The sequence below is a fragment of the Bos javanicus genome, chromosome 29, assembly GCF_032452875.1.
Source record: "Bos javanicus breed banteng chromosome 29, ARS-OSU_banteng_1.0, whole genome shotgun sequence".
Lineage (NCBI taxonomy): Eukaryota > Metazoa > Chordata > Mammalia > Artiodactyla > Bovidae > Bos > Bos javanicus.
Genome location: NC_083896.1, coordinates 28,310,864 through 28,382,952, shown reverse-complemented (window position 1 = coordinate 28,382,952; position 72,089 = coordinate 28,310,864). Strand labels below are relative to the sequence as shown.

The 72,089-nt window shown below is 39.5% G+C and overlaps 5 protein-coding genes across 5 annotated transcripts; 2 read left to right on the top strand and 3 right to left on the bottom strand.

The window, feature by feature from the left end:
• Nucleotides 1-11,575: 11,575 nt before the first annotated feature.
• On the bottom strand, nucleotides 11,576-12,536 carry LOC133241835 (olfactory receptor 8A1-like). The gene has a single exon (XM_061407754.1). The coding sequence runs from the start codon at nucleotides 12,503-12,505 to the stop codon at nucleotides 11,576-11,578; it is 930 nt and encodes a 309-aa protein (XP_061263738.1). The 5' UTR covers nucleotides 12,506-12,536.
• A 10,674-nt stretch (nucleotides 12,537-23,210) lies between these two features.
• Nucleotides 23,211-24,320, bottom strand: LOC133241834 (olfactory receptor 8A1-like). Its single transcript, XM_061407753.1, has one exon. It carries the CDS (start codon nucleotides 24,278-24,280, stop codon nucleotides 23,354-23,356), a length of 927 nt encoding a protein of 308 aa, XP_061263737.1. The 5' UTR covers nucleotides 24,281-24,320; the 3' UTR covers nucleotides 23,211-23,353.
• Nucleotides 24,321-36,814: 12,494 nt separating this feature from the next.
• Nucleotides 36,815-37,756, top strand: LOC133240979 (olfactory receptor 8B12-like). The gene has a single exon (XM_061405946.1). The coding sequence runs from the start codon at nucleotides 36,815-36,817 to the stop codon at nucleotides 37,754-37,756; it is 942 nt and encodes a 313-aa protein (XP_061261930.1).
• Nucleotides 37,757-47,689: 9,933 nt separating this feature from the next.
• On the bottom strand, nucleotides 47,690-49,015 carry LOC133241833 (olfactory receptor 8A1-like). The gene has a single exon (XM_061407752.1). The coding sequence runs from the start codon at nucleotides 48,896-48,898 to the stop codon at nucleotides 47,867-47,869; it is 1,032 nt and encodes a 343-aa protein (XP_061263736.1). The 5' UTR covers nucleotides 48,899-49,015; the 3' UTR covers nucleotides 47,690-47,866.
• Nucleotides 49,016-70,356: 21,341 nt separating this feature from the next.
• On the top strand, nucleotides 70,357-71,298 carry LOC133240978 (olfactory receptor 8B12-like). Its single transcript, XM_061405945.1, has one exon. It carries the CDS (start codon nucleotides 70,357-70,359, stop codon nucleotides 71,296-71,298), a length of 942 nt encoding a protein of 313 aa, XP_061261929.1.
• The last annotated feature ends 791 nt before the right edge of the window (nucleotides 71,299-72,089 follow it).

Here is a 72,089-nt window from a genome sequence, read left to right as displayed (position 1 = left end):
AGTTACTAGAGCTAATAAATGAATATAGTAAAGTTGCAGGATATAAAATTAACACACAGAAATCCCTTGGATTCCTATACACTAACAATGAGAAAACAGAAAGAGAAATTAAGGAAAAAATTTGATTCACCATTGTGACAAAAATAATAAAATACTTAGGAATAAATCTACCTAAAGAAACACAAGACCTATATATAGAAAACTATAAAACACTGAAGAAGGAAATCAAAGATGACACAAATAGATGGAGAAATATACCACATTCATAGATAGGAAGAATCAATATAGTGAAAATGAGTATACTACCCAAAGCAGTTTATAGATTCAATGCAATCCCTATCAAGCAACCAATGGTATTTTTCAGAGAACTAGAACAAATAATTTCACAATTTGTATGGAAACACAAAAAGTCTCGAATAGCCAAAGCAATCTTGAGAAAGAAGAATGGAACTGGAGGAATCAACCTGCCTGACTTCAGGCTATACTACAAAGCTACAGTCATCAAGACAGTATGGTACTGGCACAAAGACAGAAATATAGATCAATGGAACAAAATAGAAAGCCCAGAGATAAATCTACGCACCTATGGACACCTTATCTTTGACAAAGGAGGCAAGAATATACAATGGATTAAAGACAATCTCTTTAACAAGTGGTGCTGGGAAAACTGGTCAACCACTTGTAAAAGAACGAAACTAGAACACTAACACCATACAAAAAAATAAGCTCTGTCAGTCAGTTTGGCGCTCAGTCATGTCCGATTCTTTGCAACCCCATGAATCGCAGCATGCCAGGCCTCCCTGTCCATCACCAACTCCCGGAGTTCACCCAGACTCACATCCATCGAGTTGGTGATGCCATCCAGCCATCTCATTCTCTGTCGTCCCCTTCTCCTCCTGCCCCCAATCCCTCCCAGCATCGGGGTCTTTTCCAATGAGTCAACTCTTCGCATGAGGTGGCCAAAGTACTGGAGTTTCAGCTTTAGCATCATTCCTTCCAAAGAAATCCCAGGGCTGATCTGCTTCAGAATAGACTGGTTGGATCTCCTTGCAGTCCAAGGGACTCGCAAGAGTCTTCTCCAACACCACAGTTCAAAAGCATCAATTCTTTGGCGCTCAGCCTTCTTCACAGTTCAACTCTCACATCCATACATGACCACAGGAAAAACCATAGCCTTAACTAGACGAACCTTTGTTGGCAAAGTAATGTCTCCGCTTTTGAATATGCTATCTAGGTTGGTCATAACTTTCCTTCCAAGGAATAAGCGTCTTTTAATTTCATGGCTGCAGTCACCATCTGCAGTGATTTTGGAGCCCAAAAAAATAAAGTCTGATACTGTTTCCCCATCTATTTCTCATGAAGTGATGGGACTAGATGCCATGATCTTTGTTTTCTGAATGTTGAGCTTTGAGACAATTTTTTCACTCTCCTCTTTCACTTTCATAAAGAGGCTTTTGAGTTCCTCTTTACTTTCTGCCATAAGGGTGGTGTCATCTGCATATCTGAGGTGACTAATATTTCTCCCAGCAATCTTGATTCCAGCTTGTGTTTCTTCCAGTCCAGCGTTTCTCATGATGTACTCTGCATATAAGTAAAATAAGCAGGGTGACAATATACAGCCTTGATGTACTCCTTTTCCTATTTGGAACCAGTCTGTTGTTCCATGTCCAGTTCTAACTGTTGCTTCCTGACATGCATACAAATTTCTCAAGAGGCAGATCAGGTGGTCTGGTATTCCCATCTCTTGAAGAATTTTCCACAGTTTATTGTGATCCAGACAGTCAAAGGCTTTGGCATAGTCAATAAAGCAGAAATAGATGTTTTTCTGGAACTCTCTTGCTTTTTCCATGATCCAGCAGATGTTGGCAATTTGATCTCTGGTTCCTCTGCCTTTTCTAAAACCAGCTTGAACATCAGAAAGTTCACAGTTCACGTATTGCTGAAGCCTGGCTTGGAGAATTTTGAGCATTACTTTACTAGCATGTGAGATGAGTGCAATTGTGTGGTAGTTTGAGCATTCTTTGGCATTGCCTTTCTTTGGGATTGGAATGAAAACTGATCTTTTCCAGTCCTGTGGCCACTGCTGAGTTTTCCAAATTTGCTGGCATATTGAGTGCAGCACTTTCACAGCGTCATCTTTCAGAATTTGAAATAACTGAACTGGACTTCCATCACCTCCACTAGCTTTGTTTGTAGTGATGCTTTCTAAGGCCCACTTGACTTCATATTCCAGGATGTCTGGCTCTAGGACAGTGATCACACTATCGTGATTATCTGGGTCATGAAGATCTTTTTTGTACAGTTCGTCTGTGTATTCTTGCCACCTCTTCTTAATATCTTCTGCTTCTGTTAGGTCCATACCATTTCTGTCTTTTATCGAGCCCATCTTTGCATGAAATGTTCCCTTGGTATCTCTAATTTTCTTGAAGAGATCTGTAGTCTTGCCCATTCTGTTGTTTTCCTCTATTTCTTTGCATTGATCGCTGAGGAAGGCTTTCTTATCTCTTCTTGCTATTCTTTGGAACTCTGCATTCAGATGCTTATATCTTTTCTTTTCTCCTTTGTGTTTCACTTCTCTTCTTTTCACAGCTATCTGTAAGGCCTCCCCACACAGCCATTTTGCTTTTTTGCATTTCTTTTCCATGAGGATGGTTTGATCCCTGTCTCCTGTACAATGTCACGAACCTCATTCCATAGTTCATCAGGCACTCTATCTATCAGATCTAGGCCCTTAAATCTATTTCTCACAATGGATTAAAGATCTAAATGTAAGACCAGAAACTATAAAACTCCTAGAGGAAAACATAGGCAAAACACTGACATAAATCACGGCAGGATCCTCTATGACCCACCTCCAAGATTAATGTAAATAAAAGAAAAAATAAACAAATAGGACCTGATTAAACTTAAAAGTGTTTGCAAAATGAAGGAAACTATAAGCAAGGTGAAAAGACAGTCTTCAGAATGGGAGAAAATAATAGCAAATGAAGCAACTTACAGAATTAATCTAAAAAATATACAAGCAACTCCTGCAGCTCAATTCCAGAAAAATAAATGACCCAATCAAAAAAAGGGCCAAAGAACTAAACAGACATTTCTCCAAAGAAGACATACAGATGGCTAACAAACACATGAAAAGATGCTCAACATCACTCATTATCAGAGAAATGCAAATCAAAACCACAATGAGGTACCATCTCACACTGGTCAGAACGGCTGCTATCAAAAAGTCTACAAACAATAAATGCTGGAGAGGGTGTGGAGAAAAGGGAACCCTCTTACACTGTTGGTGGGAATGCAAACTAGTACAGCCACTATGTTCATCCACTATGGAGACAGTGTGGAGATTTCTTAAAAAACTGGAAATAGAACAGCCATATGACCCAGAAATCCTACTGCTGGCCTACACACCAAGGAAATCAGAATCAAAAGAGACACATGTACCCCAATGTTCATTGCAAAACTGTTTACAATAGCTAGGACATGGAAGCAGCCTAGATGTCCATCGGCAGATGAATGGGTAAGAAAGTTGTGGTTCAGTTCAGTTCAGTTCAGTTCAGTCACTCAGTCTTGTTCAACTCTTTGCAATCCCATGGACTGCAGCACGCCAGGCCTCCCTGTCCATCACCAATTCCTAGAGTTTACCCAAACTCATGTCCTTTAAGTTGGTGATGCTATCCAACCATCTCATCCTCTGTAGTCCCCTTCTTCTCCTGCCCTCAATCTTTCCCAACATCAGGGTCTTTTCAAATTAATCAGCTCTTTACCTCAGGTGGCCAAAGTATTGTAGTTTCAGCTGCAACATCAGTCCTTCCAATAAATACTCAGGACTGATCACTTTTAGGATGGACTGGCTGGATCTCCTTGCAGTCCAAGGGACTCTCAAGAGTCTTCTCCAACACCACAGTTCAAAAGTTGTGGTTCAGTTCAGTTCAGTCGCTCAGTTATGTCCGGCTCTTTGCAACCCCATGAATCGCAGAACGCCAGGCCTCCCTGTCCATCACCAACTCCCGGAGTTCACCCAGACTCACGTCCATTGAGTCAGTGATGCTATCCAGCCATCTCATCCTCTGTCGTCCCCTTCTCCTCCTGCCCCCAATCCCTCCCAGCATCAGAGTCTTTTCCAATGAGTCAACTCTTCGCATGAGGTACATATACATATATACACAATGGAATATTACTCAGCTATTAAAAAGAACACATTTGAATCAGTTCTAGTGAGGTGGATGAAACTGGAGCCTATTACACAGAGTGAAGTAATTCAGAAAGGAAAATACCAGTACGGTTTTTAATGCATATATGTGAAATTAAGCCTCCAACTAAAATAAATAAATTTGAATTAAAAAAAAGAAAGAAAGATGGTAACAATGACCTTATATGTGGGACAGCAAAAGAGACACAGATGTAAAGAACAGACTTTTGGGCTCTGGGAGAAGGCGAGGGTGGGATGATTTGAGCGAGTAGTATTTAAACATGTATATTACCATATGTGAAATAGATGACCAGTCCAAGTTAGATGCATAAAACAGGGCACTCAAAGCCGGTGCACTGGGACAACCCTGAGGAATGGGGTGGGGAAGGAGGTGGGAGGGGGGTTCAGGATGGGGGAAACATGTATACCCATGGCTGATTCATGTCAATGTATGGCAAAAACCACTACAATATTGTAAAGTAATTAGCCTCCAATTAAAGTAAATAAATTAGTTAAAAAAATAAAATCAGGAGAAGATATGTGCAAATAGAAATATCTGTCTGGTAATACTAGATAAGAATTTATAAACAGCTTTATTTATTTACCCAAGGATTTTAATGAAGATATGAACATAATATAAAGAAACATGGAAGGTATTAAAAAATTTAAAGTGTACTTTAAGAGATGAAAAATATGGAGTAAAATTTTTTGGATGGACTTAATAGCAGATTAGACATTGAAGAAGGGAAGTTCAATGACAGAACAAATTCCATAACATGTAGAACAATCTCAAGTGGTCTCAACACCTGTGTCATTAGAATCCCAGAAGGAAGGGAGGAAACAAAAATACTTGAAGATACAATGGCTAAAACATACTATATTTGTTGGGTGGAGATACAGATAATCAAAGAAGCATAAAATGTTGATAATTGTTGAGCTGGGTGTTGGGAATATGACTATTTAGTAAACTATTCTGTTTACTTTGTAAATGTTAAATTTCTTTCATGTTAAAAAGTTGTAACTAAACAGATATTAGATTTAAGACTTTAAACCTTCTGGGAAAAAAGGAAAATTATCAAGATGTTGGTACAGGCTATGGGATTTTAGAATAAGCACAAAATTACCCACCATAAAAGACAAAAGCTGACAACTGGACTTAAGAATAAAACCTTTTATTCTTTGAAATAAACTGTTGAAGAAGTGAAAAGACAAGACAGGCAGGGGAAGATATGTCAAAGTACTTGTATTCAGATCATATGAGAGCTCTGACAAATTCACTAATCAAGAAGACAAATAACTAATTAAAATTGAACCAAAAATTTGGATAGGCACTATAAAGAAGAATTTAAAATCATCAGGGTACATATGAACATTTGCTGATTATCGTTAGGTATTAGTGGTGATGGACAGGGAAGCCTGGCCTGCTGCCATTCATGGGGTCGCAAAGAGTCGGACACGACTGAGCGACTGAACTGAACTGAACTGCAATTGAAAACACATTAACAGAGCACTATGTATTCACTAGAGATGTTAATCTGAGAATATCAAGTTTGTTGAGAACGCAGAGCAAGTGAGCCTCTCATACACTGCTGTTGGAAAATGAAATCAGACCGTTTGTTTAAAAATTGTTGGGCAGTTTCTAATAAACTGGTCTCATGCCCATGCTCAGTTGCTTCAGTCATGTCCGACTCTTTGTGACCCCATGGACTGTAGCCCGCCAGGCTCCTCTGTTCATGGGATTCTCCAGGCAAGAATACTGGAGTGGGTTGTCATGCCCTCCTTCAGGGGATCTTCCTGACCCCGGAATCGAACCAGTATCTCCCAGCGTCTCCTGCACTGAAGGCAGATTCTTTACCGTGAGCCACCTGGGAAATTTATGATAGACACAAACTGTTCTATCACCAAACAATTCCACTCTTTGATATTTATCCAAGTAATTTATTGCCTGAATATATCAAAAAGAAATGTACTACTAATCAAAAAGAAATGTATAACTAATACACACAACAAAATGAAGGAATTTAAGGGACTGTGTTGAGCAAAACATACCAGACACAAAAGGGTACATATTGTATCTTCTAATCAGTCATAACTAATCAATTGTTATATTGATAGATAGTATATTGATAGAAAGTAAGTCAGTGGCTGCTGGAGTTCAGGGATAGAGGGGGAGATTCCACACTTTGGACATGTGACTTAGCCCAATTTCTTTTATTTGTAAATGGTATATAGATGATCTACAAGATTGTGATTATTAATTGACTTTGAGTATTAATATGCTTTCCTAATTTTTATAAAGAACCATTTTTATTGAGGTATGATTTACATTCACAGAGCTGTACATGATGTATACAACTTGATTCTAGAGAGAAGTATACACCTGTGAAACTCTCCCCATAATCAGTGTTGAAAACATGTGCATCATCTCTAAAACATTTCCTTTTTCTTCCTCCTTCCCTCATTCTTTATTGTTATTCTTCTTGTGATAAGATCACTTAAAACAAGATCCACCCTAGTAGTAAAATTTTAAGTATATGATACAGCATTGCCAAGTGTTAGTCACTCAGTCATATCTGACTCTTTGAGACCCCAGGGCTTCTCTGTCTATGGGATTTCCAAGGCAAGAATACTGGAGTGGGTTGCCATTCCCTCCTCCAGGGGATCTTCCCAACCCAAGGATCAAACCCAGGTCTCCAGCATTGCAGTTTTCTTCCCTGAGCCACCAGGGAAGCCCTACAACATTGTCAATTATAGGCAAAAAAAAAAAAAAAAAAAAAGCCCTTTGAGGTTTAGGCTGTGTGCACTTATCAGAGGACACATCTCAGAGAGCACTCTCTGTATATATAGTCCTTCTGTCTCTAATGGTATTAAAAATGAATGAAAAGACAAAATACGCCCTCACAGCCTTCTTTTCTTTTGAAGAAAAGACTATGCCACTCTTGTGTGCGAAAGTCACTGTCTTGTCCGACTCTTTGTGACCCCCTGGACTATACAGTCCATGAAATTTTCCAGGCCAGAATACTAGAGTGGGTAGCTGTTTCCTTCTCCAGTGGATCTTCCCAACCCAGGAATTGAACCCATGTCTCCCACATCACAGGCGGATTCTTTACCTGGGAGCCACTAGGGAAGCATAATACCATGCCCTCCTCCAGGGCATCTTCCCAACCCAGGGATCAAACCCAGTTCTCCCGCATCGCAAGTGGATTCTTCACTATCTGAGCCACCAGGGAAGCCCAAGAATACTGGAGTGGGTAGCCTATCCCTTCTGCAGGGGATCTTCCCAACCCAGTAATTGAACTGGGGTTCCTGCATTGCAGGTAGCTTCTTTACCAGCTGGGCTACCAGGGAAGCCCCATGCCACTCATAATAAGGGAAAAAATACTGTACTCCAAGAAAGCTGAAATAAAATGTCTTCAATTTAATATGACTTTCCCACAAAGAATGGTTTTCTGCATATAAATTGAAATTCACTCTAAAAATGAATATGCTTTGTAAACTGTAATATAAGGGACACAAACATAGTAACTGGGACTTGCCAGCTGGGGAGAGAAGCAGCAGCCGTGGACAAACATACAGGCAAGGTCACCTCTCTGCACAGAAGTCGTAGTAACCTCCTCATACTGAGTGAGAGGTACCTGTCCTTAGCCCTTCTCTGGCTGTCTCCCTCCCCAGGGTGTGGATGGACCCAAGGGGTGTCCACCAGAGTCTGTGCATCTCCTTCTGGACTTTGTTCCCAGTGTTGGGATACAGAATTCCATGCCTGCATACCCTGTACTTGCTGATGAGACTCTTCCCAAAAGCCATCATCCAAAGGAAGCCCACACAGCTGGCTGTTCACCCCCAGAGCAAAGGATGGTCAGGGAATGTGTATGTGTCGAGGTATGGATGGATACCTTGAGTGTGGAGTCGGATAGAAGAAGAGCTGAGGGGGCAAGCTGTGACTATGAACAGGGCTTCTTTTAGCATTGTTTTCTGGCAGCAGAAACCCCAAATTTGAATCTTTGGTAAGTTTCCAGGTAATGCTCTATCCAAGCTCAGCTGTTTATTAATAATTTTGTGAGTACGAGGACCATTTTACATGTGGCAGTGTCATAATGGCAGCTGTGGGTGTTATATATTGTGAAGTCACTTTGCAGGCAGCCTCACCCTTTCTTTAGTCATTCAATAAACTGTAAGCAAGTCAGTCCCTGTATTCACTGCCTTTCTGCTTCAGAACACTAGAGTTATACCCATTTCTGATAGTAAACCACTGATTGATACGAGACAATGCCAAAACTAGCTAGAAATGATAAGAAATCTCTATCAGTCTTGTGCATTATATCAGGCAGCTGAGTCTAAAACATGTATCCTTGCTATTGGATAAAGCAAGAAGAGTGGAGAGAAACTTGGTTCCATTGCCACTGTATTAACTGAATGAGGTCCGCAGTAGATGAATCAGTTAATTAAGCAGGACAAGAGAGTTGCAACAATGTGTAATCTGGGGACCAATCATACTTTTTTTTTCTGGAACTGAGGGGTTTCCAAGGATGGGGGCTTCCAGCACTAAAACTGGTAAAGTTTCTGGTGAACTGGTGAGCTGGTCACTCTGGCATAAACTTTCATTAGATACAAAAAGAAGTTGCCTGTACATGTGAAGAAATTAGGGAAGATGAAAGTTGAGAACCTGAGGAACTGATTTCAAGAGGCCTTTGAAATTGGAAGAGTACAATTAGGGCAGGATTTAAAGACTGTTAAGAGGGAACACCAGCCTAAAGCAAAGGGCATGATGATGGAGAGCCAAGAGTGTGGGCTCTGGAGTCACTTAGACTTGGATTTGAATCCCCATGTCTTTGTTTACCAGCTATGTGACCTTGAGCAATTTACTACACCAAATTCTACAGTGAAAAGGGGGAAAACAGTGGTACCTAACTGTTGTGAAGTGTAATTTAATAAGGCATACAAAGTGTTTTGAGAAGGCAATGGCACCCCACTCCAGTACTCTTGCCTGGAAAATCCCATGGTTGGAGGAGCCTGGTAGGCTGCAGTCCATGGGGTCGCTAAGAGTCAGGCACGACTGAGCGACTTCACTTTCACTTTTCACTTTCATGCATTGGAGAAGGAAATGGCAGCCCACTCCAGTGTTCTTGCCTGGAGAATCCCAGGGACGGTGGAGCCTGGTGGGTTGCCGTCTATGGGGTTGCACAGAGTTGGACACGACTGAAGCAACTTAGCAGCAGCAGCAGCACAAAGTGTTTAGAAGAACTGTGTGGTTCAGAGTAGGTGCCCCAAACATGGTAGTGGCTGGCATTATTATTATGGTGACTAAAAAGTCACATAAAGGGACCAGATGGAAGTTCTTGGGCAGAAATAAGTAGACAAGAGTGGAAGAGAGGAGACGAGGAAGTCTAGATGAGAAAGCTCCAAGTATTACTTCCTGGTGAAAACTCTCAAATTCATCTCTCTCTGCTTTGTGTATTCCCAAATGCATAGAAGGAGGAACTGGGTTGAGAAATATTTTCTACACAGAAAAACTAAATTATGATCATTTCTAAACTAAAAGATTAGAAAAAAAAAATGAAATGACTCTAAAACTCAATGATGAATGTTTAATTTTAATTGAAATGTAGTTGATTTACTATATTATATTACTTTCAGACATACAGCATAGTCATTCAGTATTTTTATAGTTACTGCACTTAAAGTTACTATAAAGTAATGGGTTTATTTCCCTGTGCTGTACCATACATCCGTATTCCTAATTTATTTTATACATTGTAGTTGTGAGATTACTCTCCTGGCCTTCATGTCTGTCCCCACCACCCCAACCCGTAGCCACTGTTTGCTCTCTGTATGTGAGTCTGTGAAACTTTAGAGCATATGTTAAACGACAGTAGAGAGTTCAGTTCAGTTCAGCTGCTCAGTCGTGTCCGACTCTTTGCAACCCCATGGACTGCAGCATGCCAGGCCTCGTGTCCATCACCAACTCCTGGAGTTTACCCAAACTCATGTCCATCGAGCGGTGATGCAATCCAGCCATCTCATCCTCTGCTGTCCCCTTCTCCTTCTGCCCCCAGTCCCTCCCAGCATCAGGGTCTTTTCCAATGAGTCAATTCTTAGCATAAGGTGGCCAAAGTACTGGAGTTTCAGCTTTAGCATCAGTCCTTCCATTGAACACACAGGATTGATTTCCTTTAGAATGGACTGGTTGGGGATATGATTTAGGTTATACCTGAATGGTCTAGTGGTTTTCCCTACTTTCTTCAACTTAAGTCTGAATTTGGCAATAAGGAGTTCATGATCTGAGCCACAGTCAGCTCCTGGTCTTGTTTTTGCTGACTGTATAGAGCTTCTCCATTTTTGGCTGCAAAGAATACAATCAATCTGATTTTGGTGTTGACCAGCTGGTGGTGTCCATGTGTAGAGTTGTCTCTTGTGGTGTTGGAAGACGGTGTTTGCTTTGACCAGGGCGTTCTCTTGGCAGAACTCTATTAGCCTTTGCCCTGCTTCATTCTGTACTCCAAGGCCAATATTGCCTCTTGCTCCAGGTATCTCTTGACTTCCTACTTTTGCGTTCCAGTCCCCTCTAATGAAAAGGACATCTTTTTTGGGTGTTAATTCTAGAAAGTCTTGTAGGTCTTCATAGAACCATTCAACTTCAGCTTCTTCAGCATTACTAGTTGGGGCATAGATTTGGATTACCATGATATTGAATGGTTTGCCTTGGAAACAAACAGAGATCATCCTGTCGTTTTTGAGATTGCATCCAAGTACTGCATTTCAGACTCTTTTTGTTGACCATGATGGCTACTCCATTTCTTCTAAGGGATTCTTGCCCACAGTAGTAGATATAATGGTCATCTGAGTTAAATTCATACCCATTCCAGTCCATTTTAGTTCACTGATTCCTAAAATGTCGACATTCACTCTTGCCGTCTCCTGTTTGATCACTTCCAGTTTGCCTTGATTCGTGGACCTAACAGTCCAGGTTCCTATGCGATATTGCTCTTTATAGCATTGGACCTTGCTTCCATCACCAGTCCCATTCACAACTGGGTGTTGTTTATGCTTTGGCTCTGTCTCTTCATTCTTTCTGGGGTTATTTTTCCACTGATCTCCAGAAGCATATTGGGTACCTACCAACATGGGGAGTTCATCTTTCAGTGTCAGAATAGAGAAAATGTTTCCCAATGAGAGAAAACTTGAACTCAACATCAGCTGTCTTCAAACAGAAATTAGAGGAAAGAGAGGGTGGGAAGAAAGGGGGAAGGAGGCAGGAGCAGTCACCCAGTCACCCAAAGAAGGGGCAATTACCCATCCCATCTGGGTGAACATTCAGAGGGCTTCCCTCTGGGATCCCTAACAACTTATTTCTAAAACTGAGAAAGAATAATAATAACATTTGCCTTAAAACTGTTTTCCTCTCAGAGTTTTCTGCGTGGCAGCCTTCACCTCCTTATTCCTCAAGCTGTAGATCAGGGGCTTCAGCATGGGGATCACTGTGGTGTAGAACACGGAGGCCACGTTCTCCTGGGCCAGGGAACTGGCCATGGAGGGTTTCAAGTACATGAAGGCGGTTGTTCCATAGAAAATCCCCACAGCTGCAAAGTGGGAGCTGCAGGTGCTGAAGGCTTTGGACCTTCCCTCTGTGGTGCTGATGCGGAAGATACTGGACAGGATGAAGGCATAGGAAATTAGGACTGTTAAGCTGGTGACTATGATGTTGAATCCAGCCAAAAGGAAGACTGTCATCTCAACATGGTAGGTGCTAGAGCATGTTAGCTTCATCATGGGGAGGATTTCACAGAAGTAATAACTTATGAGGCGTTCACAGTAGGACTGTTTCAGCATGAGGCCAGTCTCTATAGTTGAGCCAATGAACCCCATGGCATAAACCCCAACCATCAGCAGGGAGCAGACTTGATGAGACATGATGATGTTGTAAAACAGAGGTCTGCAGATGGCAACATAGCGGTCATAGGCCATCACTGTCAGCATGTAACACTCAGCAATGACAAACACCAGGAAGAAGTAGAGCTGGGCCATGCACCCTGCATAGGAGATGGTGTTCTTCCCTGACACAAAGTTCACCAGCATCTTAGGGGTAATGACAGAGGAGTAGCAGAGATCCACAAAGGACAGGTTGCTGAGGAAATAGTACATGGGAGTGTGGAGCTGAGCATTTAAACAAATCAGTGTTATCACGCCCAGGTTCCCTATCATGGTGACCAAGTAGATCCCAAGGAAGAGGAATAAGAGTGGGAGCTGGAGCTCTGGTCGCTCTGTCAAACCCTGAAGAATGAACTCTTTCACTGTAGAGTGATTTTCTGTAGCCATTCCCTTCTGGTTGCGGGTCCTGTGGGGATGAGAGAGAAGAACTACCTGAAAGGCTGCTTCTTGCACTGCTTGGTGAAGTTAGTTTTGAGCATCAAGGGCCAGCTAAGTGAATCTGGGATCCTTTGGGATGAATGATCCCTTATGCTGCTGTTTAATTTTGGGAGGAAGACCAGACCCTGAGTATTTCAAAGGTCATAGAGATGAGAAGTAAAATGGGGCAAGATCCAGAACTTTTATCACATTCATGTCTCTGAAATATCCTAGAGTAGTGGGTCTTAAAGTCTAGTCCCTGCTCCAGCATTGCTTGCTCACCTGAAGACATTGGAGATGCAGATTTTCAGGCCTTACCCCAGACCTCCCAAGTCAGGAACTCTGGGATGGGGCCCAGTGATCTGTGTATCACACTGTCTCCAGGTGAGGCTGAGGCAGGTTCAAATCTGAGAAGCTCAATCCTGTAGGTAATAAGTGCTAGCATTCATATTTTGTAGTTGGAGATGTACTTTGCTTCAGAAATGAAATTCCCATGTCGTCAGTGCAAAACCCAAATATTGACTGAATGTGAACATATGATAACCTGTCTCAAATTGATGCAGTTTTAGGTGGATATGGTAGATACAACAGTATCACTGAGTTACAAGTCAATTTCTGCATCTAAAAATGAAGAAATTAGTGATATCAAGAGCTATGGGAGTTGTAAACATAATGTGGGATAATGCATAGTTAGAAAATTATTTTTTCAAGAAGTCAGTTCCCATAAAAAAATGTGAGTTGTCATTAGGTGTCAAAAATTCTTTCTTAGTTTTTTCCTGGATTTTAGGCTCTAAAGCAATCATTTTCAACTCTGTATAATTATAGTCAACTGGAGCATTTAAAATGTATTGATGGCTGTGTTCGGTCCACAGAGGTTCTCATTTAATCTGTCTGTGGTAAAGCCTTGGTGCTGGTGCTTAGTATTGTCTAGAGCAGGGGTCCCCAACCTCCAGGATCTAATGCCTCATGATCTCAGGTGGAGCTGATGTATTAATAATAGAAATAAAGTGCACAATAAATGCAATGCACTTGAATCATCCCCATACCATCCCCTTCTCCACCCTGACTCTCATCTGTGGAAAAACTGTCTTTCATGAAACAAGTCCCGGGTGCCAAAATTACTGGGGACTGCTGGTCTAGAGGAAGTAATCAATAGCTATTCTCACTATTGTTGTTGTTTTTATTTTCAGATCATAATATGAAGCCATTATCTCTTTAACGACCAAGTATTGACATTATAGACATGGATGTAAGAAAACATGGATCATCATTGCAGGATATGATACCTATAGATATCCCTTTCCTCATCTATCTATTTATGTTTTAAGATAAAACCCTAAGTTTGCACTATTTTCATTGCTCATTAAACAGCTACTAACTTTTGTGTGCTGCTGTGCTTAGTTGCTCAGTCATGTCCGACTCTTTGCAATCCACTGGACTGTAGCCTGCCAGGCTTCCTCTGTTCATGGGATTTTTCAGGCAAGAATACTGGAGTGGGTTGCCATTTCCTCCTCTAAGGGATCTTCCAAACCAGGGATGGAACCCGCATCTCTTGTGTCTCGGGCATTGCAGGTTGATTCGTTTCCAGCTGATCCATTGGGGGAAGACCTCCACTGGTGGCTGAGATGGTAAAGAACCTAGCAGTGCAGGCAACACAGGAGACATAGGTTCCATCCTTGGTCGGGAAGATCCCCTGGAGGAGGACATGGCAACCTACTCCAGTATTCTTGCTTGAAAAATCAAAAGGATAGAGGAACGTGGTGGGCTACAGTCCATGGGGATGCAAAGAGTTGGATACGACTGAGTAACTTTCACTTTCAGCTTTTGTGTAATGCTCATCAAAGATCAATCTCAATTCCTCTGAAAGGTTTTGAGTAGAAAGACAAACGTGTTTAGCAAAGAATTTTCATTCCACTTTCATACTGAGAAAACGGAAGTGCCAGACAAGAAGTGACTTTTCAGACACCTCCTAATAACCAAGGACTGGGAACTGAAAGTGCTTTCTTTGATCATAAGCTCTTCCCTTGGCCCAAGCATGTAGCCTTACAATCTGCACACCTATAGCTCTAAGTAATGTTGTGGTTGAACATGCTTTATTCTTGATGTCTTAGATTGTGCACAGCATATAAAAAAGAGGAATGTTGTATTATTTTCCTGTTCTCTAGGAAACAGAAGCTCTAAAAGTTAAATAAGCCACAGATGCAGAACTGGGTCTAAAACCCAGGACTTCTGACTATCAGTCTGCTTTTGTTTTCAGTAAACTATGTTGTTTTGCTGTAGGTTGTCTTGTGTGTAGCACTTTGTTATTATTTAGTAATCTTAATTTATTGAATTTTTGGACACAAATGATAGATTTTACTGTCAATTATTTCTGATATATTTTTTAAAGTTACCAAGGCAGTACATCTGCATTGTGCAAAATCAGAAGTACAAAAAAGCAAAAATACAGTGCCATTTTCCTGTTCCTTGGAGAATAGCAATAGACTGTCTTTTTACATTTTTTCAATACATACATGTACCTATGTGTGTAAGCACATGTGTATTTAAAAAATGTTGTAACCTACTTTTTTCACTGCAGCACTTTAAAATATGTTGTGTCGTTTGATTCCTGTAATAACAATAATAACTCTGGCAGTAACTATATTTCTTATCTAGGGGTTCAGTTCAGTTCAGTCGCTCAGTCGTTTCCGATGTTTTGCGACCCCATGAATCGCAGCACGCCAGGCCTCCCTGTCCATCACCAACTCCCGGAGTTCACTCAGACTCACGTCCATCGAGTCAGTGATGCCATCCAGTCATCTCATCCTCTGTTGTCCCCTTCTCCTCCTGCCCCCAATCCCTCCCAACATGAAGGTCTTTTCCAATGAGTCAACTCTTCGCATGAGGTGGCCAAAGTACTGGAGTTTCAGCTTTAGCATCATTTCTTCCAAAGAACACCCAAGGCTGATCTCCTTTAAAATGGACTGGTTGGATCTCCTTGCAGTCCAAGGGACTCTCAAGAGTCTTCTCCAACACCACAGTTCAAAAGCATCAATTCTTCGGCACTCAGCCTTCTTCACAGTCCAACTCTCACATCCATACATGACCACTGGAAAAACCAGATCCTTGACTAGACGGACCTTTGTTGGCAGAGTAATGTCTCTGCTTTTGAATATGCTATCTAGGTTGGTCATAACTTTTCTTCCAAGGAGTAAGCATCTTTTAATTTCATGGCTGCAGCCATCATCTGCCGTGATTTTGGAGCCCAGAAAAATAAAGTCTGACACTGTTTCCACTGTTTCCCCATCTATTTCCCATGAAGTGATGGGACCGGATGCCATGATCTTCATTTTCTGAATGTTGAGCTTTAAGCCAAATTTTTCACTCTCCTCTTTCACTTTCATCAAGAGGCTTTTTAGTTCCTCTTCACTTTCTGCCATAAGGGTGGTGTTATCTGCGTATCTGAGGTGATTGATATTTCTCCTGGCAATCTTGATTCCAGCTTGTGCTTCTTCCAGCCCAGCGTTTCTCATGATGTACTCTGCATATAAGTTAAATAAGCATGGTGACAATATACAGCCTTGACGTACTCCTTTTCCTATTTGGAACCAGTCTGTTGTTCCATGTCTAGTTCTAACTGTTGCTTCCTGACCTGCATATAGGTTTCTCAAGAGGCAGGTCAGGTGCTCTGTTATTCCCATCTCTTTCAGAATTTTCCACAGTTTTTTTGTGATCCAAGAATCTTTAAATCCTAAGGATATGGTGTGAAGACAAGAAAACCTGCATTGAATTTATAAGCTTTACATTTTAAGTTATTGTTTAAATTGTTAACTTCATAATAACTAATGAAGAGAGAGAATTAGAGATAGCTAAGACTTTTGAATATCATTTCCATTTATTATGAAGCAGAAAAAGGTCCTTTAGGTAGCCACAATAGATTAAAATATCTTAACATATTCTCTTCTACTCAATTTCCACCTCTGAAAACAATAAGAAGCATGTTAAGAGATGAAGATAAAAAAAAAAAAGAGATGAAGATAAATACAGAGTTGCAAATAGAATGCATTAGAAACAGGAGCTTATGGAAGAAATATATTTCTTATACAATTGCTGTAAGTCATAATTAAGTACCTGTGCTGAGGAAAAATGGATAAGAGTCCCCTGAAAATTATAGAGGATGCCTTGGTTTCAACAGTTGGGAAGTAAATATCAGAAAATGAGAGGACCATTTGGATTTACATCTAGTCCTAAATTTACTCAAAGGGATCAGCACTGTCATGAAAAATGGGTCCCTCAGCTTAGGAGACTCGGGAGTCTTTTTATATATATAGAGAGAGAAGAAACAAGAAGTGCCATATATATATGTGGGCAGGACTTCTCCTGGGAGGCAGTCACTTCAGAGACTGGAGACCTTAGTAAAGGAGCAATTAGTGTCTTGGTTTGCACCTGTGCTGGGAATTATGTTTTTGTCTCCCAGGTGTGTTAATTTTCCTTCTATTGGGAGGGTCATCTTTCTGCTTGAGAAACTATAGTCTAATGCTTCCTTTCAAACATTAAACATCCCACAACTATATCATCATCAGCAGCAGTACCAGAACCAACACTGCACCACCACCACAACCACCTCTGTCATTACTGTCATTGCCATTATCAATCACTACCATTAAGCTTGTTACTCATCATTAGTTATTCACCATCAAGCATAATCAATAGGCTTAAAATGTTTGTTTTAAAGGGTTTAATACAGACTCAAGGTTTTTAATAAAACACACTGTATAATTTCAGTAAAGGAATATGAATTTATAAGGAATGCTAAATTTGTCACCCCGTTGCTGCACCTGTAGACCAACAGTGTTCGAATGGCAGGAGTTGAGGTGCATAAATAGGTAGACATAAGATCTCTTCACTCATATATTATCATTCATAACAGAAACATGTTTATAGGAATATGCAGTTGTCAAGAATACATTCAGGAATACATCATTTATGAAAATGTTACTAATGATGATTTTCAAATTAAAATTTTCCTCTTGAGATAATTGTAGATTCTCATGTAGGTCTAGCAATAATATAGAGGGATCCTGTGTACCCTTTATGCAGTTTCCTGCCATGGTAACATTTCCCAAATTATCATATGTGGAATACCGCACATTGCCATAGACAATGCACTGATCTTATTCTGATTTCCTCAGTTTTATTTATAATCATTTCTTGGTGTGTACATTTACTCCACTGCAAATTTTTACCATGCACAAATTTGAGTATCCACCACCACAGTTCATATAAAAACACATCACCTTCATTTTTTAATTTTAAGATAACTTGGTTTCTTATTATCTTCTAAAGATGATTGGTTGTTTTTTTGTAGTATCTTTATAATCTCACTAATTTAATCATATTTTATGTATTTCGGTCCATTGAAATTATTATCCTTTTGTTGCTCAAAATTTTCAGTCTTTGGCCTGTGGAATTCTTTTCAGTTTGTCTCTTAAGTCTTTTGGACACAGTACAGTTAGTCTCTAATATTAATTACTAGCTGATATGACAATGTTCTGAACTTTTCTCATAAATTTCAGACTAGAAATCAACCATTTCTCCAAGAAACTTGGTTACTTTTAGTCCTGATATGGTATTTCAAGGGCTTTCCAGGTGGCAGAGTGGTAAAGAATACACCTGCAATGCAGGAGATACAAGAGACACAGGTTTGACCTCTGGCTTGGGAAAATCCCCTGGAGGAAGAAAAGGCAAGCCACTCCAGTATTCTTGCCTGGGAAATCCCAGAGGAGCCTGGTGGGCTATAGCCCATGGGGCAGCAGAGTCTGGCACTACTGGGCAAGTGAGCATGCAGGTATGCAATGGTGTTTCAAGGCTACAAATTAGGCGCTAAAGGGGTTCATTGCTTTTGGGTTAGTTATTGTTTATAGGTCTTTCAACAAGAACTCAAAAATTTGTACTGTTTGGTTCTCAATAATTTTTTGAGGATACGTTCTGATATTCATTCTTCAGCAGTTTTCTTAGGTGTGATATTTCTTTTCAATATGTCCTTCAAATATCCATCTCCATCTCTTTCTGTATATCTGTATGTATCTTTATTTAAAACTGGGAAAATTCCTTGTATTATAGTTTTCATTGTTTGTTCTGTCCCTTGCTTTACTTTTCTTCTTTGTGGCTCCTACTCACCAAAGATTAGCTCTCCTTTGCCTGGTATTCACATTTGTTTCTCCCCATAAATTTCTTCATTTCTTTTTTCTTTTTTGTTAATCCCCCCTTTCCACCTTCTGGTTCTCCTAAAGCATCACCTGTTGGGTTTATTGGCTCTTCTATTACTTCTAATTCAGTTTAATTTCCTAAATTATTTTTCCTTTTATTTCTAGTAGTTTCTTGAGCTATTGTACAATTATTGCATTTTTCTGAGTTTTGTTTCTCTTTCACACCTTGTATCATTTTTGAAATGTGTCTTAACTCATTTTTGTAGACTGTAATAATATTCTTTCACTTGTGGGTGTGTGCTATGGACTGAATTGTGTTCTTTCCATAAGCCATCCACCATAAGCAATGAAAAACTGGATGATATATATATATAATAAGTGCTTTCAGACATTGGACAACATTGATGCTGAATTATGACCCAAGACAGAAGAGGAACAAATGATAGGAGCTTTATATTTACCCTATTTGTCTGGGGACACTTTCTAGATCATGGCCCAAAGAAGGTATATGAAAACAAAGGACAACATTTTTGAAGAGTTGAGAAGAGTGGAGCAAAATGTTGGGAGGTTGAAGTAGATGGAATGGCCAGTGAAGCATAGGCAGCCACAGGGAAAGAAGGACAGAAATGAGTTATTGTGTCTTTGTCCGAGCTTTGTCTAGGCCATATGTTTCTAAGACATCTCCATGAAGTTGAGCAAAGAACTGGAAACTTTAAGTTAATAATTGATTATCAGAGTTACACAGGTCTGGGAACCCTGAATATTCATTGAAAGGACTGATGCTGAAGCTGAAGATCCAGTAGTTTGGCCACATTATGAGAAGACCCAACACATTGTAAAAGATCTTGATGCTGGGAAAGGTTGAGGGCAGTAGGAGAAGGGGACGACAGAGGATGAGATGGCTGGATGACATCACCGACTCCATGGACATGAGTTTGAGCAAACTCTGGGAGATAGTGATGGACAGGGAAGCCTGGCATGCTGCAGTCCATGGGGTTGCAAAGAGTCAGACAAGACTTACTAACAATAAGCCAGTAAGGAGATCAACTTTAAAACCTGTAGCATTCCCTGGAGTGCTCAGAAGTTTTACTTAACATTTGTGCTAAATTCGGAGAAGGCAATGGCACCCCACTCCAGTACTCTTGCCTGGAAAACCCCATGGACGGAGGAGCCTGGTGGGCTGCAGTCCATGGGGTTGCTAAGAGTCAGACATGACTGAGCAACTTCACTTTCACTTTTCACTTTCATGCCTTGGAGAAGGAAATGGCAACCCACTCCAGTGTTCTTGCCTGGAGAATCCCAGGGACAGTGGAGCCTGGTGGGCTGCCATCTCTGGGGTCGCACAGAGTCGGACACGACTGAAGCGACTTAGCAGCAGCAGCAGTGCTAAATTTGTTCTAGAATAAAAGCTGTACTTGATATGTACTAACAAAACTTAAATATTAAGCCTCAGAAACATCAAGACACTCAAGTAGCTTAACTGGCTGCCAAAATAAACTTAAAGATATTTTAAAGAAATAAAAAACAGTTAAGTCAACAAATCAGCATCATATCAAAAATTATTATATATTCAGATAAACAGGAAAATGTGTAAGAAAAGCAGGAAAAAGAAGTGCTGTTTTCATTTCAGCAGGAAGATGGTGCAGGGGCATAAGATTCAAAACAGGTTATTATAACACTGCACCTCAGCCTGGGGTGCCCTCCTCCCCATGAAAAATAAGTAGAGTGGACACTTTGGAATGGCTCTCTCAATTCTACTCACCTTCTAGTCAGGTTAAAAAGCTGAAAATTCCATATTCCAGATTGCATTGTAGCTACAGTCATGGATGTGAGTTTTCTTGTTCAGTTGCTAAGTCATGTCTGATTCTTTGTGACCCCATGGACTGCTGCACACCAGGAGCAAATCTCCTGGAATTTGCTCAAACTCATGTCCATTGAGTCAGTGATGCCATCCAACCACCTCATCCTCTGTCGCCCCCTTCTCCTCCTGCCCTCAATCTTTCCTGGCATCAGGGTCTTTTCCAGTGAGTCAGCTCTTTGCATCAGGTGGCCAAAATAAATTAGTTCTCACTAATTCAATGTTTTTTGTGTGAAATTTTAAGGGTGGGAGTGAGGAAGATCTCACTTTTTAGTGTATAACAGAATCAACAGGAGATCTATTAAAATATAGATTGCTGGGGCCCACCCCATAATTCTGTAGGTGTGGAGCAGGAACCCCTAATTTGTGTCTCTAACAAATTTCCAGGTGATGTTCAATCCCTGGGTTCAGTTACTCTTTACTGATTTTGTGAGTATGAGGGCCACTTGTCAGGGTGGCATTGATCACAGTGGAAGCTGGAGCTTCTTGATGAGTAGATCACATCTGCTGTGAAGTCACTTTGAGAGGCACCCTCACCCTTTCCGTAGTCATTCAAAAAAACGTACCAAGTCATTTCCTCTGTTAATGCCATTTCTGCTTGAGAAAACTGGAGTATCCCAGTTTCCCATAATAAACCACTGATATAAACAATAGAATACCGAAACTAGCTAGAAATGACAAGAAGATATCTACACTGTACAAGGTGTCTGCATTATATCAGGCTGCTGAGTCTAAAACATGTATCGTTGATATTGGTATAAAGCAAGGAGAGTGGGGAGAAACTTTGTCTCATTGCCACTGGATTTGCTGGGTGAGGTTGGCAGTAGATCTCTGAGTTAATTAAGCAGGGCAAGAGGGTTTGCAGCAATGGATAATCTGGGTGACCAACCATCTTGGTTTGTGTGGGACCAAGGGATTTTCCAGGGTGTGGGGCTTCCAGTGCTAAAAGTGGTGAAGTACCAGGCAAACTAGTGTGTTACTCTAGTGTAATCTCCCCTTAGTTCTACCGAAGAAGCTGTCTACAAATAGGAAGAGGCTAGGGCAGATGACAAAAGGTGGGGTTCTGAGGAACTGGTTTCAGGGGGCATGTGAAATTGAAAGGGCAGGCTTAATAGGCTGTTCAGAAGGCGATGTGCCAGGCTAAAGCAAAAGGAACGTTTGAGAGCCAAGAGTATGAGTCCTGAAGTCACTTAGACCTGGGTTTGCATCTCAGTGTCTTTGTTTACCAGCTGTGTGATCTTGAGAAAGTTACTAAACCAAGTTTCCACTTTCCACGTGACATGGGGAAAACAACAGAACTGAACTGTTGTGAGGTGTAATTGAAATCATGCATGTAAAGCATTTAGAAGAGTTGTATAGCTCAGAGTAAGCCTCCCTAAACATGTTGGCACTATTATTATTGTTACTAAGAAAGTCATAAAGGAATCAAGTACAACTCCTTTGGTAGAGATCGGGAGAAAGGAGTGAGAGAGTGGAGAGGAGGAAGTCTAGATGAGAAATGCTCTGGGCGTCACTTGTTGGTGACTTTCAATTCACCTCTCTGCCTTGTATACTCCCAAGTGCAAAAAGGAGAAATGAAATTGAGTAATACTTTCTACATGCTGCTGCGGCTAAGTCACTTCAGTCGTGTCTGACTCTGTGTGACCCCATAGACGGCAGCCTACCAGGCTCCTCTCTCCCTGGGATTCTCCAGGCAAGAACACTGGAGTGGGTTGCCATTTCCTTCTCCAATGCAGGAAAGTGAAAAGTGAAAGTGAAGTCGCTCAGTTGTGTCTGACTCTTAGCGACCCCATGGACTGTAGCCCACCAGGCTCCTCCGTCCTTGGGATTTTCCAGGCAAGAGTACTGGAGTGGGGTGCCATTGATTCTCCAGATGACAGCATAGAAGATAACAAAAAAGTGGTTGACTTTGAAACTCAATGATGAAAGTTTAATTTTTATTGAAGTGTGGCTGATTTACAATATTATATTAGTTTCAGATGTACAACAAAGTGATTCAATATTTTTATACTTTATTGCATTTAAAGTTACTGTGAACTAATGGCTATCTTTCCCTGTGCTGTACTATACATCCTTGTTACCTGTTCATTTCACATGTAGCAGTCTGTGTCTTTAATCCCCTACTCTTATCTTGCTTTCCCTTCTCTCCTCTCCCTGGTAGTAATCACTAGTTTGTTCTCTATATCTGTGAGCCTGTGAAAATTTAAAATTTGTGTTAAATTACAATTAAGACAATAGAGTTTACCAAAGGGACAGAAGAAAGAAAATAGATCCCAAATAATAAACAAAGAACTTGATATCAGCTAGCTTCATATAGATGGAGAAGGCAATGGCACCCCAATCCAGTACTCTTGCCTGGAAAATCCCATGGATGGAGGAGCCTGGTAGGCTGCAGTCCATGGGGTCGCTGAGGGTCGGACATGACTGAGTGACTTCACTTTCACTTTTCACTTTCATGCATTGGAGAAGGAAATGGCAACCCGCTCCAGTGTTCTTGCCTGGAGAATCCCAGGGACAGGTGAGCCTGGTGGGTTGCCATCTATGGGGTCGCACAGAGTCGGACACGACTGAAGCAATTTAGCAGCAGCTTCATATAGAAATGAGAGTAGAGAAAGAGGAGGGGCGAAGGAAGAAGGAAGGAGGCAGGTGCAGTCACCCAGCCATGCAGAGAAGGGAGAGTTTCCCATTCTGGGTGGGTGAGCATTCAGGGGCTTCCCTCTGGGATCCCTAGCAACTTATTTTTAAAATTGAAAAAGAATAATAACATTTGTATCAAAACATTTTTCCTCTCAGAGTTTTTTGCATGGCAGCCTTCACCTCCTTATTCCTCAAGCTGTAGATCAGGGGGTTCAGCATGGGGATCACTGTGGTGTAGAACACGGAGGCCACATTCTCCTGGGCCAGGGAACTGGCCGTGGAGGGTTTCAAGTACATGAAGGCAGTTGTTCCATAAAACATCCCCACAGCAGCAAGATGGGAGCTGCACGTGCTGAAGGCTTTGGCCCTTCCGCCTGTGGTGCTGATGTGAAGGATACTGGACAGGATGAAGGCATAGGAAATTAGGACTGTTAAGCTGGTGACTACAATGTCAAATCCAGCCAAAACAAAGACTGTCATCTCAGTGTCATAGGTGCTAGAGCAAGAGAGCATCATGAGGGGGAGGATGTCACAGAAGTAATGACTGATAAGGAAATCACAATAGGACAGTTTCAACATGAGGCCAGTCTCTATGGTTGAACCAATGAATCCTATGGCATAGACCCCAGCTACCAGCAGGGAGCAGACTCGATGAGACATGATGATGTTGTAAAGCAAAGGTCTGCAGATGGCAACATAGCGGTCATAGGCCATTACTGTCAGCATGTAACACTCAGCAATGACAAACACCAGGAAGAAGTAGAGCTGGGCCATGCACCCTGCATAGGAGATGGTGTTCTTCTCTGACACAAAGTTCACCAGCATCTTAGGGGTAATGACAGAGGAGTAGCAGAGATCCACAAAGGACAGGTTGCTGAGGAAATAGTACATGGGGGTGTGAAGCTGAGCGTTCAGACAAATCAGGGTTATCATGCCCAGGTTCCCTATCACGGTGACTGAGTAGATCCCAAGGAAGAGGAATAAGAGTGGGAGCTGGAGCTCTGGCCGATTTGTTAAACCTCCAAGAATGAACTCTATCACTGTGGATTGATTTTCTGCCATTCTCCTCTGGCTGGGTGTCCTGTGGGGACACAAATGAAGATCTCTGTGAAAGCCCACATCATGTTTTGCTTGGTCAAGCTAGTTTGTGCATCTCAGGCCAGCTGAGCGATCCTGGGATTCTTTCTGATGAGTGCTTCCTCATCCTGCTGTTTTTTGGGAGGAAGACCAGACCCTAGGTATTTCAAAGATCATGGAGATGAGAGGAAAAGGGGGCAAGATCGAGAACTTTTACAATATGCACATTTCTGAAATATCCTAGAGTAGTGAGTTTTAAAGTCCAGTCCCTGGGCCAGCATCATTGGCGTCACTTGAAGACATCAGATATGCAGATTCTCAGGCCTCACCCCAGACCTACGAAGTCAGGAACTCTGGGATGGGATGCAGTGATCTGTGTATCATACTGTCTCCAGGAAAGGCTGATGCAGGCTCAAGTCTGAAAACTTCAATCATGTACGTAATAAGCAGTAGAATTCATATTTTGTAGTTGGAGATGTATTTGCTTCACAAATGAAATTTCCCTGTGGTCTATGCAAGTCTTAAATACTCATTTATTTTGAACATATGAATACTTATCTCAAATTGATGCAGTACTAGGATGAAAGGGTTACCATATCAGTATCTTTTAGTTAAAGGTAAATTTCTGTAACTGAAAGATGAATATATTAATAATAGTAATACTAATTCCAAAGTTGGTTGCAAAAGTAGTATGGGATATTGCATAATTAGAAATATTTTTTTCAAAAAGTCAGTTCCTATAAAAATGTGAGTTGTCATTGGGTGTCTGGAATTTGTTCTTAGATTTTTATCAAATCATGCCCAAGGCAATTCCATTTCTTGTATTTATAACCACCTGGAGCATTTAAAAAGTGTTGATGTCTGCTTTCCACTCACTTTTTAATGAGAGGTTCTCATGAAAATTCATCTATCATGAAGCCTGATGACAAACCTCTATAGTTACCTACTATAGTCTAGAGTAAGATCTCAATATTATTATTATTAGATCTATTTTTAGATCATAATATCAAATCATGGCCCCACTATCTCCTTAATGACAAAGTACTGAAATTATAGACATGCTTCTGTAAGAAGCATGGATTATCATTGCTGAGTATATCTATAGATATCCCTTCTCTGACAGGTCTTTCTTAAGCTAAAACCCTTAAATTTGCACTGTTTTAATTGCTTACTTATACAGTTAGTATCTTTTGTATAATGCTCTTCAAGGTCAGTCTCATTAACTTGTCCCACAAGTCTTGGGTATGTGAATGAATATATCTAAGAGCACAAGTTTTAAACCCATGTTCACATTGAGAAAACCACAGTACCAGACAACAGTGACTTTCCTGAGGCTTCCTAATTATCAAGGACTTGCTTTCCTCTGATCTTGAGCTCTTCCCCTAGCCCAAGTGTGTAGCCTTAGAAATCTGCACACCTACAGCTCGGAGCAATGTTGTGGTGGAATGTGCTTTACACTGGATGCGTTAGCTTGTGCACAGCATATAAAAAATACAAATGCTATAATTTCCCTCCTCTCTAGGAAAACGAAGCCTAAAAATTCAACTACCCTAAGTCATAAAGCCAAGCAAGACACAGAACTGGGTCTAAAACCTCAGACTTCCGACTACCAGTGTATTTCATTGTCAGTGAACTGTGTCGCTTTGCTGTAGGTTATTTTGTGTGTAGCACTTTATTATTACTTAGTAAACTTAATATATTGAATTTTGGACATAGTGGATAGATTTTATTGTCAGTTTCAGATGCATTTAAAAAAGTTATCAAGGCCGTATATGTGCATTGTAGAAAATCAGAAACACAAATAAGCAAAAATACAATATCACTTTCTTGCTCCTTGGAGGCTAGCAGCAGTCAAGGCTATCATTTTAGATTTTTTGATGCATATATGTACTTACATGTGTATTGTGCTCAGTCACTCAGTTTTGTCCAGCTCTTTGTGACTGCATGGACTGTGGCCTGCCAGGCTTCTCTGTTCCAGAAATTCTTAGGCAAGAATACTGGAGTGGTAGCCATTTCCTACTCCATACATGTATATAAGTGTATATATATATATCTATATATATACCTATACACATACATATATATATTATACACGTGTATAAGCATATATATATGTATATATATATACAAACATTTTTAACCTGCTTCTAATGTAAGTGCTTTAAATACGCTGTCTCATTTGATTCCTATAACAGTAATAAGTCTGGCACTAGCTATATATGTTTCTCTAGGTATATGAGTGCGTGTTCAGTCACTTCCGTTGTGTCCGACTCTTTGTGACACTATGGACTATAGCCAGCCAGGCTCCTTTGTCCATGGAATTCTCCATGCAAGAATATTGAAGCAGGTAGGCATGCACTCTTCCAGGCATATTCTTGACCCAGGTATCAAACCCGTGTTGCCTGCAGCTCCTGAACTGCAGGTGGGTTTTTTACCATTGAACCACTGGATGCCCTTTTGTAGGTATCAGTCAGTTCAGTTCAGTTCAGTCACTCAGTAGTGTCCAACTCTTTGTGACCCCATGAATCGCAGCACGCCAGGCCTCCCTGTCCATCACCAACTCCCAGAGTTCACTCAAACTTATGTCCATCGAGTCAGTGATGCCATCCAGCCATCTCATCCTCTGTTGTCCCCTTCTCCTCCTGCCCCCAATCCCTCCCAGAATCAGGGTCTTTTCCAATGAGTCAGCTCTCGCATCAGGTGGCCAAAATATTGGAGTTTCAGCTTTAGCATCAGTCCTTCCAAAGAACACCCAGGGCTGATCTCCTTTAGAATGGACTGGTTGGATCTCCTTGCAGTCCAAGGGACTCGCAAGAGTCTTCTCCAACACCACAGTTCAAAAGCATCAATTCTTCGGAGCTCAGCTTTCTTCACAGTCCAACTCTCACATCCATACATGACCACTGGAAAAATCAGATCCTTGACTAGATGGACCTTTGTTGGCAAAGTAATGTCTCTGATTTTGAATATGCTATGTAGTTTGGTCATAACTTTCCTTCCAAAGAGTAAGCGTCTTTTAATTTCATGGCTGCAATCACCATCTACAGTGATTTTGGAGCCCTAAAAAATAAAGTCTGACACTGTTTCCCCATCTATTTGCCATGAAGTGATGGGATCAGATACCATGATCTTTGTTTTCTGAATGTTGAGCTTTAAGCCACCTTTTTCACTCTCTTCTTCCACTTTCATCAAAAGGCTTTTTAGTCCCTCTTCACTTTCTGCCATAAGGGTGGTGTCATCTGCATATCTGAGGTGATTGATATTTCTCCTGGCAATCTTGATTCCAGCTTGGGCTTCTTCCAGCCCAGCGTTTCTCATGATGTACTCTGGATATAAGTTAAGTAAGCAGGGTGACAGTATACAGCCTTTCCTATTTGGAACCAGTCTGTTGTCCCATGTCCAATTCTAATCATTGCTTCCTGACCTGCATATAGGTTTCTCAAGAGGTATGCTGCTGCTGCTGCTGCTAAGTCACTTCAGGCATGTCCGACTCTGTGTGACCCCATAGATGGCAGCCCACCAGGCTCCCCCGTCCCTGGGATTTTCCAGGCAATAACACTGGAGTGGGTTGCCATTTCCTCCTCCACTCAAGAGGTATAAGAGTCTTTAAATTCTTAAGATGTGGGATAAAGACAAGAAAAGCTACATTGCACTGAAAACTTTAAATGTTATTTTATTGGTGGTTCAATTGTTAACTTCATAATAACTATTGTCAGAGGTAGCTAAGATTTTTAGATATTATTTTCATTTGTTACAAAGAAGAAAAATTCCCCTAGGTAGCAACAACAGATAGAAAATATCATATCTATATATGCCCTTCTAATCAGTTTCCACCTCTTAAAATATTAAGAACATAGAAAATCCACCTAGAATATACCATTATCAGAAATCATAGTGCTTCACAGAGCAGTACAGTAAACAGCTTTCATCGAGTGTAGTGCAGATGGGAAAATCCTAGACAGCAGTGACTTAGTTATTGATTCCCATATCATCTAATAATATAAAATAGGAAAATATGACCCCATACTTAATATCAGTCACAATTATTACCTCCAGTTCTAGCAGACCATCAGAGGCTCAGGATTGCTGCCCATAAGAACACGGCACACAAAGAAAAATTACTTAGAGGTGAAGGTAAACATATGGTTGAAAATAGCCTCATTAGATATAGGAGTTTATGAAAGAAATACTTTTCTGATATAGTTGCTTTAAATCATAATTAAGTACCTGTGCTAAGGAAAAATGAAAGATGATCTCCTGGAAATATTAGTGAATGACTTGGTTTCAACAGTCAGGAAATAAATGTCAGGAAATGAGAGGACCATTTAGATTTATATCTAGTCCTAAATTTACTCAAAGGGGCCAGAGCTATCATGAATAATAGGTGCCTGGGATTGGGAAACTTGGGGGGAGTCTGTTTACATATATAGGTGGACCTTCTCCTGGGATGTAGTCACTTCAGAGACTGGAGTTCTCAGTAAAGAGCAATTAGAGTCTTGGTTTACAGCTGTGCTGGGAACCATGTTTGTTTGTTTGTTTTTTTCCTTTCCCCCAGATGTGTTAATTTTCCTTTTATTGGGGAAGTCAACTTGCTGCTTGAGAAACTTAGTACTTAATGCTTCTATTTAAAGAATTTACCACCAATAACTCCATCATCATCATCGCCACCACTACCACCACAGCCACAACCATCTCGGTCATTGCCTTCATCATCAACAGTCACTATCATTAGGAAAATTACTCATTATTAGTTATTCACCATAAGACATAATCAACTAGACTTGAAATGTTTATTTTAAAACATTTAAAAAACATATTGGAATATTTGTGTTAAAAACAATAATTTCAGTAAAGAAATGTTAATTGATAAGGAATGCTAAATTTGTCACTCTGCTTTAGCATCTGTAGCCTGACAGTGTAGAATGGCAGGAGGATGAGGGAAACAAGAGTGTAGACTATATTAATAAGACTGTATTTCAATATCAAATAACAAATTTCAACACTGCAGACTGCTATTACTTTTGTGCCCAATTAATGAGAACTCTTTTCCATATATTCTCATTTATAAGGGAAATATGTTTATAAGAATATGCACTTCTCAAAGATGCATTCAGTAATAAATTACCTATGAAAATGACTATAATGAGATTTTTAAAATTAAACTTTTTCTTTCAAGGTAATTTAGGTATTTCAAATCCTAAAAGATGATGCTGTGAAAGTGCTGCACTCAATATGGCAGCAAATTTGGAAAACTCAGCAGTGGCCACAGGACTGGAAAAGGTCAGTTTTCATTCCAATCCCAAAGAAAGGCAATGCCAAAGAATGCTCAAACTACTGCACAATTGCACTCATCTCACACACTAGCAAAGTAATGCTCAAAATTCTCCAAGCCAGGCTTCAACAATATGTGAATCGTGAACTTCCAGATGTTCAAGCTGGTTTTAGAAAAGGCAGAGGAACCAGAGATCAAATTGACAACATCCGCTGAATCATCAAAAAAGCAAGAGAGTTCCAGAAAAACATCTATTTCTGCTTTATTGACTATGCCAAAACCTTTGACTGTCTGGATCACAATAAACTGTGGAAGATTCTGAAAGAGATGGGAATACCAGACCACCTGATCTGCCTCTTGAGAAATTTGTATGCAGGTCAGGAATCAACAGTTAGAACTGGACACAGAACAACAGACTGGTTCCAAATAGGAAAAGGAGTACATCAAGGCTGTATACTGTCACCATGCTTATTTAACTTATATGCAGAGTACATCATGAGAAACACTGGGCTGGAGGCAGCACAAGCTGGAATCAAGATTTTTGGGAGAAATATCAATCACCTCAGATATGCAGATGACACCACCCTTATGGCAGAAAGTGAAGAGGAACTGAAAAGCCTCTTGATGACAGTGAAAGAGGAGAGTGGAAAAGTTGGCTTAAAGCTCAACATTCAGAAAACGAAGATCATGGTATCTGGTCCCATCACTTCATGGCAAATAGATGGAGAAACAGTGGAAACAGTGGCATACTATTTTTCTGGGCTCCAAAATCACTGCAGATGGTGTTTGTAGCCATGAAATAAAAAGATGCTTACTCCTTGGAAGAAAAGTTATGACCAACCTAGACAGCATATTAAAAAGCATGTTGATATATGGCAAAACCAATACAATATTGTAAAGTTAAAAAAAAAAAAAATAAAAAGCAGAGACATTACTTTGCCAACAAAGGTCTGTCTAGTCAAGGCTATGGTTTACCCAGTAGTCATGTATGGGTATGAGAACTGAACTATAAAGAAAGCTGAGTGCCAAAGATTGATGTCTTTGAACTGTGGTGTTGAAGACTCTTGAGAGTCCCTTGGACTGCAAGGAGATCCAATCAGTCCATCCTAAAGGAAATCAGTCCTTAATGTTCATTGGAAGGACTGATGCTGAAGCTGAAACTCCAATATTTGCCACCTGACTCATTTGAAAAGACCCTGACGCTGGGAAAGATTGAAGGCGAGAGGAGAAGGGGACAACAGAGGATGAGATGGTTTGATGGCATCACCGACTCAATGGACATGAGTTTGAGTAAACTCCAGGAGTTGGTGATGGACAGGGAGGCCTGGTGTGCTGTAGTCCATGGGGTTGCAAAGAGTCAGACACTACTGAGCGACTGAACTGAACTGATCCCTCCTGCCCCTCATTTTTTTTTTTTTTGGTAGTGTAGGCTTTATTGTGGACAAATTCTTTCACCTTTAATTTGTTTGAGATTTTTTCTCTCTTTTTTATTTTTGAAGAATATGCTACCACAAATAGAATATGGAACTGATTTTTCTCTTTCAGTTTTAAAGATGTAATTTCAATGTTCTTTGACTTATGTTTTTAAGTAACAGATCAGTTATATTTTTTGCTCCTCTGAAAGCAATGTCCCCTCTATCATGATTGCTTTTAGACTTTTTCTCTTTTCTTTGGTTTTCATTGGTATAAGTATGATATGCTTAGGTGTGGTGTATTTTATATTCATATTGCTTATGGTTTCCTGGGCTGTTTTTTCCTAGGAAAGAACAGAAACTGCTTCAGTTTTTGTTGTGGTAAAAACATGTAGCATACATTTTACCATCTTAAGCACTTAGAAAATTTTATTGAGGTATAGTTACTTTATAATGTTTAGTTTCTACTGTACAGCAAAGTAAATCAGCTCTGTGTATACATTATGTATCCCCTGTTTTTTGTATTTCTTTCCCATTTAGGTCTCCATAGAGCACAGAATAGAGTTCCCTGTGCTACACAGTTAGGTTATCATTAGTTATCTATTTTAGACATACTGTCAATAATGTATATATCCCAAATCCCAATTCATCCCACCACTCCCTCTTGGTATCCATACATTCAGACATATTTCTGTGTCTGTGTCTCTATTTCTGCTTTGTAAATAAGATAATCTAAAACCAATTCTGGGCTTTTAAAAAAAATTCTGTGGGTTCATTATTTCATGAAATCATGGAAATTTTCATCTATAATCTTTAAAAATATTCTATTTACTCCAATTCTCACCTAACCCACCATTTGAAACTCTGATTACACATATGTTGACATTGTTCTAAAGTCTATGGTTGCTGTGGTCTTTATCGTTTTTCTATCTGCATTTTAGTATGATAATTTCCATTGTTCTGTTTTGCTTTTAGCAAAACTTTCTTTGGCTGTGCTGAGCCTGCTATTAAGTCAACCTAATGAATTTTTAATTTCCAATACTGTATTTTTCAGTTTTGAACTTTTTGGAAAAATCTCCTTTATTTTTACTGTTTTAATAGATCTGTTGGAATTTGCCATTTGTTAGTTAATTTTGTATTTCTTTCAACTAAATTTAAATACTAAATAATTAGAGAAGCTACTTTAAAGTCTTTGCTAATAGCTACATTCAGGTCACATGTGGATCTGATTTTACTGAATATTTTTTCTTCTTGATTATGAGTCACATTTTCCTGTTTCTTTTAAAATTTTTATTGGCATATAGTTGATTTACAATGTTGTGTTAGATTCAGGGGTACGGCAAAGGAAACAAAGTGCATGTGTACAGCACTCTTGTTTAGACTCTTTTCCCATATAGGCCATTACAAATTGTCGAGTATTGTTCCCCATGCTATACAGCAGGTCCTTATTAGTTATCTCTTTTATATGTAGTAGTGTGTATATATGTCAATCCCAATCTCCCAGTTTATTCCCCCCATCCTGCTTCCCCCCAGTAACCAGAAGCTTGTTTTCTACATCTGTGACTTTATTTCTGCTTTTACATAAGTTCATTTTACCATTTTTTAAGGTTCCATGCATGAAAAGCATCATATGATACTTATACTTCTCTGATGTATTTTCCTCAGTATGACACTCTCTAAGTCCATCCGTGTTGCTGCAAATGGCATTGTTTCATTCTTTTTATGGCTGAGTAATATTCCATTGTTTGTTTATACCAAATCTTCTTTATCCATTCCTCTTTCGATGGACATTTAGGTTGCTTCTATGTTCTGGCTATTGTAAATAGTGCTGCAATGAACATTAGGGTGCATATATCTTTTTAAATTATGGTTTTCTTTGGATATATGCCCAGGAGTAGGATTTCTGGAATCCTATAACAGCTCTATTTCCTGATAATGGGTCATAATTTCCTGCTTCTTTGTATTTATAGTAATTTTTCATTTTATGATGATGGACATCATGAATATACTGTACAGACTGTAGATCATGTTATTCTTCTCTACAGAATGTTCGAGTTTGTCCTTGGCTGCAGGTAATTTACTAGATCACCTCGATCCTGTTGAGATCTGAATTCAGGCTTTGCTAAGATGGATCCAGTTCAGTTTTGCCCTTAGTCTGAAGACTAGCTCTTACTTCGAAGGTATCAGTTTCAGATCTCATCCTAATTCCTGGTATGCAAATGCCTGGAGGTCTTTATCTTTGGGTTCTTCATCTCCATACTTTGCCCCACAAATTTCAGCTATCTTAGCATCCTTGAGCATTGATCTTTATTTATTCTACTCGTACAGACTGTTGTAATTTGCTTGGGTTCCACTTCACTATGCTTTGTTTGGAAATTGTCATTAGGGAGAAAGTTAGGATGAATGTGTCAGTCACCTTACATTCTTGCCTTCTCTCAAGAATTTCATCTCTGTGCTGTCTGCTTCCCAAAGCTTGCAGATAGTTGCTTTACATTATCTCCAGTCTGATAGTTGCTTATGGTCACAGGGTAAGTGTGATAATAGCTGTTCTGCTATACTTGAAATCAGAAGTCTGATTACTATAGCTTGTTCTTTGTGTGCCTGCCAAGCTGAAGGTCATATGGAAACATGGACCAGGAGAGGCTGGAAACCTGGAGATGTGAACTAGATCTGTGACCCTGGGCAACTGGCTTTACTCCCTTGGGTCTTCTCTGTGTCTTTAAGATGTGGATAAGTATCAGTTCTGTGGATATGCAAGTTTCTGGCATTGGAACCACTAGAGAAGGTTTAAAAATATGGCTGCCATTTATACCCACAGACATGCTGATTCAGAGGATGTGGGTGGAGCCCAGAATTTTTCCTTTTTCCTTCTTTTAGTTTGATTGAGCTATAACTAACATACAGCATTGTATATATTTAAGGTGTACAGCATACTTATTTGACTTACATTATGAAATTATTATTATAATACATTTAGTGATAACTTATCATCACTATAGATAATTATCATCTCATATAGATATGACATTAAAGAAATAGGAAAAAAATTTTTTGTGATGAGAACTCAGAATTTACTTTCAACTTTCATATATAACATTCAGCTGTGTTAATTTTATTTATCATACTGTACATTATATTCCTAATACTTACTCATCTTATAATTGGAACTTTGTACCTTTTGACTGTCTTCATCCATCTCTACCCCCACTCCTTGCCCCAGCCCCTGCCTCTGGGGGCCATAAGTCTGATCTCTTTTTCTATGAGTTTGTTGATTTTGGAAGAGTAACTGACCTACAACTCTATGTTAGCTCCTGTTACACCACATGGTGATTTGATATTTCTGTATGTTTCAAAGTGATCACTATAGTAAGTCGAGCTACAATATGTCACTATACAAAGATAGTATAGTTATCTTATATATTCCCCAGACTGTACATTTTATACCCACGACTCATTTATTTTGCAACTGGAAGTTTATATCTCTTAATTTCCCTCACTTGTCTCAGAATTTCTTTTTAATAAACACTCTAGAAAATTGTGGTGCTTAGCCATGTTTGTGAAACACTGGATTTGGTAATTTCCTGAGTCTTTTCAGGTCAAAATTCTGAGTATGTAAGCTTGATATTAAAGAAAGTAAGAAAAGATGGAAAGATCAAGACAAAGGATAAACAATTTTTGACAAGGCAGAAGTTTGTGTTGGGGAGGAGAAGATAAAGACAGAAACAAACCAGAGAGGAAGAACAAATTTGGATGTATCACTGCACTGGGAATCTTATCTAACAGGATTCAGTCTGTGAGCCTGAGAAGCTGGGAAGTCAATAGAGAGGAGCATTCGATGAAAAGTGGGTGGTGCACTGGGATGACCCAGAGGGATGGGATGGGGAGGGAGGTGGGAGGGGGTTCAGGATGGGGAACACACGTACACCCATGGCGGATTCAAATCAATGTATAGCAAAACCAATACAATATTGTAAAGTAAAATAAATAAACAGAAAAAAAACTTATATATAAAAAAAAAAGTGGGTGGAAGGCAGGGACAGCCAAAGGGAGTTTTAATTCAGAGAAAGGCTGCTCCTGGCAGAAGTTGAAAGCAGTTACCTGATAGAGATTCTTTGTTACCATTAAATTTACACCCCTTGAGAAGATAAGGGCAGGGAATCACAAAAATTTCCTTGTTAAAACTAGATACAGTGCAGTTCTTCCTGAAATAAATTGGAATATAAATACATTATTGAGTGTCCTACCCTAAATTTTATGAGTATATACAGCCCTTGGTGTTACTATTTCCTTGATACACTTCTTGTTTTTATTAAAGTCATTGCATATTTGTTACTTTCCAACAGACTGCCAGATTTGTGAAGGCAGGGACATTGCTTTATGGATTTCAGCAGCTCTCACCGGAAGGAAGTTTAAACTAGTGATTACAAAATAAGTACCTGGAGTTAGATAGATCCAGGCATGTGGGCTCTGAAACACAATGTCCCTCTGAGCAACTTACCTTTAAAATGAATATTATTATTGTGAGAAATAAATAATATATGTGTATGGTGTTTTCGATCTTGGTAGCCAGAACTCAGTGTAAAGGATTTGTGTTATGCACAGTATTGGATATTCAAGAAATGGTGATGACAGCCATTTTTATCACAGTGATTTTTCTCTTAATTGTACCAGATCAGTGTTTGTTGAAAGAAACTGTCTCTAGAAGCCAAATTAAGCACTATCAAGGGTATAAGCAAACATTTCTTCCTCTGGGAAAATAATCTCTCAGAAAATGGTCTTGAGGGAGTTTCTAAATAATCAAGTCATTGAGATCTACAATCCTAATAAAACTGCCTATTCTCCTGTTATCCACGAGTCAGGAAAGGGCACAATATTCTTCCTTGTAGCTGGAGGGTGTTTTGGGAAGTTAGTAATTGGAAATCAAGCTCTTCAAGACAGAAAGAGATACAAGATAAATGAGAAGTTATGATTCTCTGGAGCAGACTGGGAGGAGAGAGTTCTGAACTCAAAGCTGTCCTCTTCTATTGATGTGGTCATTTTCTTCCCAGGACCATTGTGGACAAGAGACACTGAAGTATAGCATTACAGTTCTACACCAAAGGAAAGTGAGTGTGTGCCTGGTCAGTCATGTAACGTGGTGGTTACCAGTGCAAACCGTGAGAGGCAGACTGCCCAAGTTCACCTTCTGGCTGCTACTCAGCAGTTTTGGGACTTGGATGAGTTACTTAACTCAGTTGTCTCATCTACAAAATGAGGATAAAAATATAGTCACATAGCTCTTCGTACACGTAAGTAACCACTTAATAAGTGCTAGCTTAAAATAATATCATTAAACCTAAGGCCACTAGAGTTAGGAGATTTTGGAAAAAATATCACCCCACTTTTTTGATGTGATAGCAGTGACCCAGAGGTGGGAGCTCTGAGAAGTCAGAGTGTCTTCTGCCAGTCAAGATTCTTTCCTGGGAAAGTCCCCAAGTGTCAGCAACTGAAACAGAGGCAGGAGAGAGGGGACACAGAAAATGGACTGACTTAAAGATCTAAAAGATATCTATCTTACTTTTGAATGAGTTTTCTGCTTTTTGCTTTCTCAAGTAGTGCCAGTTCTCACTCTGGAGGCCTAGTCTAGCCTCTTTATTGTCCTCTGGAAGTGAAAGACACTAGGGTTATGAGGTAGGTCCATAGCAAACAGTAGAAACCTTCCTTCCACACTAAAGCTCAAATATCTCTGTGGATTCCATTCTCAGGAATGGACAGTGGGTACTGGGAGGTTGGTGGTCTTGTTTCTAAGCGGGTCTCTTTTCTTTCCCCCATGGACCGGATTTTCTCCAGGGGAGAATGGCAGCTGAGAACACTTCAATGACAGAATTCATCCTCGCAGGCTTAACAGACCAGCCAGGACTCCAGATCCCCCTCTTTCTCCTGTTTCTAGGTTTCTACATGGTCACCATAGTGGGGAACCTGGGCTTGATAACACTGATTGGGTTGAACTCGCACCTGCACACCCCCATGTACTTCTTCCTCTTCAACCTCTCCTTAATAGACTTCTGTTACTCCACTACCATCACTCCCAAAATGCTGATGAGTTTTGTCTCAAGGAAGAACAGCATCTTGCATGAAGGGTGTTTGACTCAACTGTTTTTCTTCTGCTTCTTTGTCATCTCTGAGTCCTTCGTCCTGTCAGCGATGGCATATGACCGCTATGTGGCCATCTGTAAGCCACTGGTGTACACAGTCACCATGTCTCCTAAGGTCTGTTTACTGCTTTTGTTGGGTGTGTATGTGATGGGGTTTTCAGGGGCCATGGCCCACACAGGAAGCATAGCAAGCCTGATCTTCTGTGCTGACAACCTCATCAATCATTTCATGTGTGACATCCCACCTCTCCTTGAGCTCTCCTGTACTAGCTCTTATGTGCATGAGCTGGTGGTCTTCATATTTGTGGCTATCGACATTGGAATGCCCATTGTCACCATCTCCGTCTCTTATGCTCTAATCCTTTCCAGCATTCTCCGCATTCACTCCACTGAGGGCAGGTCCAAAGCTTTCAGTACATGCAGCTCCCACATAATTGTGGTTTTCCTTTTCTTTGGTTCTGGGGCTTTTGTGTATCTCAAACCACCTTCCGTTTTGCCCCTTGACCAAGGGAAAGTGTCGTCCCTGTTCTATACCATTGTGGTGCCCATGTTAAATCCACTGATATATAGTTTGAGGAACAAGGATGTCAAAGCTGCCCTGAGGAAAACCTTGGGGAAAATTAATTTCTTGAGAAAGGAGTAATATTTGGAGAAAAAGATACAATGCTTTGTTTATCAGTGTTTTCAATGAAGAATGCAAATTCCAGTTTTTTTTTCCCTTTTATATAGAAAGAGAGCTTTAAGTCTTTTTTTTATTTTTTTTTAAATTTAATTTTATTTTTAAACTCTACATAATTGTATTAGTTTTGCCAAATATCAAAATGAATCCGCCACCGGTATACATGTGTTCCCCATCCTGAACCTTCCTCCCTCCTCCCTCCCCATACCATCCCTCTGGGTCGTCCCAGTGCTCTAGCCCCAAGCATCCAGTATCGTGCCTCGAACCTGGACTGGTTTACGTTTAGATCAATGTTTAGTACAGACCTATTTTACATGTCCCTTGACCCACCTTTAGTGTTCCAAGACTATTTTATGAAAACTTTCTGCAATTATTGATAATTTAATTTTGAATGGATTAAATTATATGTAACCCATTAAATCTATAATTTATATATAATTTAAACTAATCTCCTTAATAACAGATGTTGGAGAATTAGAAGTATTATATGTTTTCCAGGCCCATACAGCTAACTGGTGCCACAGCTGGGACTGGAATCAAGTCCCTTGAATTCCAATTTACTTTGTTTTCCTTTATGCTATGCTTTCTTGCTTCACTTTGTTGCTGCCTTTGCAGATTTCATTTTTAAGTATGATAACAACAGACTGGTTCAAATAGGAAAAGGAGTACATCAAGGCTGTATATTGTCACCCTGCTTATTTAACTTATAATGCTGAGTACATCATGAGAAACGCTGGGCTGGAAGAAGCACAAGCTAGAATCAAGATTGCTGGGAGAAATATCAATCACCTCAGATATGCAGATGACACCACCTTTATGGCAGAAAGTGGAGAGGAACTAAAGAGCCTCTTAATGAAAGTGAAAGAGGAGAGTGAAAAAGTTGGCTTAAAGCTCAACATTCAGAAAACTAAGATCATGGCATCTTGTCCCATCACTTCATGGGAAATAGTTGGGGAAACAGTGGAAACAGGGTCAGACTTTATTTTTTTGGGCTCCGAAATCACTGCAGATGGTGACTCTAGCCATGAAATTAAACACGCTTACTCCTTGGAAGGAAAATTATGACCAACCTAGATAGCATATTCAAAAGCAGAGACAATACTTTGCCAACAAAGGTCCGTCTAGTCAAGGATCTGGTTTTTCCAGTGGTCATGTATGAATGTGAGAGTTGGACTGTGAAGAAAGCTGAGAGCCAAAACATTGATGGTTTTGAACTGTGGTGTTGGAGAAGACTCTTGAGAGTCCCTTGGACTGCAAGGAGCTCCAACCAGTCCATCCTAAAGGAGATCAGTCCTGGGTGTTCATTGGAAGGCCTGATGTTGAAGCTGAAACTCCAATACTTTGGCCACCTCATGTGAAGAGTTGACTCATTGGAAAATACTCTGATGCTGGGAGGGATTGGGGGCAGGAGGAGAAGGGGACAGCAGAGGATGAGATGGCTGGATGGCATCACCAACTCGATGGACATGAGTTTGAGTGAACTCTGGGAGTTGGTGATGGACAGGGAGGCCTGGCGTGCTGTGATTCATGGGGTTGCAAAGAGTTGGACATGACTGAGTGACTGAACTGAACTGAACTGATCAGCATATTAAAGCCTGATTCTGCTTATAGTAATTTAATTTACTTCACAACAAGTCATTTTTGAATATTGCATTTTGACCAATGACAATAGAGCTTTGTTAAAATTGTGTTGTGGGGGTGGCAAGTTTGTACGTCTGAGATACTAGGTGAAGCATGGTAATTCCTTGTTATGCATGGCAGCTGCAGGAACTGGCCTAGTGATTATGAACTTCTATAGGTTTAATAGAAAGATGCTGAGTGGAAAGTTTCAGACATTATTTCAAGACTAGGAGAGTCAGATTTCATAATTTTTTCCTAAGGATTATTTTGGGCATTTTAGCTATGATGTAAAACTCTGGCTCAAGATACTCAACTAAGTGTAAGTTCTAATGAAGAAGTAAATAATTTGGGGATCTAGTTAGTTATCAAGGTAGTACTAAAAGCAGCAGACTATTAAAAGAGGCCATTTCCACAGAATTTTAAGGCACTATAGATTACACTGATCTTTTCATGCAGGCATGTGTGGGAAACACAGCCTTCCTCTCTACTGGTTTATCTATCTACAACATTGAGTGAAGTGATCCAGAATACATCAGAACACTTTGATCTCAATGATGTATTAGAGATAAAGGAAGGTTTTTCGGAAAAGTGCTAGCATGTTAAGAGCTGAGGAGTCACTGTCTTGTGAGTTTTTCTTGGGAAAGATTCTCTTTTGGGGAAAAGGCAACTTTGGATGAGTGACAGGGTTTGCCATTTAGTTGACACAGATCAAAGGTGAAGTTATAAAACTGAGAGTGTTGAAACACTGATTATGGGACCTGAGCATCTGCAGATTTTGTTATCCAAGGTGGGTCCTGTGACCAATCCTTTGCAGATGCTTAGGGATGACTATGCTTCAGCGTGGAAGTTTGCATTATTGGTCAGAATTCTGTCAGTTAGTAGTATTATGGATCTACACCTTGCCATGGTTTCATTTTCAGTTCAGTTCAGTTCAGTCGCTCAGTCGTGTCCAACTCTTTGTGACCCCATGAATTGCAGCATGCCAGGCCTCCCTGTCTATCACCAACTCCCAGAGTTCACCCAAACTCATGTCTGTCGAGTCGGTGATGCCATCCAGCCATCTCACCCTCTGTCGTCCCCTTCTCCTCCTGCTCCCAAATCCCTCCCAGCATCAGAGTCTTTTCCAATAAGTCAACTCTTCACATGAGGTGGCCAAAGTATTGGAGTTTCAGCTTTAGCATCAGTCCTTCCAATGAACACCCAGGACTGATCTCCTTTAGAATGGACTGTTTGGATCTCCTTGCAGTCCAAGGGACTCTCAAGAGTCTTCTCCAACACCACAGTTCAAAAGCATCAACTCTTCGGTGCTCAGCCTTCTTCACAGTCCAACTCTCACATCCATACATGACCACAGGAAAAACCAGATCCTTGACTAGACGGACCTTTGTTGGCAAAGTAATGTCTCTGCTTTTGAATATGCTATCTAGGTTGGTCATAACTTTCCTTCCAAGGAGTAAGCGTCTTTAGGTAGCATATATTTCTCTGCCTCACTGATGGTCAGCTAGGACACGTGAGCCATTTTGGTCAATCAGATATTAGCAGATGCGATGTAAGCGGGTGCAAGGGATGCGTTTGCAAGGTAGGACTTGCCCTGTCATGCTTCTGCTTTGAGAAGAGCTTCTCTTGGGTAATTGCTACTGTTTCTAACTGATTCTCACAACAAACACATGTGGAGTAGATATTTTTTTTCCATTTAGTGGCTTTTAATGTAATCACAGTTGTGTAATTATCATACAAAGATTTTATTTTATTTTACTCTTTGTATTAATAGAAAATCAGTTTATTTTTTAATTTTTATTTTATATTGGAGTAGAGATGATTAACAGTGTTGTGTTAATTTCAGGTGTAGAGCAAAGTGATTCAGTAACATGTACACATCTATCTATTCTTTTTCAAATTCTTTATCTGTTTAGACTATTACAGAGTATTGAGGAGAGTTCCCTGTGCTATATAGTAGTTTCTTGTTGGCTGTCTATTTTATTTAGTTTTATAATTAATTTTTATTGTAGTATACTTGCTTTCCAATGTTATGTTAGTTTCTACCATACAGCAAAGTGAATCAGCTATACATATATCCTCCTCCTTTTTGGATTTTCTTCCCATCTAGGTCACCACAGGGCACTGAGTTCCCTGTACTACACAATCAGTTCTCTTTAGTTATGTATTTACACAGAGTTTCGACAGTGTATATGTGTCATTTCCAATCTATTGGAAGCTATTGTATCTTGATCCTCGCTGACGCTGTTCCTGCCTCGAACTCCCTGGATCAGCCGGGGCTGGACCTCGGCAAGTAACCACTATAGAAAACAGTAGGGAAGTTCCTAAAAAAATAAAAAATAGACCCAGAGGGATGGTATGGGGAAGGAGGTGGGAGGGGGCTTCAGGATGGGGAACACATGTACACCCATGGCAGATGCATGTTGATGGATGGCAAAACCAATACAATATTGTAGAGTTAAAAAAAAAAATAAAAAAAAAAAAGAACTACTATAGGATCCAGTATCCTACTTCTGCAATATATCTAAGAGAATTGAAAGTAGGATTTGCATACCAATGTTCATGCAGCAGTGTGCACAATAGCTAAGAGGTAGGAGCAACCCATATGTCCATCAATGATGAATGAATAAACAAAATTTGATACATACATACAATGAAATAAACATTCATCCTGAAAAAGTAAGGAAATCCAGCCATAATGCTACAATGGATGAACCTGAGAATATTATGCTAAGTGAAATAAGCCAGCCACAAAAAGACAAATATTGTATGATTCCACTTAGATAAGCTATTTGAAATAGTCAAATTCATAAGAAGAGAAGTAGAATGGTAGTTACCAGGGGCTGCAGGGAGGAAGAAAAGGAGAGTTGTTGTGTAACGGGAATAGAGTTTCAGACTCACAAGATGAAAAATTTCCAGAGATCTTTTTCACAACAGTGTACACATAGCTAACACTGCTGAACTGAGCTATGCACTTAAAGTGCATATTAAGGTAGTAAATTTTATGTTATGGGTGTGTTTTTTTTAACCACAATAAAAAGTAAATAAAAAATAAACCTAATATGGTGTTAAATGAATTATGTTCTCATTTCCTACCTGGACAAACTACTTTAACAACGTTGGAAGGCCTGATTAGAATCCTAAGATGCTTTGAAGTTCCAAGCCAAAGGCAGTTGCTCAGGGAGAGCCACCCTGTTCTTAGGCACCTGCCCATGGGCCATGGCTTATTCTCACTCCTCCTCATTTCCACTCCTCTTAAAATGTGAGGGCTGACACATACACAGCATAAACACCTCCAGTCCACGTGCTCAGTTCTCATCCTCATCCCCTGCATACAGTTTCTGCCTGATCTCCCCTTGGAGTGAACACATCACTCCAACACATCACATATGAGAATGGACTCATAGTATAGGTCTGAATAGACCCTTGAAGCTGAGGAGTCATGCTCCAAGCAAATATCTATGTGTGATCTTTTGAACTGGAGCATAAATGATTACAAGACTTTTCCTCACAGGCCTGGCAGGCCACTGGGGAAAGCTTCAGCTGGGTTTACCCTTCTATGTAAAGAAAAGGAAATACTCTACTCCAGCCCACTCTGGTGGCTTTCCTGGTGGCTCAGATGGTAAAGAATCTTCCTGCAATGCAGGAGACCTGAGTTCGATCCCTGGGTTGGGAAGATCCCCTAGATAAGGAAATGGCTACTCACTCCAGTATTCTTGCCTAGAGAATGTCTTGAAGAGAGGAGCCTGGCAGGCTGCAGTCCATGAGGGCACAGAGAGTTGGACACGACTGAGCAACTAAGCACCTTAGCACCAGCCCACTGTTGCCATCCTGTCCAGGCTTACATATGTTCAATGGTGAATTCTAGCAAATATTTTAAAAAGAAATGATATGCATTCTCTAAAATTTCTCTTGGATGATATAAGCAGAGTAATTACTTCTAAGAACATTCTATGAAGTCAACATTACCTTACATCCAAAAGTAGACAAAGACAGTATATAAGAAAAACTAACAAAAACTATAGACTAATCTCTCTCATAAACACAGATGCAAAAATCTTCAACAAAATATCAGCAAATAGAATCCAACAATATAGAAAAAAATTATACACTATGACTAAGTGGTATTTTTTCCAGTTGTGCAAGATTGTTTCAGCATTTAAAAATCAGTTGATGTAATTCAACAGATAAATAGTTTAAGGAAGAAAAATCACATGATCACACCAATGGATGCAGAAAAGGCATTCGACAAAGTCCAAAACTCATGCATGATAAAAACTGTCTGTAAACTAACAGTAAAGAGGAACTTTCTCTACTGGAAAAAGAACACCTACACAAAACCTAAAGTTAACATCATACTTAATGATGAAAAACTTGAAACTTCCTCACTAAGATTAGGAGCAAGGCAAGGATGTCCCTCTCATGACTGCTTTTCAATATAGTATTGGCCCTAGGTAATCAGTAAGACAAGAAAAGGAAAGAAAATGTATACAGATCGGGAAGAGAGACATAAAACTGTCTTTCTTCATAGATGGCATAATTGTCATGCAGAAGATCTAAAAGAATCAATAAGAAAACTCCTGAAACCAAAAGTGATTATAATAAGGATGTAAGTTAACATACAGAAGTCAATTGCTTTCCTGTATCAGCAAAGACCATGTAGAATTTAAAGTTACAAACACAATCCCATTTACATTAGCACCACACAAAATGAAATACTTCAGAATAAATCTAACAAGATATGTGCAAAATCTTTATGAGGAAAACTACCAAATGCTGATGAAATAACTGAAAGAATAACAAAATTAATGGAGTTACTCCATGTGTGTGAACCTGAAGACTTGACATTGTCACGATTTCACTTCTTCCGAACTTGATCTATAGATTCTATACAATTCCAGTCAAAGTCCCAGCAGGGTATTTTGTAGATAATGACAAACTGATTACAAAGTTTATACAGAGATGCAAAAGACTCAGAATTGCCAATGCACACTGAAGAAGTGGAACTGAATTAAAAGTTGGAGGACTGACACTACTCAATATCATGACTTACTATTGATCTAAAGTGATAGTAATCATGTATTTTAGGCAGGCTAGACAAAGAGATCAATGGAATAGAGATCCTAGAAATAGACCCACATAAATATAGACGACTGATCATTGAAAACTGACTTTTGTAAAGAAAAAAGAAAATGAACAATTGAGCCAAGATAATGTTATTAAAGAATGGTTCCGTACAACATGTAAGAAAATGAATCACACAAGAGTTCACATTGCTCACAAAAACTAACCTAAAATATCTCAAGCTTAAATGTAAACTACAAAACTGTAAAGTTCCTAGAAGGTAACTGGAGAAATCTAGATGACCTTGGGTGTGGCAATGATCTTTTAGGTACAGGATGAAAAGAATGATTTATAAAACAAAGAATTGAGAAGCTGGACTTCAATAGAATTAAAAATTTCTACTCTGTAGAAGGACATTGTCAAGAGGATGAAAAGACAGGCTGTAGTTTACATGAAAATATTTGCAAAAGATATATGTGATAAAGAACTGTTATCTAAAATATTTACTACAAAGTTTGGATGAACCTTGAGTATATTATGCTAAATAATGTAAGTCAGCCAAAGAAAGACAAATACTGCATATCACTTACAGGTGGAATCTAAAAACATCAAACTTGTAGAAGTAAAATGGTGGTTACTTGGGGGGTGGTGGGTAGGGATATAGGACATATGTTTAAGGTACAAACTTGCAGTAGGTGGTAGATAAGTCCTAGAGATCTGATGTACGACACAGTGAAAATAGGCAACAATGTTGTATTACAGTCCTCAAACTTACTAAGAGAATAAAACTCATTTAAACCGCTAAAACGAACTGATAACTATATAATGTGTTGCTGTTGTTGTTCAGTTACTCAGTGGTGTCTGACTGTTTGTGACCCCATGGACTGTAGCATGCCAGGCTTCCTTGAGAGAGGTGCTAATTATTGCTATCATGGCAATCATATAAAAATATATCAGACTAACATGTGTACACTTTAAATTCACACAATGTTATATGTCAAATATATTTCAACAAAAATATGGAAAGTAAAGAAACAACCTGATTAAAAATGGGCCCAAGACCTTAGGAGACACGTAACACAGAAGATATACAGATGGCAAATAAGCCTATGAAAAGATACTGCACGTCATTTGTCATCAGGAAGTGCAAGTTGAAACAAGAGTGAGACACTACTACACACCTATTAGAATGTGCTGGTAAGGATGCAGAGTAACGTGAATTCATGCACTGCTGGTGAGAATGGAAAACGGCACAGTCATGTTGGAAGACAGTTTGGCAGTTTCTTATCAAACGAAACACACTCTTATCACACAATCCAGAAACTGTGCTCTTTGGTATTTAACCAAAGGAGCTGAAACCTATGTCTGCACAATTGTCTCCTCATGCTGTGTTCTTAGTTGTCAAAACTTAGAAACGATCAAGATGTCATTCAGTTGGTAAATGGAAAATAAACTGTGGTATATCCAGGCAATAAAATATTACTCAGTGCTCAAAAGAAATAAGCTATCAAGTTATAAAAAGATACGGAGGAAACTAAAATGCACAGTACAAGGTGATATAAGTCAAATCTACAGGAATCTGGAGGAGGCAAAACCAAGGAACACAGGAAACAGTAAAGAGATCAAAGGTTGTCATGGATTCTGCAGGGGGAGGGATGAACAGGTAGAGCACAGAGTTTTTAGAACAGTGAGACTCTAGTAATGACCAGTATACAGTGTTCATACATATAATGAATATATGTCGTTACATAGTTGTCCAAACTCACAATACACAACACCAACAGTGAACCCTAATGTCAGCTATGGTCTTTGGATGATAATGATGCATCAATGTGTGTTCATCTATCTTAACAAATATACTGCTTTCATGGAGGATGTTGTTAATGGAGGAAGCTGTGCATGCATGGGGTCAGAGAGTACATGGGAAATCTCCATATCATTTGCTCAGTTTTTCTGTACACCTAATATAGACAATTTATTAATCAAAGCAAAAAAAATTACTATGAGCATTTAAATCTCAGAGTGTTAAATCTCAGAGAAACTCAGAATTATTCATTTTTCCATGTCTGAGTGAGGAATGAGGTATTGTACCTAAAATAAAATGACAAAAAACTAATCATTATTTTACTATTATCTTAAAATAATTATGAGTTACAATTAAAATAATGCCCACAAATCTTTTGCTGTGCAAGAGAATTAATTCTTTAACACGAATCCCTGATATTGTTTTGATCAAATGGTGGAAGACATTTTATCTAATGCTGATTGGATTTACTGAGTCAGGTTGACTGTAGTTACAGACTGTCAGTATTGAGGAAGGAGAAAAGACTACAGGAATGTTGAATATTCCTTGGTTGTCTGGGAGATGTGGGAAAATAGTGGCAAAAAAGGTATTGTCAGGAAAAGTTTGAAACTGAGAGGTTAGAAGGAAATGGCAACCCACTCCAGTACTCTTGCCTGGAAAATCCCATGGATGGAGGAGCCTGGTGGGCTGCTGTCTATGGGATCGCACAGAGTCGGACCCAACTGAAGCAACTTAGCAGCAGCAGCAGAGAGGTTATGATTATGCCAAGACTGATAAGCTGCCTAGAGAGACCTTTGGCCAAGAGATGGGGCGGGGGGTGGGTAAGATGAGGTGTGGGTTTGAATATCAGTGTTAATTGTTTACCAGCTGTGTCATCTGGAGAAAGTTATTTAACCTCTCTAAATCAAAGTTTCAAATGAGATAATTTAGCAAAACACTCAAACAGTTGACTAGCATCCAAAAGTGTTAGATGTAGTGATGATGATACTATGGTTATGATGGTGATTATGGCATTAATTGAGTAAAGGAATATTTAAATAACTTTGGAAGCAATAAGTACACAGTGGCAGCATAATAAGAGAGAAAACGGACAAATCTGGTTGAGAAAGAGTATTTGCTACTTCTTGGTGACTTTCAAATTCACCTCCATTTGTCATGTGTACTACAGGCTTAAATTAGTATTAGTTTGGATAATATATTCTTTATAGAAGAGGAGAAATCAATGAACAACCCTCTTAAACTCATTGCTGAAAGTTCTAATTTATCTTATGTTCCAGTCAAGATGGACAGATGTTTATCAGAGGGCCAAAGACAAGCAAAAAAAAAAAAACAAAAAAACAAAAAAACAAAAAACACAAAACCAAAAACAAACTATCCCTAAAGGAATAAAACATGAACTCAAAACGGGCAGGCAGACACGAGAGGCATGAGAGATGTGAAAGGGAGAAAGGGAAGATGGAAAACATTCAGACATGTTGAGAAGCAGTTTTTCTCCATTCATGTGTCGTATGAACTTTAGAGGGTTTCTCCCCTATATTTCTATTCCACTTTCAACCTGAGAAATCATGACATTTACATTCAAAGTGTTTTCACCTCAGAGTTTTCTGGATGGCAGCCCTTACCTCCTTATTTCTCAAGCTGTAGATCAGAGGGTTCAGCATAGGGATCACTGTGGTGTAGAACATGGAGGCCACATTCTCCTGGGCCAGGGAACTGGCTGTGGAGGGTTTTAAGTACATGAAGGAAGAAGACCCATAAAATAATCCCACAGCTGCAAGATGGGAGCTGCAGGTGCTGAAGGCTTTGGATCGTCCCTCTGTGGAGGTGATATGGAGAATGCTGGAGATGATGAAGGCATAGGAAACAAGGACTGTTAAGCTGGTGACTACAATGTTGAATCCAGCCAAAAAGAAAGTTGTCATCTCAATGTCATAGGTGCTAGAGCAAGAGAGTGTCATGAGGGTGAGGATTTCACAGAAGTAATGACTGATGAGAAAATCACAATAGGACAGCTTCAACATGAGACCAGTCTCTATAGTTGAGCCAATGAGCCCCATGGCATAGACCCCAACCACCAGCAGGGAGCAGACTCGATGAGACATGATGATGTTGTAAAGCAAAGGTCTGTAGATGGCAACATAGCGGTCATAGGCCATCACTGTCAGCATGTAACACTCAGCAATGACAAACACCAGGAAGAAGTAGAGCTGGACCATGCACCCTGCATAGGAGATGGTGTTCTTCCCTGACACAAAGTTCACCAGCATCTTAGGGGTAATGACAGAGGAGTAGCAGAGATCCACCAAGGACAGGTTGCTGAGGAAATAGTACATAGGGGTGTGAAGCTGAGCGTTCAGACAAATCAGGGTTATCATGGCCAGGTTCCCTACCATGGTGACCAAGTAAATCCCAAGGAAGAGGAAGAAGAGGGGGAGCTGGAACTCTGGCCGATTTGTTAAACCTCCAAGAATGAACTCTGTCACTGTGGATTGGTTTTCTGCAGCCATTCTCCTCTGTTTGGGGACCCTGTGGAGATAAGAAAGAAGAGCCTGTGAAAGGTTGTATAGAGTCAGCCCTTTGGTATCAGTTGGAGACACATCTGAGGATTCAGTCAACAGCATCTAGGACATGAAAGGCTGTCTTCATTGTATTATATCATGGGGGGTTCAGGATGGGGAACACGTGTATACCTGTGGCAGATTCATGTTGATGTATGGCAAAACCGATACAATATTGTAAAGTAATTAACCTCCAATTAAAATAAATAAATTTATATTAAAAAATCAATTGCTTTTCAATTCTGGGGTTTCTTCATTGCCTTGTTCAAGTAGCCTTAATAGTAAAAATAAAATAAAACTAAATAAAGATTCAAGTATACCAACAACAAAAAAATTTTTTTTAAATGTTATATTGAAGTATAGTCAATTAACAATGTGATAGTTTTAGGAGGACAGCAGAGGGATTCAGCCATACATATACATGTATCCACTCTCCCCCAAACTTATAAGAATGTTGAACATGGCACAGCAGCTCCTGCAGATACTGAGAAATGACTGTGTAGGAGACTTTCTGGTAAGGGGAGGTATCAGCTTCTGTTCCTGAGTGAGTGATCTTGAATTCACATTTTCCTAACTGTTTTGTATCTTTACTCCTTCTTCCTTGGTGGCTCAGATAGTAAAGAATCTTCCTGCAGTGCATGAGACCCAAGTTTGATCCTTGGGTCGGCAAGATTCCCTGGTGAAGAGAATGGCAACCCACTCCAGTATTCTTGCCTGGAGAATCCAGAGAAGCCTGGTGGGCTACAGTCCTTGGGGTTGCAAAGCGTTAGACACGACTGAGTGACTAACGCTACTTACTCCTAATATTTTCTAGGATTCAGATAATTTTTTGCAAGGTTTAAAGAATATGAAGGTGGGGATAAAACAGCCACTCCTGGAGATTTTAACACCCTCCTGTTTCTCGTGTTTTATTTCTAGGTTTACAGTTGAATGTTGCTCCAGAAGGAGAAAGTCTCTTGGCATCTATGCAATCTCAAAATATTGCCCATAAAATGAAAACATGTGGTTACCTTATCCTAAGCTGAGATAGTGTGGGCTGGTAGTTAGAGCCCTTTCAATCACTGAGTGACAAATGAGCTTCCACAGTTGAGAATTAAATGGAGTTACAATATCAATTTCCAAAATTAAAAAATGTATTGGAATAATGTGTATGAAATATTTTCCAAATACTCAATTGTTATACAAATATAAAGTTTCATTAGGCATCTGGAGTTTGTCCTAATTTTTAATTGAACCTGAGTTCCTGGGATACTTATTTTTAGTTTTGGTTATGCGTAAAAGTCACCTGGTGAGATTTTAAAAAATAATATGTCAGGTTCTGACTTACAGTCATTCTGACCAACTGGCATTTGCTAGACACTGAGTGCTCTGTTTATAGCAGGTGGCAAAATTCACCTGAAGGTAGTAAAGATTTTTTCTTTAACTTTTTGTTTATTGCAATCAGATGGTTTTGTAGCTTGAAACTGTGGCACTGAAAGCAGTTTATACTGAGTAACATAAAGCTCCCAAGGAAGAGGTTGAGATTGATTGCTCTCCATTGCATTGAAAGACTCAGGAAAAATTCAGGTTGGATCATGCTTAAGAGTAGATGGGAGTAAAAGGAGAACAATGTGGAGATTCCTTAAAAAACTGGAAATAGAACTGCCTTATGATCCAGCAATCCCACTGCTGAGCATACACACTGAGGAAACCAGAAGAGAAAGAGACATGTGTACCCCAATGTTCATCGCAGCACTTTTTATAATAGCCAGGACATGGAAGCAACCTAGATGCCCATCAGCAGATGAATGGATAAGAAAGCTGTGGTACATATACACAATGGAGTATTACTCAGCCATTAAAAAGAATACATTTGAATCAGTTCTAATGAGGTGGATGAAACTGGAACCTATTCTACAGAGTGAAGTAAGCCAGAAAGAAAAACACCAATACAGTATACTAACGCATATATATGGAATTTAGAAAGATGGTAACAATAACCCTGTGTACGAGACAGCAAAAGAGACACTGATGTATAGATCAGTCTTACGGACTCTGTGGGAGAGGGAGAGGGTGGGGAGATTTGGGAGAATAGCATTGAAACATGTATAATATCATGTATGAAATGAATCGCCAGTCCAGGTTCGATGCATGATACTGGATGCTTGGGGCTGGTGCACTGGGACGACCCAGAGGGATGGTATGGGGAGGGAGGAGGGAGGAGGGTTCAGGATGGGGAACACAGGTATACCTGTGGTGGATTCATTTTGATATTTGGCAAAACTAATACAATATTGTAAAGCTTAAAAAAAAAAAAAAAAAGAATACAGTGCACCTCCCAGATCAAGAGCAAAGTTATTCGAGTGGTACATGGACATTTTCCCTTGTCCCCTTTTTTTGCTAAACCCTGCTGTGTTTAGTGGCCAGCTGATCCATGGCCACTTTCTTTCCTCACACCAAATGTATCCTCTAGAATAACTAGTCTCTCTTGTTGCTTCATCGTTTTTCTATTCCTTGTGTTAATTTCAAAATGACTTCTCATGGTATTTCTGTTTTTAGAGTCAACCTAAGATCAATGCAGAGAAGATTTTTAGCCATGGCCATTATATGCAGATGACCAAGAGGCTCCCTGGAAGGAATCTTGGTACATCTAAGTCAAAATGGCAGTTTACAATTGGTCCTGAGAAGCCGTTCCTGTCACTGGGTATCATATCTCCTTGTGATGGCTTTTCTTCAATTTTCTTTTTCACCCAATGAGAAAAAACTGAAGGAAACATAATTTATAAGAGCATAGAGTAGTTTTCTTCTGGTAAACTGACTTCTGGAAGTAATTTGGTAGATTCTATTGAGAAATTGTCAGTGGTAAATGTAAGCCCCTGGAAGATCACCTCTCTGACTCCAGTTAAAGTTTCCCAAGGTCTAAACATGATTGGTCATTGGATGAAATAACCATTTAAAACTACTCCATATCTTAGTTTTTGTTATTTCAATTTATGGATGAGCGTGTGAGTGAAAAAGATATATATTTTTTTAATCTTAAAATTTCACAACATATTTAAAATACTTCAAAATTAGTGAGCGGGCTTCTTACTTCCACCCATGAAGGGTGAACTCATACTGGAATTGTATTTATACCATAAACAACCAGAAAACCAGACAAGGCACAATGAACAGTCATTTCCTGACATCTGACAACAGGCAGTACCAAACTGATTCCTGAGAGGAGGGAGAAATATATCATAAGCCCAATGATTGCACCAGTGATTCCACGCCACATTCCAGGTGAATAGATCTAGAAAGAATGAATATTATAAAATGTAGGACAACAAGTAAATAATAAAAAGCCTATAGCTAATAAGATAATAGTGGAGATAAAATATAGTCATCAAAACTGTCAGTCTAAAAGAAGGGAAGGAAAAAGAAAAAGTGGAATAAAGGACAGTTGCAAGATGGCAGATTTAAGCTCAAACATTTTGATGACTGATTTAGATACAAATAGTTTAAATAGTCTAATGAAAATGCAGAGATTGTCACAGTGGATAAATGCCATTACCCAATTGTATGGTTTTCCAAGAAATCCACTTTGAATATAAAGACATTAATAGCTAAAATTATAAGTACAGAAAAAAAGATACCGTGTAAATATCAAGGCAAAGAAAGCTAGAGTGACTATATCAGCAGTGAGCAAAGTAGATCTCAAAGCAGGAAATATTACTAGAAATAAGGAGGAACATTTCAGAATGATAAAGAAGGCAGTTGATTAAGGGACATGAGACTCCTAAATGAGTTCACTTATCAACAGTGTTTCAAAACACATGAACCAAACTAACAGAAAGAATGAATATACAGGTCCACCATTAGAGACTGCAATACTCCTCTAATTAATTGACAGAACTAGTAGAAAGATTAGCAATGACAGAGAAAATACCCACAAACTGACATTTTTGGAACTCTCCACACAGGAGCAGCAAAATATGCAAATCTTTAGTTACATGTGGAAAAGCCTATTCATGATAAAACCTATTCTGGGCACTAAAGCTGAAATCACATACACCATTTACCCATACCAAAACAAACTAAAAATAATTTATAGAGTGATATCTAGAAAATCATCAGCTATTTGAAAATTAAGTGCTGAGATTTTCTTTTACTCATTTGATAAACTATAAATTTTAAGAATTGAGGTATTAGATAGCAAAGAGACAAGATTAGAATCAAATTGTCTTTCTCTGACTTATTTATTTATTTATTTTTATTAACGTATCATTGACCTACAGCACTATGTTAGTTCCAGGTTGAAGGGTTGAGATTTTAAGCCTTCCTTAAAAGTCACAGGGGGCTTCCCTGATGGCTCAGATGGTAAAGAATCCCCCTGCAATTTAGGAGACACAGGTGATGCAGGTTCGATTTCTGGGTTGGGAAGATGCCCTGGAGAAGAGCATAGCAACCCATTCTTGCCTGGAGAGTCCCATGGACAGAGGAGTCTGGTGGGCTACAGCCCATAGGGTGGCAAAGAGTTTGATGTGACTGAGCATGCACACAAAGGTCACCAAACTGCTTTCCTGACAGAATGGCAGAAGTTGAGGAGCAGCAACAGAGATCTTATGGATTGCAGAGCCTAAAGTATTTACTATCTGATCCTTTCTGGAATCATTAGCAAAGTCCTGTTCTAGGAAACTGATACTCAAATTCACCCAAAGTCATGGCTATGAAAAGTAGAACTGAACCCAGAGCCCAGGAGTTGTAACCATGAGTCTGTTTTGCCTTTACTATACTGTGCTGTCTGGCTATAACTTGTCTCTTTGTGAAACTTTATATTTTAGGTAAACTTAATGTAGTACATTAAGGCCAACGAAAGATCTCATTGCTATATCTCCAGAAACTTTTTTAAGAGTACAAAAGCAATATATCTGCATTGTAGACAAGTAAACACACAGACGAAAATCAAATTGTCATATTCTTTCAACTGAGAATATAAACTTGCTATGTATGTTCTACTAGATCTTCTTCTGTGCATATATGTACTTACAAATGTGTACATTAATATACAGGTTTTTTATTTTTTAGTCAAAGTGAGCATACTATACATGTTGGTTTGTAACCTGCTTTGTTCTGTAGCATTAAAAGACACTGACTGACTTGTTCAGCAACAGTAATATCACTTCTGTTCATTTTGGTACTGAAGATAAGGAAATCTGCATTATAATAAAAGGTATACCTTAAATTATTGGCAGTGAAGTATTTAAATTTTCAACAATAGTAACATAATTTTGAATTGTATTTCAATTTTTTAAAAAAGATACAAGCAATTTTCATCTAGATAATGACAGCAGATTTAAAACATATCTTATGTATCTTCTTCCCTCAAATCAGAGTCTCCTAAGATGATGAGGAATAGAAAATTCACAAACATCTCATTACTAGGAATCAAAGTTCCAGAAAACCTAATATTGTTAGGAAGTGGAGATTTCTTGTCTTTTGATGTAAACACCTTTTCTATCGAATACAAAATCATGGGCAACAGTGATATTTTCCTGTAATCTTCTGGCTAACTTATAAATGACCCCTAAATTTCTGGTTAGTTGCTAAAAATCTTACTAGTAGTTTTATCAGCTCACCAGAAGCAAAGAACTGCTGCTAATGAAAGCAATCAGAATTATAAAAGCAAATATATTTCCTTTCCAAGTGAGGGGAAAAGCTCTGAGAAGGGAGACATATGATTGAAAATAGTGTGTATAAAAGGTCTGTAGTAGAAATGGGAATTCATGGAAGATACCTTGTTCTCATCGTACACAGCTGCCTTAAAACCATAACTGAATATCTGTGTTGAGGAAAAATGGAACATTGCTACCTGGAAATCTTAGGAGGTACTTGGTTTTCCAGTGCTCAAGAAATAAATATCAGAAAATAGAAAGCTACAAGACTTACATCTATTTTCAGGTAAAGGGACCAACCAGTCATAGAAATGGGTCATACAGCCTGGTGCACCGGGTATTTTTGTGTGTAGGTAGACACTCCCCTGGAATGCCTGCTCCAGAGACTGGGTCCTCAATGAACAATTAGTGTGTGTTTCCATTTGCTCTATGAAAGCTGTGTTAACTCCCAGGTGTGTTAATTTTTCTTCTACTGGGAGAGTTATCCTGCCTGGTAAGTCTGGTACCTAATCCCAGAAGCTGGACAGTTTTAGCTTCATTATCATCATTATCTTCACCATGACCACGTCAGTCATTGCCATGAATATCATCCTACTTTTACCAATATCATTGCCTTTGTCATTAGTCACTGCCATCGTGGTTTGGTATGCACCATTAGTTTTTCACCTACATGTACAATGAACTGTATTTATAGTCTTTATTATAAAAATGCTTTATTTTATATCTTTTATATTTGACATTTCTCCAAAAACAAATTCCCTAAGCTTACTTAAAAAAAAAATCCTGTTTAATTTTAGTTAACTGTTTTTTTCATTGAAATAGAATTAATTTTATTTAATTTTTAGTAATTAACCTTGATTACTTTTGTTTTTATTTTATATTTTTTTAGCTTTACTGCAATATGATTGACAAATAAAAATTATATACATCTCAGTTGCACATGTGATATTTGTAAGTGTACTATGTGATTTGACATACATACATATTGTGCAATGATGACTGCAATCAAAGTAATAAACATATCCCTCATCTCACATAGTTACCTTTTTGTGTGAGCCAAGAACACTTAAAATATACTCTCAGCAAATTTTAGGTGTTCAATACAGTAGTGTTAACTATAGGCACCATACTGTACATTATATTCCACAGACTTATTGAGTTCTGTGGAACTGTACAAACTGGAAATTTGTACCCTTGACCAACATCTCCCCATTTCCCCCATGCCCAACCGCTGTTGACCACCCTTCTTATATTTAAAGGTAAATAAATACCATTTCTGGGTACTCAAAAGATCTTTTCATTTCCCTTAATGTCCAATAATTTTGCTAGAGTGTGATTGGCAGTTTTTCACTCTGAGTCAGTATTCTTTGACATGGTGTGTTCCTTTTCAGAACAAGTTTCAGTCCTTTATTATTTTTTAACCTAATGAGAATTTTTATAAACTCTAAATTTTAGTGTTTGTTTTGTTCCCTTGCTTTCATTATATTTCTGGGTTTCTGTTCTTTTCTGTGTATATTGGATCATTTTCGTCTAGCTTTGAAGTTAAAAATTTCTCTTACATCAAACCTGGACTGGCGATTCAAAAAAATAAATAAAAGAACCAAACAAACAAACAAAAAAAATTCTCTTGAATTCTCATTTTCTTTTTGATCTTAAATTGTCCCTCCTTTCCCGAATAGGTTTCTCTTAAGATGTTGTCTGTTCCTTATCAACATGGGTGTTTGTTCTGTAGAAGAGTTCTATGTGATTAGACTTGAGATTTTAGATCCACAGAATGAAGCACCCCCTTCAGACATTGTTTTAGCACTCTTAAATTCACCTGCTGTTGGAGTAAGTTAAACTCCTCCCAGTTTCTGCTGCTATTCTCAGTATCACCTGATAAGCTTTCCCGTAAGCAATTTTTGGCTTCCCTGGTGGCTCATTGGTAAAGAATCTGCCTGCCAGTGCAGATGTGGATTTGATTCCTGGGTAAGGAAAATAACCTGAAAAAGGAAATGACAACTCACTCTGGTACTCTGGCCTGGGAAATCCCATGAACAGGGGAGCCTGCCAGAGTACAGTTTATGGGGTCCCAAAGAGTTGGACATGACTTAGCTACTGACCATAAAAGCAATACACACACACATAAAATCTTATGTATACACACTCACACACACACATGAAAAATACATTCAGAAAGTAAATCCCTAAAGTATGTATTCTTTAACATTTTGACTACATTAAAGATATTTTTTAACTATTTGTAATACCTAGTGCTTACTCTATGTCAGGTATATTTTCTCATGCACATATTTTCCCTTGACTGCTACTGGTCTTTCTTTCTGTCTGTCTCCAATATTTTAGCAGTCACTAAAGTCCAAAGAATAGCAAGGAGAGATAAGAAAGTCTTCCTCAGTGATCAATGCAAAGAAATAGAGGAAAACACTAGAATGGTTAAGACTAGGGCATATTGAAAAGCAGAGACATTACTTTGCCAACAAAGGTCCATCTAGTCAAGGCTATGGTTTTTCCAGTGGTCAGGTATGGATGTGAGAGTTGGACTCTGAAGAAAGCTGAGCACCAAAGAATTGATGCTTTTGAACTGTGGTGTTGAAGACTCTTGAGAGTCCCTTGGACTGCAAGGAGATCCAACCAGTCCATTCTGAAGGAGATCAGCCCTGGGATTTCTTTGGAAGGAATGATGCTAAAGCTGAAACTCCAGTACTTTGGTCACCTCACGCAAAGAGTTGAATCATTGGAAAAGACTCTGTTGCTAGGAGGCATTGGGGGCAGGAGGAGAAGGAGATGACAGAGGATGAGATGGCTGGATGGCATCACCGACTCGATGGACGTGAGGTTGGGTGAACTCCGGGAGTTGGTGATGGACAGAGAGGCCTGGCATGCTGCGATTCATGGGGTCACAAAGAGTCAGACACAACTGAGCGACTGAACTGAACTGAACTGAACTGAAGGATCTCTTCAAGAATATTAGAGATACCAAGAGAACATTTCAGGCAAAGATGGGCACAATAAAGGACAGAAATGGTATGGACCTAACAGAAACAGAAGATATTAAGAAGAGGTGGCAAGAATACACAGAAAAACTGTACATAATAGATCTTCACGACCCAGATAATCACGATGGTGTGATCACTCACCTAGAGCCAGACATCCTGGAATGCGAAGTCAAGTGGGCCTTAAGAAGCATCACTATGAACAAAGCTAGTGGAGTTGATCGAATTCCAGTTGAGCTATTTCAAATCCTGGAAGATGATGCTGTGAAAGTGCTGCACTCAACATACCAGCAAATTTGGAAAAGTCAGCAGTGGCCAGAGGACTGGAAAAAGTCAGTTTTCATCCCAATCCCAAAGAAAGGCAATGCCAAAGAATGCACAAACTACCGAATACTTGCAGTCATCTCACACGCTAGTAAAGTGAAAGTGAGAGTGAAGTCACTCAGTCTTGTCTGACTGTTTGTGACCTCATAGACTGTAGCCTACCAGGCTCCTCGGTCCATGGGATTTTCCAAGCAAGAATACTATAGCGGGTTGCCATTTCCTTCTCCAGGAGATCTTCCTGACCAAGGGATTAAACCCCAGTCTCCTGCATTGCAGGCAGGCACTTTACTGTCTGAGCTACCAGGGAAGTCCATTGGCAGGTTGGTATAAATCCCTGACAGGGTTTCTGCCATAAAACATATCAAGTCACCCCACAGAGTAGGGCTTCTCACTTGCTTCACTAGTAAAGTAATGCTCAAAATTCTCCAAGCCAGGCTTCAGCAATATGTGAATCGTGAACTTCCAGATGTTCAAGTTCGTTTTAGAAAAGGCAGAGGAACCAGAGATCAAATTGACAACATCTGTTGGATTATCAAAAAAGCAAGAGAGTTCCAGAAAAACATCTATTTCTGCTTTATTGACTATGCCAAAGCTTTTGACTGTGTGGACCACCAAAAACTGTGGAAAATTCTGAAAGAGATGGGAATACCAGACCTCCTGATATGCCTCTTGAGAAACCTGTATGCAGGTCAGGAAGCAACAGTTAGAACTGGACATGGAACAACAGACTGGTTCCAAATCAGGAAAGGAGTACGTCAAGGCTGTATATTGTCACCCTTTTTATTTAACTTATATGCAGAGTACATCATGAGAAATGCAGGGCTAGCGGGAGCACAAGCTGAAATCAAGATTGCCAGAGAAATATCAATCACCTCAGATATGCAGATGACACCACCCTTATGGCAGAAAGAGAAGAAGAACTAAAGAGGCTCTTGATGAAAGTGAAAGAGGAGAGTGAAAAATTTGGCTTAAAACTGAACATTCAGAAAACTAAGATCATGGCATTTGGTCCCATCACTTCATGGCAAATAGATGTGGAAACAGTGACAGACTTTATTTTTTTGGGCTCCAAAGTCACTTCAGATGGTAACTGCAGCCATGAAATTAAAAGATGTTTACTCCTTGGAAGAAAAGGTATGACCAAATATTAAAAAGCAGAGACATTACTTTGCCAGCAAAGGTCCATCTAGTTAAGGCTATGATTTTTCCCGTAGTCATGTATGGATGTGAGATTTGGACTATAAAGAAAGCTGAGCACCAAAGACTTTATGCTTTCGAATTGTGGTGTTGGAGAAGACTCTTGAGAGTCCCCTGGACTGCAAGGAGATCAGTCCAGTCCATCCTAAAGGAGATCAGTCCTGCATATTCATTGGAAGGACTGATGCTGAAGCTGAAACTCCAGTACTTTGGCCACCTGATGCGAAGAACTGACTCATTTTAAAAGACCCTGTTGCTGGGAAAGACTGAAGTTGGGAGGAGAAGGGGATGACAGAGGATGAGATGACTGGATGGCATCACTGACTCAATGGACATGAGTTTGAGTAAACTCCAGAAGTTGGTGATGGACAGGGCGGCCTGGCATGCTGCAGTCCATGGAGTCACAAAGAGTTGGACACATTTGAGTGACTGAACTGAACTGAAAATCCAGTCAAAACTAAATAGATAAAGACTTCTGAATGTTTTCTTAGTTATGACTGAGTGACTGAACTGAACTGACTGAACAACTCATAACAGACTCACCTTGCTACAGTAAACTGGAAAACTGGAAAAGTAGTTGTAATTACTCTGTAGACATGTGACAACAGGCATCTCTGTGCTGGTATCTGTGATGGAAGGAAAACAAATCAGGTGAGTCTTATAATTGCCCAGGCTTTCATTTTGGTGGTCTAATCATGCCCTGCCACAAGAGGGGTTGCCCAAGAAAATCACAACATTTCTACTAGTTGTACAAGAGATCAGAACACAGGGGGCTTAGTCACTTCAAATATGAGGAAGAGGACATGAGCTAGGTAGAGAAAGAGCTCCAGAAACATGAATACAGTCCTCTTTTTTCTTTGGCTAATACTGAACTTTGTATGTATAGGGTGAAGTTCCATGAGGCCAAGTTAATAATAACTACTGCTGATTTGGAAGCTGAATGATTCCCAGAACTCACAGAAAGCCTGGAGATGTCTGAACTTGCATCATTCAGCTTACTGAAACCTGAAGGAAAATTAAGTACAGGCCCATGAAAAGTAATAGTTTAGGAGTAGTACTGCTGCTGCTGCTGTTAAGTCGCTTCAGTCGTGTCTGACTCTGTGCAACCCAGAGACGGCAGCCCACCAGGCTCCCCTGTCCCTGGGATTCTCCAGGCAAGAACACTGGAGTGGGTTGCCATTTCCTTCTCCAATGCATGAAAGTGAAAAGTGAAAAGTGAAAGTGGAAATCGCTCAGTTGTGTCTGACTCTTAGCGACCCCATGGACTGGAGCCCACCAGGCTCCTCCATCCATGGGATTTTCTAGGCAACAGTACTGGAGTGGGGTGCCATTGCCTTCTCTGAGAAGTAGTACTAAATTTGTTTAACTCTAAATTAAACCTGCTTTAACAAGTCTTAGAAAGAAACTTCAAAAAGATTAAGCTTATATCAGATCAGATCAGTCTCTCAGTCATGTCCGACTCTTTGTGACCCCATGAATCACAGCACGCCAGGCCTCCCTATCCATTACCAACTCCCAGAGTTCACTCAGACTCACATCCATCGAGTCAGTGATGCCATCCAGCCATCTCATCCTCTGTCGTCCCCTTCTCCTCCTGCTCCCAATCCCTCCCAGCATCAGAGTCTCTTCCAATGAGTCAACTCTTTGCATGAAGTGGCCAAAGTACTGGAGTTTCAGCTTTAGCATCGTTCCTTCTAAAGAAATCCCAGGGCTGATCTCCTTCAGAATGGACTTGTTGGATCTCCTTGCAGTCCAAGGGACTCTCAAGAGTCTTCTCCAACACCACAGTTCAAAAGCATCAATTCTTCGGCACTCAGGCTTCTTCACAGTCCAACTCTCACATCCATACATGACCATAGGAAAAACCATAGCCTTGACTAGACGAACCTTTGTTGGCAAAGTAATGTCTCTGCTTTTGAATATGCCATCTAGGTTGGTCATAACTTTCCTTCCAAGGAGTAAGCGTCTTTTAATTTCATGGCTGCAGTCACCATGTGCAGTGATTTTGGAGCCCAGAAAAATAAAGTCTGACACTGTTTCCACTGTTTCCCCATCTATTTCCCATGAAGTGATGGGACTGGATGCCATGATCTTTGTTTTCTGAATGTTGAGCTTTAAGCCAACTTTTTCACTCTCCACTTTCACTTTCATCAAGAGGCTTTTGAGTTCCTCTTCACTTTCTGCCATAAGGGTGGTGTCATCTGCATATTTGAGTTTATTGATATTTCTCCCGACAATCTTGATTCCAGCTTGTGTTTCTTCCAGTCCAGCATTTGTCATGATGTACTCTGCATAGAAGTTAAATAAGCATGGTGACAATATATAGCCTTGACATACACCTTTTCCTATTTGGAACCAGTCTGGTGTTCCATGTCCAGTTCTAACTGTTGCTTCCTGACCTGCATACAAATTTCTCAGGAGACAGATCAGGTGGTCTGGTATTCCCATCTCTTCAAGAATTTTCCACAGTTTATTGTGATCCACACAGTCAAAGGCTTTCGCATAGTCAATAAAGCAGAAATAGATGTTTTTCTGGAACTCTCTTGCTTTTTTGATGATCCAGCAGACATTGGCAATTTGATCTCTGGTTCCTCTGCCTTTTCTAAAACCAGCTTGAACATCTGGAAGTTCACAGTTTACATACTGCTGAAGCCTGGCTTGGAGAATTTTGAGCATTACTTTACTAGCATGTGAGATGAATGCAATTGTGCAGTAGTTTGAACATTCTTTGGCATTGCCTTTGTTTGGGATTGGAATGAAAACTGACCTTTTCCAGTCCTGTGGCCACTGCTGAGTTTTCCAAATTTGCTGGCATATTGAGTGCAGCACTTTCACAGCATCATCTTTCAGGATTTGGAATAGGTCAACTGGAATTCTATCACCTCCACTAGCTTTGTTCATAGTGATGCTTTCTAAGGCCCACATGTCTTCACATTCCAGGATGTTTGGCTCTAGGTGAGTGATCACACCATCGTGATTATCTGGGTCATGAAGATCTTTTTTTGTACAGTTCTTCTGTGTATTCTTGCCATCTCTTCTTAATATCTCTGCTTCTGTTAGGTCCATACCATTTCTGTCCTTTATCGAGCCCATCTTTGCATGAAATGTTCTCTTGGTATCTCTAATTTTCTTGAAGAGATCTCTAGTCTTTCCCATTCTGTTGTTTTCCTCTATTTCTTTGCATTGATCGCTAAAGAAGGCTGTCTTATCTCTTCTTGCTATTCTTTGGAACTCTGCATTCAAGTGACCTAATGGCTATAAAATAAGCCATTACAATTTTTAAAGGAGAGCAGGATAATTTAGAAGCTCAACAATGTTATAGTCATAATGTTTCAAAATCAATAAAAATCAGTAGATAGTACAAAAAGCAAAAAAAAAAAAAAAAAAAATGCAAATCACAACCAGGGCAAAAGTCAGCCAGTAGAAACATACCAGAAATTATACAAATATTGGAATTAGTCAACAAGAACTTAAAAAAGGCCTTATATACACACTCAAGAGTGTTAAAAAAAATAAGAATATAGCAGAGTGAAAAAAAAAGGAAACTACAAAAGAAAACCAAATGGAACACGTTGAACCGAAAATGCTTTATATGAAAAGAAACTTTGGTAGATGACCTTAACAGATCAGTAGACATTATAGAAGAAATAAATAAAAAACTTGAATATTTGGCAAGAGAAAGTGCTGAAATAGAGAGAGATAGAAAGAGAGAGAGAGAGAGAAAGAGAGAGAGAGAGAGAGAAAGGGAGAGAGGATTCAAAAATAAATAGACTCAGTGCCTTGTGGTACAATATCAAGTGGTCTAATGCAGTTCAACTGGACCCAAAGAGTGGCATAGGTTAGAGAAAATATTAGAATCAAAGATGGCTGAAAATTTCCAACTTTGAAGAAAACAATAAACCCGCAGGATAGGCTCAATGAACCTCAAGTTGAATAAACACAAAGAAAACTGCATCAAGTTATCCCCATAATCAAATTGCTTAGAATCGGTGTTTTTTAAAAAAATGTTATGCCAACCAGATTATAAAGACAAATTTCATAGAGGACCAAAAATGAAGATTATTGTTGACTTCTTGTCATAAAGAATACACACCAAAGGACAATGAAACAATATGTTTAAAATGTTGAAATAAAAACCTGTCTATCCAGAACTATATACAGAGAAAATATTCTTCTAAATTAAAGTGAAGTAAATTTTATTTTCTTTCAGTAAAATAAGAGCTTAGAGAATTCATTGCCATCACGTCTTCCCTATAAGAAATGTTAAAGGAAAATGACACCAGATGGACACTTGAGTCTACAGGAAGGAATGAAGATTGTTGGGAATAGTAAATATGTGTTTAAATATAAAAAAGCTTGTTTTCTTCTTTTAAGTTGTTTAAAAAAGATAACAGCTTACAGTAATTTAAGCTTTCACTTTACCTATAGTTCCTAATTTTATGAAATGAATACATACTGCATAGAAAACCCTGAAAGTAAAACTACACATACAAAATTGGCCATTTTACAAACTGGCTATTCAGTGAATTACTTTCAGCAAACTGTCCAGTTGGTAAATTATTTTCAGTAACTGATTTTCAGGCAACTGGCGCAAATCATGTAAAAGACATAATCAACATGATTTAATTATGATGGAGAGGAGGAAGCAAGCAGAAAAATGGTGCCACATTCTGATCAGGGTAATGCAGCAGGAGCCACTTTAGAGGGAAAATAATAAGTTTTCGGTGTGTTGAGTCGTAGGTGTCTATGGGACATTCAGGTGGAGATGTGCAGTGGGTTGCTGGGTTATAGGTGTAAAATCCCACCTAGAAATATGGATTGGATTTTCAATTCATTCAGTGAGCAAGTGGATGAGATGGCTCAGAAAAAGTGAGTAGGACAAGAAGAAAGAAGTTGAGGATCTGTTGTCATTAACATTCATGGACAGGTGAATAAGGAACCTTGAAGGAGAATGAAAATAAGTGGGCAGAAGTTGAAGGAAAGGTGGAAAGTTAAAGTGTCTTGAAAATGAAGTTGTCAGTGGTGTCAAGTAAACAGGACATCAGAATATCCACTTGGTTTAAAACACCTGATGTAATTCATGAACAATAGTGTGACACAGACAAATCAGTTTTAACTGTTGCCATGCTGTAGAGAGGGGAACACCAGCAAAGAGAACTTAGCATCTTGGTCAAGGCAGTCCAGCCAGGATTAGTTCAAGGCAGAAGACTCAGTACAATTAGATTTGGCTCCTTCCACAGCAACACATCCCTTCTAGATGTGAGCTAGCCACCAGAATAAAGTTGTTGGGAAAAGGCTTTGTAAAGTTCTGAAACACTTTTTAGAGAAAAAGTGTGGCTTTCATTTTCAGTAAAGGTCTCATTGGAAAAGACTCTGAGGCTGGGAGGGATGGCAGGAGGAGAAGGGGACAGCAGAGGATGAGATGGCTGGATGGCATCACTGACTCGATGGACCTGAGTCTGAGTGAACTCAGGAAGTTGGTGATAGACAGGGAGGCCTGGCGTGCTGTGATTCATGGGGTCGCAAAGAGCCAGAGACGACTGAGCAACAGGACTGAACTGAACTGAAAGGTCTATAAATTGCATTTAATCCCTTCAATCTTTGTTTTCTATTTGTCTAATACTTCTGTTTTTAGAAACACTTTTTCTTGTCCATGGAGATGTTTATTGTGTTAAGAATCATCTCCCTGTTCCAGCATATTAAGCCACACACTTTGGACTTGAGATGATGTTAGTTTTTCCCCTTGTTAATCCCCTTTTTATGTCAGTTCACTTCGTAATCTTGATTTATCTTTCATCCTTGGGAAATTGTAGATTTTATAGCATTGTACAGGCAGATTTTCTTTTTAAAATAGTACATTTGTTCTTGAAATGTAAAGCTTAAGATAAAAATTTGTTTTGAAGACCTTTGAGGTATTACTTGTAACAAAGATGAGCCCTGAAAAAGCTCCATAACCAAATTCTTTCATTATTTCTGTGGTAAGTTTCCTTTTAAAATTTTTAACTGAAGGATAATTGCTTTACAATGCTGTGTTAATTCCTGCTATACAACAACATGAATCAGCCATATGTATACATATATCCCCTCCCAAGGGGCTCCCTCCCACATCCCCCATCGACCCCTCTAGGTCATCACAGAGCACTGAGCTGAGCCCCTCGTGCTCTACAGGAGCCTCCCCCTAGCTGTCTGCTTACACACAGTAGTGTACACATGGCAGTCCCACTCTCTCAGTTCATCCCACCCGCTCCTTCCCTCACTGTTCAACAAGTCCACACTCTACATCTGCATCTATTCTTTCCCTGCAGATAGGTTCATCAATACCATTTCTCTAGATTCCATATATACATATGCATTAATATAGTATATGTATTTTCTCTTTTTGGCTTACCTCACTCTGTTTGGCAGACTCTAGGTTCACCCACATCACTACAACTGACACAGTTTTGTTTCTTTTATAGCTGAGTGATCGGCATCCGGTCCCATCACTTCATGACAAATAGATGGAGAAACAATGCAAACAATGACAGACTTTATTTCCTTGAGCTCCCAAAATCACTGAGATGGTGACTGCAGCCTTGAAATTAAAAGACACTTGCTCCTTGGAAGAAAAACTATGACAACCATAGACAGTATATTAAAAAGCAGAGACATTACTTTGCCAAGAAAGGTCCGTCTAGTCAAAGCTATGGTTTTTCCAGTAGTCATGTATAGGTGTCAGAGCTGGACCATAAAGAAGACTGAGAGGTGAAGGACTGATGCTTCTGAATTGTGTTGTAGAAGACTCTTGAGAGTCCCTCGGACAGCAAGGAGATCAAGCCAGTCAATTCTAAAGGAAATCAATGCTGGGACTACTGGGTCATAGGATAGTTTTATTCCTAGTTTCTTAAGGAATCTCCATAATTTCCTTCATAGTGATTGTATCAATTTCCATATATAGTTTCTCCCAAAGCACCTCAACTTTGAAAATCTCACCTACAGTCACGCATCATCTGACGTCATTCAGTAAAAACATCAAAAACTAGTGCATCGAGGCTTTAATCTAATGAAAATTTTGACAAGGCAGAAGTTTATGTTGAGAAGTAGAAGACACAATAGACAAAAGCAAACTAAAGAGGACGAACAAATTTGGATATATCCCTGGATTGGGAATCTGATCTATGAGGAGTCAGCCTCAGAATTGGAGAAGCTAGAAAGTCAATAGAGAGGAGCACTCGATTACAAGTGGGTGGAAGGTAGGGACAGCCAAAGGGAGTTTTAATTGAGAGAAAAGCTGCTTCTGACAGACGCTGAGACGAAGTCCTTGATAGAGAACCTTTGCTACCACTGGACTTACAGCCCATGGGAAGATAAGGGCAGAGAATCACAGAAATCTTCTTTCTTATTTGCTGGACAGTGCAGTTATTCCCAGAATGAATGAAATATGAATACACTATTGAATGAAAGTGAAAAGTGGAAGTGTTAGTTGCACAGTTTTGTCTGACTCTTTGCAACTGCAGGGATTGTAGCCCATTAGGCTCCTCTGTCCATGGGATCACCAGGTGGGAATATTGGAGTGGGTTGCCATTTCTTTCTCCAGGACATTTTCCTGACCCAGGGATTGAACCTGGTTTTCCTGCATTACAGGTGGACTCTTTACTGTCTGAGCCACCTGGAAAGCGTATCTTACTCTAAATTATAATAGATAGCTCTTAGTGTTAATTGTTTCTTGACATAATTCTTGTTTTTATTAAAGTCATTTCATATTTATTTGTTACTTTTCCCAAAATTGCCAGATTTCAGAAGGCAGGGACTCTGCTTTAAGAATTCCAGTGACCCTCAAGAAGAGGAAGTTTAATCAGGTGATTATACATAGGGGCTTAAATTTACACAGACCCAGGCATGTGGGCTCTGAAACACATTGTCTCTGTGAGCAACTTACCTTAATAACGAATATCATTATTATGAGAAATAGAATATATGTGCATGATGTTTTCAATCTTGGCAGCCAGAAAGTGTAAAGGGTCTTTGTCAGGCACAGTAATGGATATTCAAGAAATGGTAATAACAGTCATTTTTCCAATGATTTTTTTTCTTAATTATACCAGATAACTGTTTGTTGAAAGAAACTGTCTCTAAAAACCAAAGCAATACTTCAACATAATAAAAGCTATATATGACAAACCCAAAGCAAACATTATCCTCAATGGTGAAAAATTGAAAGCATTTCCCCTAAAGTCAGGACCAAGACAAAGGTGCCCACTCTCACCACTACTTTTCAACATAGTTTTGGAAGTTTTGGCCACAGCAATCAGAGCAGAAAAAGAAATAAAAGGAATCCAAATTGGAAAAGAAGAAGTAAAACTCACTATTTGCAGATGACATGATGCTCTACATAGAAAACCCTAAAGACACCACCAGAAAATTACTAGAGCTAATCAAAGAATATAGTAAAGTTTCAGGATATAAAATCAACACACAGAAATCCTTTGCATTCCTATATACCAATAATGAGAAAATAGAGAAATAAAGGAAACAATTCCATTCACCATTGCAATGAAAAGAAGAAAATACTTAGGAATATATCTACCTAAAGAAACTAAAGACCTATATATAGAAAACTGTAAAACACTGTTGAAAGAAATCAAAGAGGACACTAATAGATGGAGAAATATACCATGTTCATGGCTCGAAAGAATCAATATAGTGAAAATGAGTATATTACCCAAAGCAATCTATAGATTCAATGCAATCCCTATCAAGCTACCAGCAGTATTTCTCACAGAGCTAGAACAAATAATTTCACAATTTGTATGGAAATACAAAAAACCTCGAATAGCCAAAGCGATCTTGAGAAAGAAGAATGGAACTGGAGGAATCAACCTACCTGACTTCAGGCTCTACTACAAAGCCATAGTCATCCAGACTGTATGGTACTGGCACAAAGACAGAAATATAGATCAATGGAACAAAATAGAAATCCCAGAGATAAATCCACACACCTATGGACACCTTATCTTCGACAAAAGAGCAAGAATATACAATGGAGAAAAGACAATCTCTTTAACAAGTGGTGCTGGGAAAATTGGTCAACCACTTGTAAAAGAATGAAACTAGAACACTTTCTAACACCATACACAAAAATAAACTCAAAATGGATTAAAGATCTAAATGTAAGACCAGAAACTATAAAAATCTTAGAGGAGAACATAGGCAAAACACTCTCCGACATACATCACAGCAGGATCTTCTATGACCCACCTCCCAGAATATTGGAAAAAAAGCAAAAATAAACAAATGGGATCTAATTAAACATAAAAGCTTCTGCATAACAAAAGAAACTCTAAGCAAGGTGAAAAGACAGCCTTCAGAATGGGAGAAAATAATAGCAAATGAAGCAACTGACAAACAACTAATCTCAAAAATATACAAGCAACTCCTACAGCTCAATTCCAGAAAAATAAACAACCCAATCAAAAAATGGGCCAAAAAACTAAATAGACATTTCTCCAAAGAAGACATACAGACGGCTAACACATGAAAAGATGCTCAACATCACTCATTATCAGAGAAATGCAATTCAAAACCACAATGAGGTACCATATCATGCCAGTCAGAATGGTTGCGATCCAAAAGTCTACAAACAATAAATGCTGGAGAGGGTGTGGAGAAAAGGGAACCCTATTACACTGTTGGTGGGAACGCAAACTAGTACAGCCAATATGGAAAACAGTGTGGAGATTCCTTAGAAAACTGGAAATAGAAATGCCATATGACCCAGCAATCCCACTGCTGGGCATACACACTGAAGAAACCAGAATTGAAAGAGACACGTGTACCCCAATATTCATCGCAGCACTGTTTATAATAGCCAGGACATGGAAGCAACCTAGATGTCCATCAGCAGATGAATGGATGAGAAAGCTGTGGTACATATACACAATGGAGTACTACTCAGCTATTAAAAAGAATACATTTGAATCAGTTCTAATGAGGTGGATGACACTGGAGCCTATTATCCAGAGTGAAGTAAGCCAGAAAGAAAAACACCAATACAGTATACTAACTCATATATATGGAATTTAGAAAGATGGTAATGACAACCCTGTATGCGAGACAACAAAAGAGACACAGATGTATAGAAGTCTTTTGGACTTTGTGGGAGAGGTGGGGGGCGGGGAACGATTTGGGAGAATGGCATTAAAACATGTATAATATCACAAAAAAATGAAGAAACAACAACAACAAAAAAATAAAAACCAGAGAAAGTAATATCAAGGGTATAAACAAACATTTCTATCCCTGGGAAAGTAATCTCTCAGGAAATGGTCTTGAGGGAGTGTCTGAATAATGAAGTCACTGAGATCTACAATCCTAATAAAACTCCACATTCTCCTGTTATCCACTAGTCAGGAAAAGGCACAGCCTCCTTCCTTGTAACTGGAGGGGTTTTGAGTAAACCAATAATCGGAAACATGCTCTTCATAGCAGAATGAGATATGAGATAAATCAGAGATTCTGATTCTTAAGACCAGATTGTGAGGAGAGAGTTCTGAGCTCAAAGCAGCCATCTTCAATTCACTATGGTCATTTTCTTTCCCAGGACAATTTTGGACAAGAGACAGTGTCGTATGGCTGTACGGCCATACTAAAGGAAGGTGAGTATGTGATTGGCCCTGGTCAGTCATGCAACATGGTGGTTACCAGTGCAAACTGTGAGAGTCAGACTGCCCAAGTTCACCTTCTGGCAGCTGCTCAGTAGTTTTAGGGCTGAGTTTTGGGTAAGTTACTTAACTCAGCTTTCTCATCTGCAAAATGTGGATAATAGTATTGTCACATAGCTCTTAGTACACAGCCTCACATAGTAGCCACTTAAATAAGTGCTAGCTTGAAACAATTATCATTAACTCTAAAGCCACTAGAGACAGGAGATCCTGGAAAAATATGGGATCTCCTTCTTTGTTTGTCAACACTGACCCAGAGGTGGGAGCTCTGAGAAGTCACAGTGTCTTCTGCCAGTCAAGGGAAAGTCCCCATTGTCAAACAGAAGTAGGAGAGACAGGGCACAGAAAATGGACTGACATAAAGACCTAAAAGACATCTCTTATTTTTGAATGAACTGGAATATGAATATATGTCTGCTTCTTGTAGAAGTGCCAGCGGTCACTCTGGAGGCAAAGTCTAGCCTCTTTATTGTTCTCTGGAAGGTCAAGTCACTTAGCTATTAAGGTAGATCCACAGCAAATGGTAAAAACCTTCCTTCCACATGAAATCTCAAATGTCTTGGTGGATTTCATTCTCAAGAATGGGAGGTGGGTACTGGGAGGGTGGTAGTGGTGTTTCTCTCAAAATGGTTCTCTTTTCGTTCCCCCATGGACCGGGTTTTCTCCAGGGGAGAATGGCAGCTGAGAACTCTTCAGTGACAGAATTCATCCTTGCAGGCTTAACAGACCAGCCAGGACTCCAGATCCTCCTCTTCCTCCTGTTTCTAGTTTTCTATGTGGTCACTGTAGTGGGGAACCTGGGCTTGATAATGCTGATTGGGTTGAACTCACGCCTGCACACCCCCATGTACTTCTTCCTCTTCAACCTCTCCTTAATAGACTTCTGTTACTCCACTACCATCACTCCCAAAATGCTGATGAGTTTTGTCTCAAAGAAGAACAGCATCTTGCATGCAGGGTGTTTGACTCAACTGTTTTTCTTCTGCTTCTTTGTCATCTCTGAGTCCTTGGTCCTGTCAGCGATGGCATATGACCGCTATGTGGCCATCTGTAAGCCACTGGTGTACACAGTCACCATGTCTCCTAAGGTCTGTTTACTGCTTTTGTTGGGTGTGTATGTGATGGGGTTTTCAGGGGCCATGGCCCACACAGGAAGCATAGCAAGTCTGATCTTCTGTGCTGACAACCTCATCAATCATTTCTTGTGTGATATCCCTCCTCTGCTTGAGCTGGCTTGCAACAGCTCTTCTGTGCACGAACTGGTGGTCTTCATAGTTGTGACCACTGTTATTGGAATGGTCATTGTCACCATCTCCATCTCTTACACTCTAATCCTTTCCAGCATTCTCCGCATTCACTCCACTGAGGGCAGATCCAAAGCTTTCAGTACTTGCAGCTCCCACATAATTGTGGTTTTCCTTTTTTTTGGTTCTGCAGCTTTTGTGTATCTCAAACCACCTTCCGTTTTGCACCTTGACCAAGGGAAAGTGTCGTCCCTGTTTTATACCATTGTGGTGCCCATGTTAAATCCACTGATATATAGTTTGAGGAACAAGGATGTCAAAGCTGCAGTGAGGAAAACCTTGGGGAAAATTAATTTCTTGAGAAAGGAGTAGTATTTGAAAAAGTAGATAAAATGTTTTATTTATTAGCTTGTGTGTGTTTTCAATGAAAGGTGTAAGTGTCATTTTTTGCCCTCTCTTGTACAGAAAGTTTTAAGTCTTTGTGTCTGGATGTGCAACTAACACTTTCACTTCGGGCTTCCCAGGTGGCACTAGTGGTAAAGAACACAACTGCCAATGCAGGAGACATAAGAGATGCGTTAGATCTCCCGGAGGAGGGCATGGCAACCCACTTCAGTATTCCTTTTTAAAAAATGAATTTATTTATTTTAATTGGAGGCTAATTACTTTACAATATTATGGTGGGTTTTTGCCATACATTGACATGAATCAGCCACGGGTGTACATGTGTCCCCCCATCTTGATCCCCCCTCATTCCTCCCTCCCCATCCCATCCCTCTGGGTTGTCCCAGTACACCAACTTTGAGTGCCATGTTTCATGCACTGAACTTGGACTGGATATCTATTTCACATATGGTAATATACATGCATCAATGCTATTTTCTCAAATCTTCCAACCCTCAGCTCCTAGAGCCCAAAAGTCTCTTCTTTATATCTGTGTCCCTTTTGCTGTCTCACATATAGGGTCATTGTTACCATGTTTCTAAATTCCACATATATGCATTAATATATTGTATTTGTGTTTTTCTTTCTGACTTACTTCATTCTGTATAATAAGCTTCAATTTCATCCACCTCATTAGAACTGACTCAAATGTGCTTTTTTTTTTAAAAGGCTGAGTAATACTCCATTGTGTATATGTACCACAGCTTTCTTATCCATTC

Coding starts and splice junctions, on each gene's coding strand:
- LOC133240978 (XM_061405945.1), top strand. CDS start 70,357: ATGGCAGCTGAGAACTCTTCAGTGACAGAATTCATCCTTGCAGGCTTA.
- LOC133241833 (XM_061407752.1), bottom strand. CDS start 48,898: ATGCTGTTGACTGAATCCTCAGATGTGTCTCCAACTGATACCAAAGGG.
- LOC133240979 (XM_061405946.1), top strand. CDS start 36,815: ATGGCAGCTGAGAACACTTCAATGACAGAATTCATCCTCGCAGGCTTA.
- LOC133241835 (XM_061407754.1), bottom strand. CDS start 12,505: ATGGCTACAGAAAATCACTCTACAGTGAAAGAGTTCATTCTTCAGGGT.
- LOC133241834 (XM_061407753.1), bottom strand. CDS start 24,280: ATGGCAGAAAATCAATCCACAGTGATAGAGTTCATTCTTGGAGGTTTA.